The sequence below is a fragment of the Neolamprologus brichardi genome, chromosome 3 (genome assembly GCF_056152115.1).
Source record: "Neolamprologus brichardi isolate AB-2024 chromosome 3, ASM5615211v1, whole genome shotgun sequence".
Classification (NCBI taxonomy): domain Eukaryota; kingdom Metazoa; phylum Chordata; class Actinopteri; order Cichliformes; family Cichlidae; genus Neolamprologus; species Neolamprologus brichardi.
The window spans coordinates 49,830,094-49,891,041 of NC_142106.1; the positions used below are offsets into that span (position 1 = coordinate 49,830,094).

Below are 60,948 nucleotides of genomic sequence, written 5' to 3' on the forward strand. Positions count from 1 at the left end.
CTCTGAGTGGGAGACCAGAGATCACATTAACATGTGTGTCCCTGTATTAACAAACATGCCATATTGGCCCAGTTTATTTTTCTTATCCTTGTTGTGAAGAGACCATAAATAGCATTTGTATTTTCTGTTGTACAGTTCATTTGCTGTTATAGATAAAAAGTCTTTTTTTGTTTCAAAATAGCTGATAACAATTCGCTGATAGCTGCCAACATGTATAATCCAAATATAATCCTATAAAGTGGTTCTATATAGTGTGTAATTTATTGCTAATGCAATCATATGGCACATTGACTTCTGAGGAAATTTTAGATGCACTCATCATCAGAAAGGTTGCCGACCTAAACCAGGGGGTTTAGAGTATCATAGAGTTTTTGTGGTTTGTTTTCTTTAAGTCATTTCACAGATTTTCTCTATAATTTCAATTCCTTGAATAAAACAACAAACTTAGGGGATGATTTTGTAATCTGACTTTATGTATGAAAGATTTGACTAAACATAAAACAATCTTCCAACTCAGTCGTCATTCTTATCTTGTGAAATCAAACCAAATGTTCTGTTGTTTCTAAATCAGGGATTGATGAAATCTTTGGTTGCATCCATTTATGAACATGTTCTCATTCATATTAAATCGTAGTCTAAGTCATTCTTTAGAGGGATAAATGTCATTCATTATCTTCAAATGTGTTTCTGTTGTTTTGGGGGGAAGTTTGAAGTCCATTGTTCAAAGTCTGTTAATGAAACTTTATGAAGTTTATGTAGGATGTTTTTCCTATTTTGTATTTGTTTGAATTATTAAGTATTTTTGACTCTTTCTGCCATGATGCCAGGTCTCTCTTGAAAACAACATTTTTAATCTCAATTAAATTTTCTGGAGAAATAAAGGATGATAATAATAATTTTGTCTTCAGGGAATCATTTCTCTGTAAAACAGCTTCTTCTGAAACTCTTGTTACATTTCTTGTTTACTGTTTGCTGGTTTTAGAAAAATGTCATCAACTCTGTGTGAACTTAAACTCTACATGTGGTGTCAGCTATAATACGAGCTCTAGAGTCTAATAACGATGCTTTTATTATTGTCTGGTATCCAACCTAACCCTGGGCCTCTGGCTGAATGTGAAACACCAGCAGATGTTAAAAACTGTCTGGGTTACACATGCATCACGTCGTGTGCTTCCTAACATGGATATGATTGGAATCTGGGCCTGTTCAACTGGTGCTAGTATCATTGTTGTTTCTGAGACTTTCCAAATCTTTACTAGATAAAAACGTAGCAACTGATGGATTTAACATTTAGCACTCAGACTGTCCCAGAAAAGGCGGAGGTCTGGAAGTTTATATGAAGGTCTGTCTTGCTGCTCAAGTCTTGTTCTCTCGATCTGCACCTCAGTGATTTGAAATCTTGGCCTTAACTATTGATCTGTTTGGAAATCAGACTGTTGTTGGCTGCTATCAGCCTCCATCTGCTCCCCCCAGCACATCACCGTCTCTGGTTCAACTTTTATCTGAACTGCATTTTAATGACGTCTTTCAGATGGATGATTTTCATTGGGACTGGCTTTCTTCTGTGTCTGATGATTTTAAGGCACACTGCTTGTTTTTAAAACTCAAATTATTTAAAGCCTCACACGCCTTGATCCTAAACACCCAGATAAATCTGCTCTTATTGACCTTTTTTAACTAATATGCTGCATAAGTTTTCCACATCTGCAGTTTTTGCCAACGACCTGAGTGATCACTGCATAGTTGGTGCTGTGAGAAACACTAAAATCTCACGCTCCGAGCCCCGCATCAGTTTGAACTGGGGTCATATTAAACAGGCTGACAATGTCAGTTTGGGAATATTTACAGGAGAGTTGTGTCTACTTTGTGGACAGACACACCCCTTTTTGCCAGGTCAGGGTGAAAGGTCGGGACAGGCATGGTTTGGTTCAGTACCGGCCGATCTCCTACATGAGAGAAACCAGGCCTGGGCAGGAAGTCTGGCTCTGATGCTGATTGGCTACGTTTTCATTAGCTGTGTAATTGGATTACTGCCTCCATCATCAAGATCCAATGTAAGTATTTTTTACTTTAACGACTGACAGTCCAAACGACCGTAGGAGGTTCTGGCAAACTATAATGTGTCTCTGCCAGCTGTGACTCCTCAGAGCTACCTCCTCACTTAAATATCGACTCCACTCCTGTGTCAGACAAAACTGAAATGTTGCTTTAACAAACACTTTGTTGCTTCTTGTTCTTTGTTCAGCACAGTATCTGATGGTAAACCTCTTTCACACAACTCTGCTCGTAGTTCCTGGTTACTGATACCTTTTCCTTCACACCTGTCACAGTAGAAGAGGTTTGTAAGGCTTTGAATAGCCCCAACACCAGAAACTCGGCCTCACAATCGTTCTCCTTCCTTCTTGCACTTGGCTGCAAATATCATAGCTGAGCCAGCGTCTTATATTTTTAATCTTTCTCTACAACAGAAGGCTTTACTACAGATGTGGAAGTGTGCCTCTGTACTCCCCCACTGAAAGCTGGTGATTCTTCAACAGTTAACGATTACAGGCCAATTTCCAAACTCTGTGTCTTATCTAAGGTTCTTCAAAGGCTGGTAAATAATCAACTTCAAAGTTACCTGGATGAAAATATGATTTTATCTCCCTTCCAGTCTGGTTTTAGGAAACTGCACAGTACTGGAACTGCTTCGATAAAAGTTCTCAAAGACATCTATGAAGCGCTGGATGCAAAGAACTACTGTGCAGCTCTTTTTATTGATCTATCAAAAGCCTTTGACACTGTTGACCACAACAAAAAAATCTTCTGGCACAACTTCACCTACTTCCAAGTTGCGTGGAGAGGATGAGGATCTAACAGCACAGGAACTCCAGCAACACTCAGTAGCAGCTGCTCCCAGTCCCTTGGTTTATGAGCTGAGCTGCTGACCACAGCATTTTATGTCATAGATTACTGGGAATAGGCCTTTCAGACCGAGCAGCTGGCTGCTTCTCTAATGTTCTTTTGGACATCAGCAGTGCGTTCAGCTCAATGGTCTCTCTTCCAGCTTTTTAAATGTCACTAAACGAGTGCACAGGGTTCTGTCCTGGGCTACTTATGTCAACGGTATGGCACACAATCTAGATGCATCTGTTCATTTTATACCATCAACATAGTTTTCAAACCATTACAGCAGCTGCTGATAGTATTCAGTCTCAGCTGGCTCAGACTGGCTTTAAATGTAGAAAAAAACCAAAGTCATGTTGTTCGCAAACAGAAAGAGGGTCCAGCTTTATTTCCTTCTCCTGTATCTGCTCAAAGTATTTCTATTGAAACTGTGGCCTCGTACACATACCTCGGTATTGTGATTGATGACAGTCGTTCCTATAAGCCACACATTGAACTTCTAATAAAGACACTGAGGCTGAAGTTGGGCTTCAATTCAATTCAATTCAATTTTATTTATATAGCGCCAAATCACAACAAATGTCGCCTCAAGGCGCTTCATAGATAAAGAGAAAAGCCCAACAATCATATGACCCCCTATGAGCAAGCACTTTGGCGACAGTGGGAAGGAAAAACTCCCTTTTAACAGGAAGAAACCTCCGGCAGAACCAGGCTCAGGGAGGGGCGGCCATCTGCTGCGACCGGTTGGGGTGAGAGAAGGAAGACAGGATAAAAGACATGCTGTGGAAGAGAGAGAGAGATTAATAACAGATATGATTCAATACAGAGAGGTCTATTAACACATAGTGACACGCTTCTCTTCCAGGAACAGATCATGTTTCACAGGAAAAGGCTTGTTGCTGCCACCTTTTTTTAACCTGCCCTGGATTACAGTGACATGATTTATATGAATGACTCTGCTCGCTCTCTTCATCTGTTGGATTTTGTCCATCATGGGGCATTAAGATTTATAACTGTCTGTAAACCTTTAACACACCACTGTACTCTGTGTTGTCTGGTTAACTGGTCCTCATTGGTCTTACACAGGATGGTCCATTAGTATCATTTTATCTATAAATTTGTTTCTGGTTTACTGCCTCCTATTTATCAGAGTACATGTTAGGCAAACAGTTTAGTCATAGCCTGCAGTCTCAGGACATCATTACATTCACTGTTCCATCAGTTCATGCAGAGCTTGGGAAGAAGGCGTTCTCCTTTTCTGCTCCGTCTTCATGGAAAACATAACCGAAGGATTTAAGGCTCTCAGTTGATTTCACTTGCAGACTTCAAAAGACGTACACATGTTTTTGTGAAACCATCTCTGGGAACTTGTTCTCGTTTTTAATATGACTGAGTACATTACACAAACTTTTCTTTTATTGTTGTAATTTTAATATGTTTGTCTGGAACAGGTCTCTCTTGTAAATGAGACATTGAGTCTCAATGAGCCTACCTGTATAAATAAAGCTTCAATTACAAAGTCCTTTGTTTAAAAGTTCCTTCAGCTGCCAGTGGGAGGTGCTGTGGCACTATCGGTTGCTGAGCATTTATATTGTTAGTTAGAAACTACAAATATAATGGCTCACTGTATTTCAGAATCAGAGAAACTTTATTAATCCAGGAGGGAAACTGAGTTGTCATAGCAGCAAATATACAAGAAACAACAAGCACTCATATAAAGTGAGTGTAGAAACAGAATTATGATGGATAAATATTCAGATAAACAGAGAAATACAGAAATATAGGTATAAATATACATACCAGTATAAAAGGATAAGTATGTGTGCAAATATATTGTGGTGTACAAAGTGACAGGCTGCATTGAGGTGTGACTATTTCTGTTCCACATGTGTGGATCTGACCCAAGTGGATGAATTGAAGAGTCTGAAGGCAGCAGAAGGCACGATCTCCTGTAACGTTCCCTCAGACAGCGGGGTTGAAGGAACTTGTTGCTGAAACTACTGTGCAGATTGTCCAGTGTATCATGCAGGGGGTGAGAGTCATTGTCCATGATTGACAGCAGTGTGTCACAGATCACCTCCTCCAGGTGGTCCATTTACCATCTGAGCCTTCGTAGAAAGTAAAGCTGGCTTAGACCCTTTTTGTAGGCAGCGTCCATGTTGGCAGACCACTCCAACTTGTGATCCAGATGAACTCCCAGATACTTAAAGGATGTGACTATTTCAACATCATTCCCACCAGTGCAGACAGAAGAGGGATCTGTTTCTGCCAAAGTCCACCACCAGCACCTTTGTTTTGGCCACAATCCGTTTCAGGTGATTCTCCTCACACCACCTCACAAACTGACCAATCAGTCCTCTGTACTCCTCTTCCCTTCCCATTCCCTCTTTAATCCAGGATCTCAACCAGTTTGTTATGTTCTCTCTTATAACTTAACTGGTAAAGTAACAACACCTGTTTGGTTGTTAGTAACTTACTTTATTAACCTTGTTGTGGAAAGGCACAGGCATATCAATGTGCACATACACCACATTTGGTGTTCTCTACTTTACCACAAAATATAAACTGATTTTACTAAATACATAACAGTTCCTCCCATCCAGCTTTGATGAACACATTAAGTATCAAACAATCGAGATATTTTCAGGTAAATGCCGTAACCCAATAATTGTACTTGTAGTGAGGTTTATTTCTCCAGATAAAATTAAAGTTTATTTGATTAATAGCTTTTGTTCATTTATCTTGAATGACATTAGTGTGCGTTGGATTGATACATCTTGGTAAACTTTCCATTTTTGTTAGATAAATTCTCCCTAAATTGATAAATTGCTCTAAAGCTGTCATGTTGTGCTGTGTGCAGGCAGGCAGAAGTGGTGGATCCAAAATGCAGGACTCTTGGAGATGGGATTTAAACTGAAAATGCAGCTTTATTGCTGGACAAACTCCTCATAAAATAAAACTCACAAAAAGCAATGCAAAAACAAGATGCTGAGGACCTAAACACACAGCAAGTTGAGGGTACGATGCGACAGAGAGCACAGGAAAACACAGGGCCTATATACACAGGGAAGTAATCAGGGAAAGAGAAACAGGAGGGAGACACAGCTGGGAGGGTTTGGGCTAATAAGACACGGGGAGCAAAGCTAGACACACTGACATGAGACAACCCTTCACAATAAAACAGGAAACCAGAAACAGACGCAGACTTGACACTGAACCTATACTAAACACGAGACACAACCTAAGAACTAATCCCTCACTAAGAATAACAGAAACATAGAATACCAATAAACAAAGCATAACAAAAGCATCGGGATACAAACCATAATACAAAGTAATATAAGAACTGAAAATGCTGGGTCAAAATGACCCAGAACCGTGACAAAAGCCCAGAGTTCAGTTTGGTCTTGAATTCTTTTAGTTTCTTCTCCACGTTCAACGACCGATTTACTTTTTGGTCCTTTGTGAGATGAATTTCCAAATATCTTATTTCTGATTTAACAGGAATGTTACAGAAATCTTTTTCTAGTTTATCATTTATGGCAAAGAGTTCACAGTTATTAGGATTTAATGTTAATCCAGATGTCTTGGAGAGTTTTTACATTTTTCACTAGTTATTGGAAATTGATTTTTTTTTAATCTTGAAGATGGCTGTCATACAGAGTGTGTGTGTGTGTGTGTGGGTGTGTGTGTGAGAGAGAGAGAAAGTGCGAGAGGTTGCGTCTTGATTGAAGTCGAGTAGTTAATAGTCAGTAAGCGACCGGCTGCTCCCATATGGGATTAGAACGATGCCACCTTATCTCATAGTCCAGCCAATGATGCGATTCACATTTGTATATACGCAGCTAATCAACGTGGTTGACAGGCTATGACAGCGTCCTTATGTGCCGACACCGGTGTTTTAGCTAGCAAAGCGGCGTGGCTGATGTGGAGTGATACATCTCCTGTTGTCAGGCCTGCAGGTATCAGGCTGTTGTTCTCCTTTATCTCATAGTGGACAAAAATTATTTTTTGCAGTGGCACAAATAATTTGTGTGGCATCAGATTTGATGCAGAACAGCTGATTGTTCTGTAAATAGTTTGAAATGTTTATTTTAAAAATGCCTTGGCTGCATTTTTAGGTAAACAGCTGCAACAAACTTTGTTGTTTGCATAACTCACATAACTCATAACTCAAACATTACAAAATCCAAATGCTGAACTGCACCTATGCCACAGAGCTTCATTCCAACACATCAAATTAATGACGTTCCTTTCAATAAACCTTGGACACACACAATTAACAGTAACATCCCCCACTAATCTGCCTGTTAAACCGAACTAACTCAGCCTAGTCTTCCGTACATACTGGCGATGGGTATTTATGTACCTCCATACCGTCCATATAGGTGTGAGGAAGACAAACTGTCTTAAACACAAACTGCGGCGGTACTCCCAAGCCAATGGCTTCAGCCGCCTGATGCACAATAACTAGAAAGCAAATCAGTACAACGCCTAATGCAGGTGAAACTGCTGAAACCTAACAGGGGAATAAGACTCCTGATTGAATCCAGCTGTGTGAAGCCACAGCCTTACTCTAAAAGGCAACAGCAAATCATAAAACTCTCACCAATAAAACTATATATGAATAATCCAATAAAACCTACAACCTCTTCTGTTGACAAGTTGTTGTGGCTCCTCCAGCAAATGGCCGCAGCAAGCTAAACATGAGGACGCTGATGACGACAACAATAAACACATGAGATGCACTTCTGTACTATTTGCTCCTTTAATTCCACATGTTACTGTCCACTATACAAATCAGCACATCAAACTATTAAACAAATGGACAGACTGCACAAACACAATGACTGCAACTCACAAAGAATTACACCAATTACTACACCAAACTACAACATCGGCCTATGGCATCAATTAGTGCACAAAACATACATCAAGTTACAGTCAAAAATGCATGAAAATGACTCAAGCTGGGGTCAACAGGTTTCCTCTTATGCTCACCCGACCTTTCTGCTCATCAGGTGCGGTGGACAGGTGAGTGCAACCACATTTATTACCTAACACGCCTACGAGTCACATCCCACACCCGTGCACCAATACAAGGTGTGCAAAGTTCTAAACGACTTCAGGCCTGCTGCCCTCACCTCAGTCTTTGAAAAAATCATCAGAAATGTGATTATGGAAGACACTCAACTTCAGCTTGATTCAATGCAGATTGCACATAAGCCCAATAGAGGAGTGGAGGACGCACTTTTGATTCTACTTCACCTGATTGTCAAACATGTAGAGAGTAAAGGACTTCAGTTCATCAATTTCTCTTCTGCTTTCAATAACACAGCCCCAGATTTGAATCAAAAGACTTTTAGAACTGTTTGAAATCCGGACAAACATGAGCAAGTGCAGTCATATAAATATCTTGGGGCCATTGAGTCTGTTTTATCATGAGAATGATGCAGGACAAAGTCTTATAAAAGCAGCTTTGTCCCTGCTGCCGTCACTAAACTTAATAACTAATAACTGTTTTTCTGATTTGATTCATCTCATCTAATTTCCAAATATGTGTCTGTCAGGTTTAAATCAATGTGTGTGTTTGTGAAGGGATGACAAATGCTATTATTTTTCTGTAAAGCAAATTTACCTAAAAGTAAAGTAACCTTGATATGTCAGGATGTAGGTGTCCCACCCAAAAACGTCATCCAGCCCTGAAACATCGGTACTGTTCAAGGCAGCATTGCTGTCCACACGTCCATCAGAGTGTTAGAGGTGGCTGTCACGGATGTTGCCGTCTGCTCTCTGTTTCCATGAAACAACCACACTTGAAATGATCATTAAAGCTACCTGTACTAAAGGAAGCTGAGAACATGGCAGACGTGGGACTGACTGTGATCAGACTGTGACGATTGTTCTTGAGCAGATCTACAGGTCAGCTGTTCCACATCATGTTTCTTGGATGGAGCCGTTTGGAATAATGCCGCCCTCTGCTGGACAGATATCGTGTTGTCCCTGAGTCTTTCTGATCCTCAGCACTTTCTATCAGGAGACAACGCACCCAGGTCCCATTTGACGTTGTTCACTTGATGTTCTGAAGCCCAGTACGGACCTTAACACGGGCTCCATTTGGACATATTAGATTAACAGTTTTTTAAGACCAGTTTCTTAAATTACATGACGGTGTGATTTTTATTTTGTGCTTTTAGTGCAGAGAGAGTCTCTGTGGAGGTTGGATGTTCTCCCCGTGTTTGTGTGTTTGTGCTTCCTCCCACAGTTCACAGACATTCAGGTAGTGGGGTTAGGTTAACTGGTGAATAAGTGTGAGCGTGAACGGTCGTCTGTCTCCTCACCCTGTGTTAGCTGGGATCCACTCCAGCTCGTACATGCCCGTCAGGCACCATCCTCATACCTGCTCTGGTAAATCCAGTCCTGGAAGACACAGCTCACCTGGAATCTGTGTTCATGTTATAAAATGTTACATTTCATTAGAAGTTGGTTGTATTCCAGTTTTATGTTGCAGTTTTCACTTTTGAAAGGGAAGGTTAGTCCAGCTCAGTCAGATGCTGAATGCTCTCTTTCAGTACGTTGTTGTATTAAACGATGCCTCAGCAGACGACACATTGTAGCCATGTTAAAAATCATGCAACAGACCCTTGGTCACGATGTCATTGTGGGGATGTCTAAAGGCTGGGTTCCTTCTAATAACCGTAACAAGTGTTTATGGCGCTCCTTGTGATGCTGGGTAAAAGTTCAGCCTCTGAAGACCTCGATATGTTTGAAGTTATCGACAGGGTGCAAGGTCCACTTCAAAGGTGTTCTATGTTCTATGTTGGTCAGGTTAATCAAAATGGAAACTGTTGAACGTTTCAGAAGTTTACACATTAACCAACATGGTCCAGCACTAAACATCGTAAAGCCTTTAGTTTTTGGAGAGAGGATGCTGCTATCAAACTCAAAATGGGCTAATATTTTTCTTTAAATGTTTCATTTTCTCACTTTATTTAAAATACTGGTTTATAGGATTTGCAAATGATTGCATTCTGTTCTTAATCATATTTAACACAGTGGATCAAATGTAGGGAAGTGGGTGTTATATTCAGATTGTGGAATAAATTTAGGAAATGTAAAACTTTTGATGTTAATGTTGTTTATTTGCAGGGTTTAAAAATAATGTGTTTACTGTTTGAAACTCATACTTGGCCTTCTACCATTCATGGCCACTTAACCAAGCTAACAGGGTGGACAGTCTGAGGAGCTGGGAAAGAAAAGCGTCTGAACGGAAGCGGAAGGTGCTGCACGTGACATCCTCATGAAGATGAGGAAACTTTATGAACACCTTCTGAGAAGTAAGATATGCTTTGTCCATTATCTGTAACCAGGTGTCCTTATCAGGTAGCCTATCCTAGCTGTCTTTGGGTGATACTCATGGTACAGCCTAGATAAGTAGGCAGTTCACCACGAGGTACATAGAGACAAACAAGATGGTGAAGATGAGGATAGTTCAGAGTCACCAGCTATTCTATTCAACTCTACTCTATTCTGTTCTATTCTATTCTATTATTCAGCCAAGTTTCAGACCAGTAACCTTCTTGCTGTGAGGTGACAGCTGCCTTACATGTCCTGTGGCTAACATGGAAATAGTGTTATATATGCCTTACTACCTCCCCATGTGGTGTTCACATCACCAAAGCTAGCCATCGTGAACCTCTGGTGTTACCTGACTTAACAATTTTGTATATGTGTGTGTGTGTATATTATGGTCTTTCATACTCATGTATATACAAATGTAATTGTACAAATCTTCTCGAACACCACACCTGATAATTCTCTTTGAGACTTTCTAGTATAACAAATACATATGTAAACATGTTACCAATATGAACACAAAGATTCTTATACACTTATATACTTCTTAAGAGGTCACCTGATTACCTCCCTGAGGTAGTTAGCATCACCACTGTACAAAACTCTTAAGTCACAGTACTAGGTTGAAGTGTCAAATGTTATGCACTACAAATTTAGGAAAGTAGTGTCATCAGAGGATAAAAGTCATTAGCTCTCTGGATTTATAGTCACACTCATTAATTTATTAATGTACAATGTAGAAAAGCACTACAGATGTCACACTACCCCCGAGGGCACTTGTACTGAATGATTTGGGTCATCTCTTCATCTCTGCTTCCTCCTGCATCCTCCTCTTCATCTCTGCTTCCTCCTACATCCTCCTCTTCATCTCTGCTTCTGCCTGCATCCTCCTCTTCATCTCTGCTTCCTCCTGCATCATCCTCTTTGTAACGGCAACCTTTGGTCCTTCTTTGCCGTTTCTGCAGGATGTAAAGTTTCTGACTCGTGCTGTTGTTAACTAGGTCGGATGCCTTCCGGTAGCAAAAACGAGGCGAAGGAAAAAAGGGGCAAAACATTTATTTTCCTTATAAACCGAAAGGTACAAAACAAATGCCTCTGGTGGGAGCTTTCCTTTATGATACAACAAAAAATAACATTAAAACGGCGACGGTCAAAAAACTGTTGCTCCACATCCTGCTCGCTTAGCTAACCTTTTACCCACACCCCTCCACATGCGGGCCAAATACACACCCCCTTAACGACACTTATCAACACTTTACAACAACAGACTAACAAAACAGGATTAATTTATGGAGCACAGCCGATTACATTAAAAACATAAAATGATCAAGATTATAATAGAAACTTAAAGATCTTGACAAATACTTAAATATGGCATGGACTTGGCTCCAACACTCTTCATCTCTGCTTCCTCCTACATGCTCCTCTTCACCTCTGCTTCCTCCTGCATCCTCCTCTCTGTCTCTGCTTCCTCCTGCATCCTCTTTGTCTGTGCTTCCTCCTGCATCCTCCTCTTCATCTCTGCTTCCTCCTGCATCTTCCTCTGCTTCCTCCTGCATCTTCCTCTCCATCTCCACTTCCTGCATCTCCCTCGATTTTTACGGCGTACACCTCAGATGTCCCAACCAAAAAAAGGAAAAGGAAAGGTTAGACTTTATTTTATTGTAAATGTGCAAAACACATGACAGGTTCGTTAAGTTTGATAAGATTTATTTTTTCTTTTTTTTTCATTCTTTCATTTTCTTCAGTTTTACAGACCTCATGTAAATATTTCATTTGTTATTTTTCAGAATGCCGAAAACACCGTACACAGAAGATTTTCAAATATGAAGAGATAGTAGACAGGAGAGTTCTAAATGTAAGTAATTTAGCCTGCTGCTGTGAAGATTTTTTTGCGTCTTTGGACTTCCCGGATTTGAACTGTGCCTGACTGACTATCTATAAGCTTTTGTATTTGATGAATCTTCACTAATTCAGCCACTGAGTCTGTATTTCGCTCCAAATAGGACATTAAATAGGAACATACCACCTGATACGACCTGGTCGTGCTGCCTTTCTGATGTTTACATTCTTTAAAGTCCTCCTGACATCATGCTCAGAAGGAGTGATTGATGTGGAGGTGCTCCTTCCCATTCAGTAACATCTGCTTTACTTAGTTTTGCTTGTGAGCCACAATGTAAGCAGTGTTGCTTTGCTGACATGCACTCGATGCTGGCAGTACAAGCATTGTAGTGGTTCTTATGTTTTTGTAAACTAATTGTATAATATATTGAGCCATTCAATAGTACACAAATGTTTATAAGCTCCTTTTTGTATGCAACGTGCATGTCTTTCTGAATTACTTGTTTGTTTATATCATGTTTTTCAGGAAAAAGAATAAGTTAAAGTCAAGTGGAAGCCCTGCTCAACATGGTATGTAGTAACAACTTTGTTGGACGGGAACAGACATTCATATTGTTGATAAATAGTTATCACCTCAATTTGAATTCATGTATTAGGACTAAAGTAAATTGGGAGCTTTTAGCTGTCAAGCTGCTCTTCTGTGAGGAGCTTGATAGCTGTCCACCTGTTATGCTGTCATAGGACCAGACTGCTGGGGGTTAGTGTCGTCCCCCCCCCCCCCCCCCCCAAATACTGCAGGCTCAGTATTGGTTAAAAATGCAGTCACATCTCCTTTTACTAAAAACTCTCCCCCTCTCCCTCACCACCATCTGTAAACATACATGTCTCAGTAATGCAGTTCATGCATGTTACTAACTAAACTTCTTCCCTGGAGTTTCTGTGCTCTCTCATCCAGCAGGTTCTGAAGGATCGTGGCTGCTGCTGTGGTCCTGCTTGACGTCTACTCCATATATTATTACTCTCTGACTTGATTTGATTAATTTATATTACAATGAAGGTGTATAAAACATGACATGAATATAGAAGATATTTTATCCTAAAAAAATGTCATATGTCACAACCTAAATGATCCTATTTTGTGTGTGTGTGGTTGTGGTTGTTGTTTGTGATGTTTTTCTCCTGACAGTGGCAAAGTGTGGGATGACAAATGGGAACCTCCGCAGTTCTACACACAGTAAACCAGGCACCACAGGTCGCAGAGATCGCACAGTTCACAGTTTGCAGTTCAGCATAAAAGTTCAAAATAAAATATTTACTGTACAATTCTAACCAGTGTCAGTCTCTGTTTCACTCTCTAATTGTGGCTTAAGTACATAAAACATTCATGAATCTGATCCATCAATAATATCTTCCCAGCACTCGATATCTCATAGTTTTACATATCAGCCAACATTATTGTCTACATGCTCATAAATATAGAAGTGACTTGGCTATTATAACATATTGCAAGTTAAAGTAATACTGCACTGCACGTAAAGTAAGTAACATCTTGTATGAGGTGATTAGGGTCAGCAGTGCTGTGTATGGGAGCCTAAAGCAAAGTTAACTGCACCAGTACCAGCTTCACAACATGTTGTATATTATACGTTTCTACCTTTTTGTAATATGTCATCTGTCATGTTTAGATGCAGTGACAATTGCACATTTGGAGTTGTGGTCATATGTGGTTTTTATATACAGGGTATTATGTTTTTTTAAATTGTCATGTTTTTCTATTTTCTTGTTTGTTTGCACATCATTATTGTGTGCATATTGCATATGTAACATTATTTTTATTGTTAATATTATTATTAGATACCAAAGATACAATTTGATTAAGGGTTTTCCTGTCAAAATGTCAATAAAAATGCAATTACACGCGTAAACAATAAGATCAAAATACACTTTTAAAAAGTCTATTGATCAAATACTGATTTTCAAAACATTCTAGAGGAAAATAGAGATCAAATAATCTGAATACTAACAGTGATCTTGGATGATGATGGAGGCTTGAATGGATTATTCTGTTTCAGTCAATAGGTTCATATCTATGACAATAATTTGATAAGTTTAACAGGTTGGTTCAGGCCTGGCAATACAGCAAATATTCACAAACCTTTGTTTTTGAAGAATGTTTATCTTTTTTGGGATGAAGCTGTCTGGCAACATGACACAGCCCTTTAACCTCATCTGTATGTCTATCATGTGGCTATGGTACTGGGTTTTGGTTTGATGCACATGCAGGTTACAGCTGGGGAATGGCAGTATGTTGTGGATTGATTTGGCATGTTCAACCACTGTTACACCGAACTCTCTCACTTATAACATGATCAAGGCCTCTTACCCAGTGTCATGGATTTTATGTAGTTTTGGGTACACAGGTCCAAAGTCTGAGGCAGTAAGTCAGATCAAAGAAGGCAATGATTCTAAAACGGGAGTTTACTCGTGTCATTGTATATATCCAGGAATATGTGCCTGAGGATAGTTGTCATGAAATCAATATTAAATCAAAGTATTCCTTAACTACCACAGCTGGCATGAGTTCTCCAAAGCTGCCTGCTGTCTCAGGACCTTTCTCCAAAAAGAACCAGGGAGCGCTAACATGTTATGTTCTAAACTGATGAAGAAAATGCACATTAAACATAGTATAAACTTACTATGTTAAGTAATGTGAAGAGGATGCCTTTAGCTCCTATTGGGTTGGTTCCTTGATCAGTGCAATACAGAATCATTCATCTGGTTTGATGTAATGTCCTTAAAACACGTCAAAATGAGGCTCTGTAGTCTGTGTGGCCTCCACATGCCTGTATGACCTCACTACAACACCTGGGCATGCTCCTGATGAAGTGGCAGATGGTCTCCTGATGGATCTCCTCCCAGACTCCAGGACTAAAGCATCTGCCAACAGTTGGTGGATGGAGTGAGACATGATGTCCCAGATGTCCTCAAATGGATTCAGGTCTGGGGAATGGGTGGGCCAGTCCACAGCATCAATGCCTTCGTCTTGCAAAAACTGCTGACACATTCCAGCCACATGAGGTCTAGCGTCGTCTTGCATTAGGAGGAACCCGGGGCCGCCCGCACCAGCATATAGTCTCAAAAGGGGTCTGAGGATCTAATTTCAGCACCTAATGGCAGTCAGGCTACCTCTGCCGAGCACATGGAGGGCTGTGCGGTCCCCCAAAGAAATGCCACCCCACACCATTAGTGACCCACTGCCCAACCATTATGCTGGAGGATGTTGCAGGCAGCAGAAGGTTCTCCAATATGTCTCCAGACTCTGTCACAAGTACTTAGTGTGAACTTGCTTTCATCTGTGAAGAGCACAGGGCGCCAGTGGCAAAGTTGCCAACCTTGGTGTTCTCTGGCAAATGCCAAACATCCTGCACGTTGTTGGGCTGTAAGCACAACCCCCACCTGTGGACGTCGAGCCCTCATACCACCCTCATGGAGTTAGTATCTGACCGTTTGAACAGACGTGCATATTTGTGGCCTGCTGGAGGTCATTTTGCACAGCTCTGGCCTTTCTTTCCTACCCCACAGTACCTTTCCTTATCTTTTGTTTTCTACTCTTTTACTTAGTCTTTGATCACGGTTGTCTTTCTAGATAATTAATTTAATTTGTTCTGGGGCGAGTCACAGGCTCGGGTGCATTCTGGGACTGTCAGTTCACCAGTGTGCTGGCATGCTTCTTAACAAACACACCACTACAGCAAACATCTCAGTTGTACTTGTTGATTTCTTCAACAAAACACTGAACAAAACTTTCCCTGTGAGTGTGCTGCCTGGTGCTTTCAAATTTTGTGATAATTTGAGCAGCCCATGAATTAAATTATGTTATTGTATCTGAACATGTACACTAGTCATTAAATTAGATGGGAAAGAATGATTCAGGGGAAACAACTGCACCAAGGGAATTACATTTTTCTTCTCAACATGTAAAATGTCTGTTGATAAGCAATTTCTAAAACAGACATTATAAAAATCACATTAAACAGATGTGATTAACTTTTTATTTTACCAAACATAATATCAATGATGACACAATCAGTCTTCATCAGAAGTGCTCAAATCACTCTCAGCGGCATCGTCTGGAATGTCCTCCTCCTCCGAGTCCATTTCCAGGAGTGGTTGGTGGCTGAGGATTCTCTTGTACACGTCCTTTACTCTGAGCATTTCAGCTTTCAGTTCACTTTGTTTTTAAACCAGGCTATGGAGTCCTTTCTGTGCATCCTCCGACATGCCAACAAGGGAGGCTGTAAAAACAACAAAACTATTAAATATAAGTCAAACAAAAACAAAAAAAACCTCACCTCATAAACACAAGGAATTAGGATCATGTAATTAAACTTTAAAGGGAGAAGGCAGTGTTAGCTAGCAACCCAAATATAGGTAAAAGATCCAGTAAGACTTTAGCATCTGCTATTATTTTCAATCAATTCATCACCAAATGTATAAATAAATAAAAGATGTGCTTACAGTCTGAGGAGATTGTCCCCAACACCACAGATCGCATTCGCAACACTGTCCAGTGATGCTGCATCTCCCTGCAAAGGATCATCTCCTCCTCTCTCAGGCGCCTCACAGCCATCACCTTCTCAAAGACCTTTCTCTTTGTTCGGAGGTCAGCAGCAGCTACAGTTTAACAACATCAGATGGGAAAACATAGTAGCTTATCATGATTCAAGAACAAAACATTCAACTACTGCTCAGATACTGGGAGATTGTTTAAAAAGGATATTTATAAATCAAGAGCTTACGTTCACTTGTGCTCTGCCAGGGCCAAACGTCGGTGTGGATGAGGGCATCACTGGATACGATTTGCTTTGTTGGTTCAGCGAGCTTGTTGTAGTCGTCAACAGCAGCCACCAAGCGTTTCTTCTCATCTAAGATGACCTTGTGAATTCTGTGTCGCCTCTTGTTGCTATCTGTAAATAATCATAAAAAATTCACACCTTCACATAATGCATATATTTACATTTTAATCTACACTCATCAATTTGTTTACTAGAACAAATCACATCCAGCTCAAACAAACCTGGATCTGATTTTATTCTGTTTACAAAGTAGCTGTACAAGCTGTACAAACTGAGCATCAAACGGTCCATTTCAAAGAAACTGTGACACCATTTTGTCTGTAAAGACTTTGTGTTCGCACTCTGATGATGACGACAAGCTCCTCTATTCGTGCCTGCAACGCTCCGAGGCTGCCATCAGTTTGATCAGTTTCTAAGTGAGAGGAATATTAATCAGAATACAGGATGAGTAACAGTCACCAAACTACAGTGGACTCTGTAATCACTGACTTGATGATATTCATTATAAGACATCTGGAGCCTTCATGTGCTGCATTATCATGAGATAACAAGTATGTTGGTGTTCAGGTTTATAAAACCAACTAGTACGACATCACTTCAACCCAGGTCCAATCCAATTTGATCAAACGCAACAACTCTGCCATCAATTGTGCTTTTACAAGGCTTATTTTTCATTGTTTGTTGACACTGTCAGAAAGATCTTAATTCTAAGTTCTTTAATGAGGCCATGGTGGGTCCCGTTGTTATACACGAGTGCATTATATTGAGACTCACCTTCAGCCCATTGCTGCACATCGGCCACCCATTGCTGCAGTGTGTCGACATCCACACCCAGCTCATTTCTGCTCGCATTCAGGCTCTCCACTTGTTCTCTAAGGATCCTTATGATCTAAGAATACATTAATAAATGTCATTCATATTGACATTTTTAGAGTACTGGTGTTTTCCCCCCATTACCACACACATTAAAATGGGTGTTGAAAAAATGACCTTTAGATATCTCTGGCTCAAAGTGCGGCCCAGTTGTTCCACTTTCCTTTTGTTCCAGCCCAAAGCCAGGAGGCTCAGCATGTCTGTTCGCCCTGCATTTCAGTTAGTATACAAATAAGAATGAATGAGCAGGAGACTGAGTGGAATCTCACACACAGACACACACCTGCTTTAGACATGTACTTCGTTGTGATGGCCGCCCTAGACAGGAAACTGTTTACTGGTTCCACCTCTTCTCCAACTGTAGAACCGGCCCCATCCTGAAACGCACCTCCCCATTTGATCTATAGAAAGGAGGTCACAATACATGACTGCTGAATTCATTCAACCTTATAACAAAATGTCTTAAACTTATCCAAGACTACAAGCTGCAATATACCTCGCATATCCAAGTGTGAGCTTTTGCATGCATGACGGAGAGAAAAGGACGCATTGACAAGAGGTTCCTCAGCTCAGGGCACTGCTGAGCCACGTTGGTTAAATATGGGAAATATTTACAGGCCACATCGGAGCAAACGAACATAATATGTCCTGCGACGCTAGCTACCAACTTCCACTGGAGAAAAAGGGGGTAAGCAAAGATCTCCCCTCGAAACATGTTCATTGCAACTAGGAGGACTAACAGCAAACAAACAGCTATTTCCATGCCCTCTTCATCCAACTTCCCAGTGGACTTTTTGGTCGACTCCTTTGCTGCAGTCCAAGATGAAGATCCACACAACCCTTTCCCTGGGACCTATACACTCAAAGACACGACGTGATTACGCCCTATCAGGGACAAACTTTTTTAACACAAATGCAAAAGAATTCGCTGAATTAGCCTCAAGTCACGTTCACACAACACCTCATAAAAACCATGTTTTGATTTTTTTAAATACACATGGTGACACAATTAAGTATGCGTTAAGATAAAGTCAAGTAAATAGTATTACGACAACACCAAGAGAAAGACAAAATAAATATCCACCCATCCAAATATGTATCCACACACGTATGTGTATATGGTTATGGCGTTAACGTCATTTTAACAAGATTAACGCTGACAGTACTGATATATATGTGTATCTTACATCATTTGTGTGTCTCTGGATGTATTTTACAAACTCAGCAACTTCCTCATCTTTTTCAATGAAGACACCTTCAAAGTTCCCCTGCTGTGAAGTGCTGAACGAACACAGTGACAGTTGTTTGAAAAGAAACGTCAAAATACAATTTTTGTACAAATCCATATTTGATTTATGTACACAATGCATAACGTACCTTGCATTTGATTGAAAGTGATAAAGCTTGCGGTTTCCATCAACCGACACAGCGAGCATGTCTGGAGTGCAGGCAGGGCAGCTAAAGCATGGCTCCTTGCACATCCTGTCCACCTCAAACTTTACAGCACTCCACTCCAAGAAACTTCTACTGAAGGCATCAGCTGATATTCTGCCAGTCTTTTAAGTAGAGGACAAACAACAGAATATTCAAGGACAGTCATCATAAACATTGATTTGCACAATTTCCTTAAACTTGACAAATTCAGAAACTCACCCTTTCAAAATGGGCTGTTCTTTCATCCAGCACTTTGACAAATGCCTTAAGTGACATCCCTGGTGCAGCCTTCTTAATGTCATAGAAACATTAAGAAGGCTGTCACTTGGTGTTCGCTCGCTCTGTGGTATAGTATCACTTCCTGTTCCTGCTCAAACACAGTGGTGTTTCTGAGTAGCTTATTTGCTTAGCAGTTTAATTAACAACTTCTAAATACATTCTTTTTTTTCACAGTATAATCTTCACGTGCTTCATCCGAAGCACACTTTCTGTGTACTCACTACCTAATTTATAGCCAAAGTATTCACTCACTGTCACTCACTGTCTCTGTACTGTTTCGCTAGCTTAGCTCGTAGCCGACCCGTTAGCACCATGGCTACTTCACCTGTCCCTTCTGCACTTTCTTGCTCATTGTGTCAGATGTTTAGTTACTCCTCGGCCTCCTTTAGCGGTAATGATATCTGTAACAAATGTAGCATATTTGCAGCTCTGGAGGCCAGGATTACTGATCTGGAGACTCGGCTTCGCACCTTGCACTCACCCTTAGCTAGCCAGGCCCCTGTAGCTGGTGCAGCCGAAGATAGCGTAGGCCCCGCTAGCTGTTCCCCGGCAGACCCCAAGCAGCTGGGGAAAGGCTGGGTAACGGTGAGGAGGAAGCGTAGTCCTAAACAGAAGCCCCAGGTACACCACCAACCCGTTCATGTGTCTAACCGTTTTTCCCCACTCGGTGACACACCCGCTGGGGGTCAAACTCTGGTAATTGGTGATTCTGTTCTCAGACATGTGAAGCTAGAGACACCGGCAACCATAGTCAATTGTCTTCCAGGGGCCAGAGCAGGCGACATTGAAGGAAATATAAAACTGCTGGCTAAGGGTAAACGTAAATTCAATAAAATCATAATTCACGTCGGCAGTAATGACACCCGGTTACGCCAATCGGAGGTCACTAAAATCAATATTGAATCGGTGTGCAACTTTGCCAAAACAATGTCGGACTCTGTAGTTTTCTCTGGTCCCCTCCCCAATCAGACCAGGAGTGACATGTTTAGCCGCATGTTCTCCTTAAATTGCTGGCTGTCTGAGTGGTGTCCCAGAAACGATGTGGGCTTCATAGATAATTGGCAAACCTTCTGGAGGAAACCTGGTCTTGTTAGGAGAGATGGCATCCATCCCACTTTGGATGGAGCAGCTCTCATTTCTAGAAATATGGACAAATTTATTAAACCCCTCAAAACATGACTATCCAGAGTTGGGACCAGGAAGCAGAGTTGCAGTCTTACACGCCTCTCTGCAGCTTCTCTCCTCCTGCTACCCCCCCAAAAACCCATCTCCATAGAGACTGTGTCTGCTTCCAAAAAGACAAAAAACAAACTAAAAACCAGCAACAAACAACTTAAACTTTTACAAAGAAAGAACAATACAGTATCCACATCTGAACCAAAGAGTAAAACAGTGAAATGTGGATTATTAAATATTAGGTCTCTCTCTTCCAAGTCTCTGTTAGTACATGACTTAATAAATGATCAACAAATTGATTTACTCTGCCTTACAGAAACCTGGTTGCAGCAGGATGATTATGTTAGCTTAAATGAATCAACACCCCCGAGTCATTCTAACTACCAGAAATCTCGAAGCACAGGTCGAGGGGGCGGTGTGGCAGCAATTTTTCACACCAGTCTATTAATTAATGAAAGACCAAGACAGACTTTTAATTCATTTGAAAGCCTGATGCTTAACATTATCCACCCCAGCTGTGAAACTCAGAAACCAGTCTTACTTGTTATCATCTATCGTCCACCTGGGCCTTACACAGAGTTTCTGTCTGATTTCTCAGACTTTATATCTAATTTAGTTCTGAGCTCAGATAAAATAATTATTGTGGGTGATTTTAACATCCATGTAGATGCTAAAAATGACAGCCTCAACATGGCATTTAATCTGTTGTTAGACTCAATTGGTTTCTCTCAAAATGTAAAAGAACCCACCCACCACTTTAATCACACTCTAGATCTGGTTTTAACATATGGCATAGAAACTGAACATTTAACAGTGTTTCCTGAAAACCCTCTCCTGTCTGATCATTTCTTGATAAAATTTACATTTACAATAATTGATTACGCAGCAGTGGAGAGTGGACTTTATCAAAGTAGATGTCTTTCTGAAAGCGCTGTAACTAAGTTTAAGAATATAATCCAGCCACTGTTATCATCGTCAATGCCCTGTACCAACACAGAGCAGAGCAGCTATCTGAACGCTACCCCAACAGAGGTCGATTCTCTTGTTAATAATTTCACCTCCTCACTACGTACGACTCTGGATACTGTAGCTCCAGTGAAAACTAAGGTCTCTAATCAGAAGTACATGACCCCGTGGTATAATTCTCAAACACGTACCCTCAAGCAGACGACTCGTAATCTGGAGAGGAAATGGCGTGTCACAAATTTAGAGGATCATCATTTAGCCTGGAGAAATAGTTTGTTGCTTTATAAGAAAGCCCTCCGCAAAGCCAGAACAGCTTACTATTCGTCACTGATTGAAGAAAATAAGAACAACCCCAGGTTTCTCTTCAGCACTGTAGCCAGGCTGACAAAAAGCCAGAGCTCTTTTGAGCCAACCATCCCTTTAACGTTAACTAGTGATGACTTCATGAACTTCTTCACAAATAAAATTTTTATCATTAGAGAAAAAATTACCAATAATCATCCCACAGATGTAATATTATCTACAGCTACTTGTAGTTCCATTGATGTTAAGTTAGACTCTTTTTTTCCAATCGATCTTTCTGAGTTAACGTCAATAATTACTTCCTCCAAACCATCAACGTGTCTTTTAGACCCCATTCCTACAAAACTGCTCAAAGACGTTCTGCCATTGATTAATTCTTCGATCTTATATATGATCAACCTATCTCTAATAATCGGCTATGTACCACAGGCCTTCAAGGTGGCTGCAGTTAAACCTTTACTCAAAAAGCCATCTCTAGACCCAGCAGTCTTAGCTAATTATAGGCCAATCTCCAACCTTCCTTTCATATCAAAAATCCTTGAAAGAGTAGTTGTCAAACAGCTAACAGATCATCTGCAGAGGAATGGTTTATTTGAAGAGTTTCAGTCAGGTTTCAGAGCTCATCACAGCACAGAAACAGCTTTAGTGAAGGTTACAAATGATCTTCTTATGGCCTCTGACAGTGGACTCATCTCTGTGCTTGTCCTTCTTGACCTTAGTGCAGCATTCGATACTGTTGACCATAATATTCTATTAGAGCGATTAGGACATGCTGTAGGTATTACAGGTATTGCACTGCAGTGGTTTGTATCATATCTATCTAATAGACTCCAATTTGTGCATGTAAATGGAGAGTCCTCTTCACACACTGAGGTTAATTATGGAGTTCCACAGGGTTCAGTGCTAGGACCAATTCTGTTTACATTATACATGCTTCCCCTAGGCAGCATCATTAGAAGACATAGCATACATTTTCACTGCTATGCAGATGACACCCAGCTCTATCTGTCCATGAAGCCAGATAACACACACCAATTAGTTAAACTGCAGGAATGTCTTAAAGACATAAAGACTTGGATGGCCACTAACTTTCTGCTTCTCAACTCAGATAAAACTGAGGTCATTGTACTCGGCGCTGAAAAGCTTAGAAATTTGGTATCTAACCAGATTCTTACTCTGGATGGCATTACCTTGGCTTCCAGTAACACTGTGAGGAACCTTGGAGTCATTTTTGACCAGGATATGTCCTTCAACGCACATATTAAACAAATATGTAAGACTGCGTTCTTCCATTTGCGCAACATCTCTAAAATTAGAAATATCCTGTCTCAGAGTGACGCTGAAAAACTAGTTCATGCATTTATTACTTCCAGGCTGGACTACTGCAATTCATTATTATCAGGATGTCCAAAAAACTCACTGAAAAGCCTTCAGTTAATCCAAAATGCTGCAGCAAGAGTACTGACAGGGACTAGAAAGAGAGAGCATATTTCTCCTGTTTTGGCTTCCCTTCATTGGCTTCCTGTTAAATCCAGAATTGAATTCAAAATCCTGCTCCTCACATACAAGGTCTTAAATAATCAGGCCCCATCTTATCTTAATGACCTTGTAGTACCATATCACCCTATTAGAGCACTTCGCTCTCGCTCTGCAGGCCTACTTGTTGTTCCTAGAGTATTTAAAAGTAGAATGGGAGGGAGAGCCTTCAGTTTTCAGGCCCCTCTTCTGTGGAACCAGCTTCCAGTTTGGATTCGGGAGACAGACACTATCTCTACTTTTAAGATTAGGCTTAAAACTTTCCTTTTTGCTAAAGCATATAGTTAGGGCTGGACCAGGTGACCCTGAATCCTCCCTTAGTTATGCTGCAATAGATGTAGGCTGCCGGGGGATTCCCATGATGCATTGAGTTTTTCCTTTCCAGTCACCTTTCTCACTCACTATGTATTAACAGACCTCTCTGTATTGAATCGTATCTGTTATTAATCTCTGTCTCTCTTCCACAGCATGTCTTTATCCTGTCTTCCTTCTCTCACCCCAACCGGTCGCAGCAGATGGCCGCCCCTCCCTGAGCCTGGTTCTCCCGGAGGTTTCTTCCTGTTAAAAGGGAGTTTTTCCTTCCCACTGTCGCCAAAGTGCTTGCTCATAGGGGGTCATATGATTGTTGGGCTTTTCTCTGTATCTATGAAGCGCCTTGAGGCGACATTTGTTGTGATTTGGCGCTATATAAATAAAATTGAATTGAATTGAATTGAATAGAAAGACAGAAAGACATCCATTGAAAACAGGGTGCAGAAATTTAAGGTGCCAGGCCAATATCTACCACCCTGGAAGTCCTTAACTGAGGGGGACCACATTAGGTCACAGCTGGTGCAGCTCACCACTGGCAGTGCAAGGTTATAACGGCCTTTAGGAAAGATAAGGATAAATCCAGTCATGGCTCAACAAAGACATTCATTTTTTTCATGTTGTGAACATTTCAAAGCGGTCTGGTAAATCCAAATGACCTTTGACAGGTGCCCACATATACTGCGGGCCGAAGGTAATTCAAAACAATGTAGCAATGTACAATTTGCAATAAAGAAAAATAGAGAAAAAAAGAAATAAAAAAGACCCAGAACCAGTCGTTCAAAAACTACAGCATTTGACATCTTCTAAATGGCTCTGTTACACAACCAATCAGGAGAATGTCTAAAAACAGAGCTCGATCTTTTTACTGTCCCATACACACAAACGTCCATAGAGAAAACGACGTTTATTGAAATTCCGCCAGTTTCTGCAATCACAGACGGAGGTCCAATCGAGTTTTCCATCTCATCGTCCGGAGAGGATTACCTGGATCTAAACGATTCCTATATCTACACACGAGTAAGAATCACAGATGCTGACGGCACAAACTTAGGCAGGGATACAAACGTGGGACTTGTTAATTATCCAGGTTGTACCTTATTTAGTCAGGTAGCTGTAGATTTGGGGGATCGCTTGATTAGCCAATCATCCAACACGTATCCATACAGAGGCATAATAGAATGTCTTATCAATTATAATAAGGAGACTTTAGACACACAGTTCAGCAGCGCTTTATTCTGTACAGACACAGCCTCGCACATGAATGATACATGTATAGAAGGGGAGAACCAGGGTCTGGTGACCAGAGGTACTTATACAGCGAACAGCAGTATTGTTGAATTGATTGCTCCAGTACACACAGACCTGTTTTTTCAAGAAAAATTATTACTTAATGGAATCGATCTGTCGCTGAAATTTGTGCGCTCTAAAGACGAATTTGCTGTCATTACTGGAGCTAACACCGCGTATAAAGTTAAAATTGTCTCTGCCAGCTTATTTGTGAAAAAATCAGTCTCACTGTCAATAGAAAATTGTATTTGTTTAGTCAGCATAAGCTTTTAATGATATAAGTTTATTTGTGATAGAATGCTCTTGATGATCTTTGATCTTTGAATGATCTTTTCATTGCTCAGAACTGATTGTTCTTTATGAAACGTGTTCTGATATTTGTATCTGAATCTTCCCACAAGCGATAGTAAGAAGTTGAACAAGCAGTTCTGACCTTACACACACACACACACACACACACACACACACAAAATCACATATGCACATGCTTATGTCACTGAACAAATGTTTTAATTCCTGTTGTATAAAGAAAGAAAGCAGGACGGTGACAGACCACAAGTCCGTGAGTGTCTCTTACGTGTAGGAGCGCTCTGTCACTTGTCCTCGCGAGTAAAGACAACTGCAGTTTTTGTGTTTTCTAACTCAAGTGTCTCAGCTGAAGAATTGCGGGGTGATTTTAAGAAATCCCCTCTCACTCACCAAGTGTCAGGCTGGCACACGGCAAGGCGCTGCATCATGCAAATGCAAAATATGCTGTAGACAGAGTTTCTTTAAAGACCTTCTCCATTCCTGCTGGGGCAAGAATATCAACTAATGACAATTTATTTATGGGCAGGTTGCCTAAATTTGTCAACATCACCTTCGTGGATAACGAAGCTTATCCTGGTTCTTTTACACGTAATCCATTTAATTTTAAAACTGTGATATAGAATTCATGTGTTTATACGCTGATGGACAGTCGTATCCGGCCAAACAATTCCAGCCAAATTTTCAGAGAAAACACGATACCAGAGAATTTTATCAGCTGATACAAACCACTGGAAGACATTTAAAGGATAGACCATTGGCCATAACACGTGAGGACTTTGGTAACGGCTACACATTATTCTGTTTCAATCTGGAAGCTGATGAAGGACATTCAGGGAATGTATCGTTAGTTAAAACTGGGAACGTGAGGCTGGAAACCCGTTTCAGAAATCCGCTACCCCGAACAATGAACCTGGTGTGTTACTCTGTATTTGATTCAGTCATCGAAATATCTAATATGAGACAAGTGCTGCTGGACTACTACTAACGATTCAAAATGAATACAATAGAACTAACCAGCGTTGTTAAAAGGATTAGTAACAGGGCTCATCTTCTAGGCGTCTTAGCATGTGACCAGCTGCCAACAAAGACCATCAGATATCCATGCATGGGCATTGTGAATACAGAGCCATCAGACTTACCTGGGAAGCACTGGTTGGCGTTCTATATCACAAAAGACAAGCAAGGCACTTTTTTGACAGCTTCGGCAACTCACCTGATAAGTTTTCACCCGAGGTAAAACTTTTTCTTTTAAAAAACACCGCTCGGATATTGTATTCTGGCAGACAGGTTCAGAATGACTTTTCGGTAACCTGCGGACAACACTGTGTTTTTTCTATATCATGTCCAAAAAGGAGCGTCTTATTCAAGACTGATTAATATGTACAGTGATAACCTTGTTTGTAACGATGCAATGGTTTGTCATTTTATTAACTAAATAAGACCCGTTTCTGTATGTTTTGAAAATAACTTTGATTGTGTGCAGTGCGGATACTGATTGAAGTAACAAATAATAAAAGATAACAGAAGAGAATATCGTTTCATCTGATATTTATTTTCACCTAATTGTTAAAAACATTATTTAGTAATATTACAATCTTTAAACATCAGCATAGAGTTCAAAAAGTAGTAAAAAGGATAAAACTGTCATCTGTTTAACAATATAAGCATAAGTAAGAAAAAAAACAATTCAAAGTAGTAAATAAAAAGGGAAAACTGTCATCCATTTAACAAAACAATATAGACATAAATAAGAAAAAAAAACACACATAAGTAGTAGTATATAAAAAGGGAAAAAATGCGAGGGTAAATGATCTTTTTTTCAAGAATAAGAAAAACAAACATAATTTTAAAATTCATTAAAAATCTATCCACCCGCTTCTACTCTGCCTTGACTTTTTATGTGTGGTAAATAAGCTTTGATCACTCAGTGACCGCTTCTTGTGCAAACCATTTGTTTCAACACTCGGGTCGCCAGTGTGGCCTTTATGTTGGCTAATAGTCCTCCTCATCTCAGCATTAGGAAAAGCAGACAGAGGAACATTTAAGCGGGCGAGTGTTTTTAAAAATGTCGACCACCCTGCAGGCCATGAAACATCTGTTGCTCTACGTGTTCCTGTTGCACTTTTGATCAAATCATAGAGATGTGAACCTCTGATTATCTGGTTGTCAATAATAATCTCACCTCTATCATTCCAAGAAACTCCCGACGCACGAGTGAGCGCTGTTAAAATAAGCTCTGCATTTTTTCTGCTCCTTTTTGCCATATAGGACAAAATCTCATCCGCAAACACGTCTTTTTGTCTGTCGCCACCAACATTGCTTTGGCGGTCAGATGCATCCTGACCGGTTTCAGAAGGCAAAGATAGTGTTAGCACATTTTTTTCACTCATGCCTTGTTTCACAAGTGAACAGTATCTCTGAAGAATGGCAGAACACTTTTTAGCCTCTCATCCACATCCAAATCTGGCAGCTGCAGCACTTCAACCATAGCTTTGTCTAGCTCGTTTTGCGCTACATGTCTGACGGAGCCTGTATGTTGTTTCTGCTGATGGTTTAACATGTCCAACTGATGCTGCGGGATCAAAAACATTTTCTGTGTGTGCTCCATTTTCACCTATTTGCTATAAGACTGGTAATGAAGGGTATGGCGGCCCCTAATAACGGTAGCAAAAATCCTCCAGATTGGTTGATGGATCTTCTCTTTTTCAAACTTTTGACCTTTTTGTCCGCAGCCAGTCTGATTACTTTTTTTTTTCTTTTTTAGTTGTCTGTACTGTTGATCAGTCAGCGGGATAACACCTTTCAAAACATTGAGCGATATCTCACACAGAGCATTAATAAAATCCATGCTTGCATTACAAATAATATTCCTCCATACGCTGGGTGGGGATTTATACAACTCCAACAGTGCAATGTTTCTCTGCATCCGTGAATACGACATCCTTTTTACCGCTTTAGCCCTTTTTGGGGATATAAACAACTTGATGATCTGACAACAAATTGGTTCTGAGTCTTAAATAGTCAGGCGTCTTAGATGTATAATCGATTAGAAGATACCCATATGGGGTGGATGTGTCATCATTAAAAGCTTCTAAGAAGTATTTTGTATTACCTGGAAACATCTGTCTACCTAAAACTGAAATTTGATATTTATCTCTAGGGTTGTTAAACAGAATTAAATAATTAGTGTTCAACGAAGTTGTTGCATAAACAAATTCTGAACTAAATACATGCAGCTCAAGTTCCTATGATGAACGTATTGTGTGAACACATTTTGAACTTCTATGCTGTTAGACGCAGTATTCATCACATCGTCGATAATGAGCAAGTTGTTCTTATCCGGAGGTAAAAGGACATCGTCACTCAGAGACTCCAGTATACCATTCACAAAGGTGATTTTTCTTATCTGAAGAAGTTGATTGTATAAAAGGTTGCCAGCAGGAGTAGATGTAAACAATATTGTCAGTTTTGGCTGAAATAATGGTGGATGCTTTTTCAATGATGCTTTTGACAAAGAAAGTCTTTCCACAATTACTCGGCCCGCTAATAACTAAACTAAAAGGGTGCTGGAGCCTCCCATCAAAGGCTTGATCCTGATCAGTATCCATAAGGGAGTGTTGTATAGTCAGGCAACACCCTTCTCTTGTTATAGACCACCTGAATCTTTTTTTACAACTGTTTCATTCCTAAGATGAAACCTCATCTTATTGCATTTGATGGTGTCAGACTCTGCAACTAAATGCGCATCCCTGTTGGCCACAAATGCCTTGACTCAACGATTCGTGGGTAACAACTTTAGAATTAACATCATTGAGTGTTACACCTTTACACTTAACCTGAGTCTTGCCCTGTTTTGTGTAATAAGCATAGCATTTTGGACCTCCAGAGACAAACTCAGTAATGTGATCATCCTCTTCAGACCCGCCATCACTGAGCTCATCAGTCAGCTCACCGAGGTATGGTCCTAAAGGGGGTACCCACTCCCCGGGATGAGAGGTGAAGATAACTGAATCTGTGTCGCAGTAAAGAATGCGTTCCTGCAGCGTGTCTAACAAGTCATACAGAGTGAGCCTCGCATAGGCCGTAGTCATAGCACCGACAAAGACATTCACATCCTTCACCCGTGACCCTCTACCATCAGCGTGACACCACTGAATCATTGCAACATCATCAGAGATGAAACAAAACTGGCGTACGTCATAATGGTCACTGAACATCAGCTGTGTGAATCTGGCAGGGTCTGTAATCAGCTCACAAGATGGCATATTTGTTCGCATGCAGAATCACCCCCAGAGAGAGTTCAGAAGCAGTTTATTACAACTTCTGATTGCTTTGTTTACACAAATCTTAGCAGGGTTAAGTCTGATGCCTTCTCTCTCATAATAGTCTTGAACAAACTTCTGCTGCTCCTCAGCTGTTTTGACATTTTTCGGGTATCCAGATGCCTGCTGCTTGAATTTCAAAAAATGTTTTGACATACGGCTTAAACAGTGTGTCAGTCTTATTAGGGAAGTGCCAAACTTCAGTGATGCAGACAATCTCATACCCTTTTTCAATAGCCTTTTCAAGCTCAAAGGAAACCCAAGTACCTGACAGTTGCCTCTCACTCTCAGCATGCACACAATCACTGTGCTGGCGCTGCTCTTCAGCACACGTTCTGCAGAGAGGAAACATCAGCTTATTGTGGCACTTGTAGGCCAGAACAGGATGAAATAGACCCCTTGGAGGAAGCACAGTGCACTTAACAAACCCGAAATAATTTTCAACTCTGTCAAAATTATTGTATATGATCTGAGGGTGACCTATTGGATCATTTTTCGTGCACTGAACAGTGGGTTAAAGACTTGTAAAATCATAGTATCTGATCTTTTCATCTCCACCATCATCAACCTTGTGGTACAGTTTCATCGCATTAGTCCTCCACCCAAACAACGCGTCTCTAGGGTCCAGAGGCTCAGGCTTTTTGTATTTGCGCATAAAGTCCTTGACTGACTGATCAGTTGACTTTAATGATGACCAATCACACCCCCACATGACCACGACATTAAGACCATAATGCATTCTTAGAGCATTCACCTTCTCACCACTTGCATGATACAACTCGCCATATGACAGCCTGGCGACAGGGTTAACATCACTCTCCGGGTAGCAGCGGAGACAACCGTGATAGAAACACCCAAAGAATTCATATGCAGTTCTGCTGGAAGCATCAAATCCATCCACAAAATAAGGTCCTACTTTTTGTTCGCCGCCTCTGAGAGCATGCTTGATAACAATGTTTTGTTTCGTATTGAAGCCATTCAAGAGACACGTCTGAAAATGTCTTATTCTGATCAACATACGCACCGTGATGAGTCAATGCCAGGGTGTCTTTTGGAAGAAACAAGGTTTTGAAAATCCCCATGCAGTATGATGCCAGGGTGGCATGTGAAAATGGATCAATCTGCGTGCACTCCATCAAGGTCTCGCGGTATATTTTACAAGCCATTCTCAACACTTCGACATCATTAATGCAGTACTTACGCATTTCAGCCTGTAAATCAAATGGTTTCTCGCAGGCAGGCTTGTACCACGCCATAAATTTCTCCTTTTCAAATTCAGACATTTTTACATACCCGTAAAAAGACGGGGCAGGAGAAGGACCTACATAGAATTCATGAGCCCTTGTGTTAAATGTGTGTGGAAAGAAGCCTTTTTCAAGGTCCTCAAATCCCAAGGCAGGAGGTGTTTTGGCCAAACGCATGGGCAGAAAGCTAAATGAGTCTATCCATCTCTGATCATAGGATTTCTCATACATTAGAACGACACGACTCCCTCTCATTGTTACACCCGGAGCAATACCCTGTTTAACGAGGTATTCCAAGAGAATATAGCTGTCGAAACCCGAAGAATTATGGGCTATAAATGTATAGCCACGGTATTTAGGCCTTCTGTAGTGCCCAACGAATGCAGACACACAATTTAATGTGTTGAAACAGAATTTTTTCCCATGCATATCCATTGTGCACACAAAAACGGCCTCATGCTTTCCGTCATCATACCGGGTCTCAAAATCATATATTATGTATTTTTCATGAGGTTGTTTCATTTCAGCAGGCTGAAGAAAACACTCGTGATTCATGCCACTGTCTACCAGGCGTTCTCCACAGAGTGTACATGCACTTGGAGCACATTTGTGTTCTGACTTGACTGACTTCCTGTATACCATACCACATGTTTCACAGTATTTCATACGATCACACGGTATTAGATTATGTACCGGTTCTACTAGTTTGTGCTGATGGTAGCAATGCTGCGACTTACAGATACGTTTACAGTCTGCACATTTCACCGTCTGCGACGGGTAGTTTTGACACAGTGTAAAGCATACATTACATCTGAATTTACATGTGTGGCACAGTGGAGTCTGATATGTACTTGTCAAGTGTTCTCTGTCTGCCCACACTTGAAAAAGACCAGACTTTGAATTTCACTCACTTTATTTTGACCAGCTAGTTTGATAGCTGATAGGTAGATGGATAGGTAGGTAATTAAAAAAAACTTTCAACACAAAAAAAATAAAGAACATTTCATTAATCATTCAGATAAATTAAATGCATTATACAGAATACAAATGTAATAACAAAAATATATACACTTCAGTAAAGCCACTTAACATAGCTAAAGCTAAATACTTTTGTCTAAACTATCATTTAACCCAGTTTAAGTTAGTTTTACATTCATTGGTTTTTAATCACAGAGCTGAGTAATTTCAAACAATGAAGATGAAATAAACTGGTTCTTAAATACACAAAAGGTGTCTACCTTGCATTTTACACTTTTTATAAACAATTACATTTTTAAAGTATACATTTTAGAGTTTGCAAATATTTTAATAGAAACTTTAACCAAGGATTTTCTTTTACAAACAATTATTTTCCTTAAATTAAACCAAACATATTTACACTAGTTTTAAGATTTAACCAAGGATTTGGGGTAACTATTTTTAGTATTAATTAACATAAATATGTGGGAAACACTATCTACATAAACTATTTATTCAAACTTAAACATTCATTTTAATATCAATATATTTTTTTAAACTTAAATGCAGTAACTATTTCCCAAAACAAATACATCCCCAAACCCTCCTACCCACCTCGACATACAAACTCTGTGTGGCTTCACGTGTTCTGTTGATGTTTACATGATCGAAATAACTTGAACACAAACACAAACAAACAAAGAGGAAGACCGCACCGGAAGTAAAAAACTACAAGTCCCAGCATCCTCTGTGTTTAGGGAGCAGTAGTGAAAGTGAAAGTATTGAGCCTCCGTTCAGAGCAGCAGGATTAGGAAGGTGTAGCTGAGGCAGGTGAGTGTTAACATGAATATGTTCTTCTTATGACATAAAATAATTCTACGCTGTTCGTGTCTGTGGGTGAAATGTGAGGCCGGCCGGCTCTGAGCGCTGGTTTCCTGTAAGTAGAGAGGAAGTGAGTTTAGCTGAGCCTCCCTTTAGTGTGAGAGAGCAGGAGGAGAGTGAGAGCTGTGCTGAGGCACCGTGAGTGTTAACACCGCTCTGACATTACTGTGTCTCTGTGGCGGGAACAACAGGCTCCGTCAGTGGAGGCAAAAATAATCAGACTTTGGTTTTTCAAAGGAAACAACTTTATGTCAGAAGTTCCCGCACGCTCATTGGATAACGATGTGTCAATCTCGAGCTATTAGCCAATGAGCGTGCGGATTCACAGAAAGACCCGCCTTTATCACGGGACTTTTTAAAAACTAGAATGGCGACAGAAACTCCGTGAGTGGAGTTCAGGGTGACGTTATGAAACTGTGACGTTTGAGCCACTTCCTGTTCTCAATCCCAGCGTCCTGATCACCGAGGTTTCTGTTGCTCTGATATCTGATATTGATTATATTGGTAAACAAGCTGTAGCATAAACATCAGGTCTGTTCTGAAAACTGGCTTTATTTTTTCAAAGTAAGGGAATATCTGTGGTCTGATACCGCGGGCTCATGGGCTAAGGACTTGGATTGACAAGTCAAGCGCAGATGATTGTGTTGTTTCTTATAAAGGCTTGTGTGTGTGTGCCTTCCTGTGTGTGTCCTTGTGTCAGTGGAACTGAATCAGTGTGTTAGAGAAAGTGCTCCTCTGCTGTGCCGTCATCGTGTGGATGCTTCTTTTAAAGTTGGAACTCATGTTTTTATGATCTGCTTCATTTCATTGAACCTTTATTTCTAACCATGAAGTCCCTTTGAGGTTACAGCCTCCTGGTTAGGTTTAGGCTGTTATTGTGCTTCAGCCTGAAATATGAGGAGTAAGGAGTGGGGCTGGTTAGCCCTCATGACCCTCACCATAGCACATACGTCACAGGACAGTGTTTACCACAGAAACTCCATGAAATGATCAATGAGAACTTTAGAAACCCGTCAGTGTGATGCTTCCAGTACGAGAGCACCTCTGATAGTGTGTGTTTGCCTCTCAGACTAACTCCACCCTGACATCAAGAAGATGGAGGAAGAGGATGGAGCAGGATCTACAGCATCCAGCTGTGTGTCTGTGAGGAGTGACCGGTCCAAAGGAACACCTCCAGTGTTCAGTAATGAACCTGCAGCAACAATGTAAGAGAGCTGCTGACTCATTTATTCAGTGTAAATAATGATTTTTGATGCAATGGGAGAAGAAAAATGTCAAAAGCAGTTTTAAAAATAAGGATTAAAATATTACAAACTATATTTTTGAGTTTCCTGATGTAGTACAAAAATATATGAACATAACTGTATATAGGACAGATATTTTATGGTTCTTTTAGGCAGCAACAAAAAACAAAAAGACTATTTTTAAGCTGTCTGAGGTAGTGAGTCAACATGTCACACTGGGTCAAAGGTCAGGGAGTAAAGGTGTGTTTTAACCCTTTAAAGCTGGTGGGCACGCTCCGTTTTGCGTAACTATTTTTAAATCCCGGTAGCACTTCAACCACGTAAACTAGTGCAATAAGGTTTTTTTGCATATGAAACCGGAGGAGTTGTACTTACATCTTATGCCATCAGCTTGCCCTCGGTCACAGTTTCCTTCCACATATAGCTTTGCAAAAACTGCATAAAAAGCACTTGCAGCAACAAAAACATATTATTCCAGAAACACGCTTTGTCGATCCGATCAGCTTTTTGTAAAACTTCAGCGCGAACTATTGCATGTCTGCCATGACCTGCCCGAAACCGGAAGTGACGTTATTTTGGGGAAATGTAGGGTTTTTTTTTTTTTTTTTTTTTTTTTAACCATCAGGGCCTTATGAGCCTATACTGGTGTTTTTAAAAGTTCTTTTTGACTTTATGACTTTCTGTGTCGTTTCTGGGATGCTTAGGACTCATATTGCACTGCTGGAAATATTTTATTTTGATGCATATGCTGGTTTTTTTTGCAAATTTACATTATAATATTTCTTTTTCATTTTTCCTGCAGTATATAAAAATTGGTGTATTTAAAAAATAAAACTATGAAGACACTTAAAATAAATTTCCTGTGGTGGGAAACTATTTTGTGCAACCTTTTTGTATTTACAGGGAGGGACAAGCCTCTTAAATTTCTCTAACTAGAAATATATATTTAAAAAACTAAAACGATTTTCAGGTTTTTTTGTAGTTTATTTCACTTTTTTGCAATTTGTGTAATTACTATGCACTTAATGCATACATATTATTAACATTTGGGCTATAATGGTTGTATTGATGTATATCAACTTGAAATGCTCCCAAAAATGGCACCACAGCATGTAAAAATATAATATAAGCTCTGGCGAACTTGGTTCTATGGTAGGTCTTAAAGAGTTAAAGGAGGTTTAAAAGCAGCGAGTGAAGGAGCCTGTCGAGGTAAATCGTTCCATAACTGATCAAATTCAGTTGGTGAACCTCTGTGTGAAATCAAGCATCTGGTTCACAGAGAGGATAACCCTCAAATGGGCTGTACAACATTATATAGTGAGACAAAAACAGAGATTATCGTAGCCATCGCTCTCTCGCATGGACGTGGCAGTCTTGCTGTCTGCTGCGAATCCTCCCCGTACCTCCGTGACCTCGTCTGGTATCTGCTCCCTCCTCTGTAAGAGACAGTAAAGGAAAACACGTCTCTGCCTAGTCTTGAAAATCTAATCTTATCATCCATTGTTCTTCTAGGGCCTCTTCTTCTCGTGGCCTCAGCTAACTGCTAATATTTAAATGGCTAACATTAACATGTGTGCCAGCCAGGTTAACATTTATGATGAACTATGATTAATTAACTGATGTTAAAACTGGAGCTTTACTGACCTCTGAAATTCCTCCTAAAGTGTTATGCAGTGTTGTGACAGTCAGCTGCTTCAGCTGCTGCTGGGATGGGCTGTGGCAAAGAGAACAGAGAAAATCAAACTCAGAGTTTTTCTCTGAATTAAAAGCAAAGAAACAACAATATATTCTACATGGTGAAAATGATGGTTTATGGTGTTTGGGTCTGTTTTTCTGTATTTATGCAGATAAAGTGTAAACTCAGATTAATTATACCATCAAATTTTAAAGGAAAATATCAGGATGAGTGTCTGTGAGCTGAGAAGGACGTGAAGCGAGCAGTTTATCCCAGAGCTGAAGCTGCTCTGTGTGCAGAGATGAGCTCAGATTCCTGCTGTGATTGATCAACAGTCACAGAAATGTAGACTTGTAGTTATTACTGCAGTATGGTCACAGCAGATACTCATAAACATGTATTATGAGGATGGATGATCAAGTTTCTCACTCTCTCCTTTAAATCTCAGTTTTTTTCTTCTTCACAGTTTATCTGTTAATTTATTAATGAATAACACTGAAAGAGTTTCTGTTATATTTCCCCTTGAACATCACCTTATTAGGGCGGCATTAGGAAATAGCCCCCCTCCAAAGAATGAATAAATGAATGATGATAATAATAAAAGGATTAAAAAGCAGAGCTCAGAGTGGTAGAATGGTCAAACATGGATCCACGGGTGGTTCAACTGCGTTTGGTGACGTGACTAAAGCAAATCTTTCAAATAATCCCACCATCAACGGGATGTTGTCTCCTTTACTATGGTTACTTTACTTGGTAACCGTGTGAATTTCTTTGAAATGAACCAAATTCTTTTATTTGTTGGTTGTTGCATATTTAACCTCTACAGTCAGGAAAGGAGGAGATGAGGCCTCAACAATGTTGGGTTGTAGCTGTGGTTCAGGTTAGAGTGAGTGTCCATGGAATAAATGTAAGTCAGTGAACTGGAAACATGACTGTGTTAAAACTTTTTTTCCTTTTTATAATGAGTCTAATCAAAGGTGTACAGAAGTATCTCCACTTTGACTTTTCTGTGTCACCATCAGAGCTTCTGCACAGTGTGGAGAAAGATCCAGAAGCAGAGCTGGACTGCAGACAGCCAGTCAGAGCAGCTGTGTACAAAGTAAGACTGAACATCTGTCTGCTGATGGACTCATTTCTGAAAACTGGACTTGTTGTGTTGTTCAGACATTGAAGAGTTTTCTTTCTCTTTAGTCTCATTGTTTTTCTTTCTTTCAGCAGATGTTGGTCTGCAGGAGGTTTTAGATGAACATAAGATCAGTCTGAGGAGGAGATGTGAATGTGTGACTGAAGGAAGTGATGAAACAGGAAGTAGAACCCTCCTCAACAGGATCTACACTGAGCTCTACATCACAGAGGGACAGAGTGAAGAGGTTCATACCCAACATGAGGTGAGGCAGCTGGAGACAGCTTCCAAGATGGACGCCCTCCATGATGCTCCAATCAGGTGCCAGGACATCTTTAAAGCCTTACCTGACCAACAGAGACCCATCAGAGTGGTTCTGACCAACGGCGTGGCTGGTGTTGGAAAAACCTTCTCAGTGCAGAAGTTCACTCTGGACTGGGCAGAAGGCTTGGAGAACCAACATGTCAGTGTGGTGGTTCTGCTTTTATTCAGGGAGCTGAACCTGATCAGAGATGAGCAGTACAGTCTTCTGGAGCTGCTCCATGTTTTCCATCCAACATTACAGAAGGTCACAGCAGAGAAGCTGGCTGTCTCTCAGCTTTTGTTCATCTTTGACGGCCTGGATGAAAGCAGACTTTCATTGGATTTCACCAACAGGAAGCTGCTGTCTGATGTCACACAGAAGTCATCAGTCAGCCAGCTGCTGACAAACCTCATCCAGGGGAATCTGCTTCCCTCGGCTCTCATCTGGATAACTTCCCGACCTGCAGCCGCCAATCAGATCCCTCCTACATGTGTTGACAGGCTAACAGAAGTACGAGGCTTCACTGACGCCCAGAAGGAGGAGTACTTCAGGAGGAGATTCAGTGATGAAGAGCTGTCCAGCAGAATCATCTCCCACATGAAGACATCCAGGAGCCTCCACATCATGTGTAGTATCCCAGTCTTCTGCTGGATCACTGCTACAGTTCTGGGGCACATGTTGGCTACAGAGCAGATAGGAGAGCTGCCCAAGACCCTGACTGACATGTACTCACACTTCCTGCTGGTTCAGACAAAGAGGAAGAAGAACAAGTACCATGAGGGACATGAGACGAGTCCACAGGAGCTGACGATGGCTGACAGGGAAGTTCTTCTGAAGCTGGGGAGGCTGGCGTTTGAACATCAGGAGAAAGGAAACATCATGTTCTACCAAGAAGACCTGGAGCAGTGTGGTCTGGATGTGACAGAGGCCTCGGTGTACTCGGGAGTTTGTACAGAGATCTTCAAAAGAGAGTGTGTGATCTTCCAGAAACCAGTCTACTGCTTTGTTCATCTGAGCATCCAGGAGTTTCTGGCTGCTGTCTACATGTTCCACTGTCACACCAACAGGAAGACAAAGGTGGTGGAGGACTTCCTGGGATACTTTTGTAATGATTATGACTTTTTTGACTATTATGATGATACTAACTTGCTTCTAGATCAGTTTCCCCACATTAAACCATCTCTGGGTGAATCTTCTGTGGATGGGTTTCTAAGGAGAGCCATGGAGAAATCCCTCCAGAGTAAAAATGGCCACCTGGACCTGTTTGTTCGCTTCCTTCATGGTCTCTGTCTGGAGTCCAACCAGAGACTCTTAGTAGGTCTGCTGGGTCAGACAGAGATCAGTCCAGGAACCATCCAGAGAGTCATCAACAACCTGAAGAAGATGAACAGTGATAAAATCTCTCCTGACAGAAGCATCAACATCTTCCACTGTCTGATGGAGATGAACGACCTCTCAGTACATCAGGAGATCAACGAGTTCCTGAAGTCAGAGAACAGATCAGAGAAGAAACTCTCTGAGATCCAGTGCTCAGCTCTGGCCTTTATGCTGCAGATGTCAGAGGAGGTTCTGGATGAGTTGGACCTGCAGGAGTACAAAACATCAGAGTGGGGACGACAGAGACTGATTCCAGCTGTGAGGAACTGCAGAAAGGCTGGGTGAGTCCAGATGTGATCATTAACATCATTGATCAGTGTAGGTTAGTAGTTTAATTTTAAAAATGAAATCAGATTGTAACCACAAAGTGTTTGTGTTTGTACGCTGCAACCTTCCACACTATTCCTTTATTGTACAGACTCAGCAGCAGCTGAGGATCCCAAATCCAAGAGTGGAGAACAGATTTGAAGTGTGTCACATCCATGCAGTCACAGCTGTTTCCACCATGTTTCCACTGATATTAATCCTGTTCAATGACACGTTTCATATCAGTGAATATGTTCTTTAGGACGTCCACTGACATGTTTAAGTGTCCTGCTGGAAATCACTCAAATCATCCATGAAATCCATGAAAAATCCTTTTAGTGTTTCTAACTTCACCCTCTGTCCTCTCTCTCTCTCCATCCTCCTCACTGCTTCTTTCACTGATAATCACACAAACATCGTATTCAGCTACAAAATAACACAATAATATCATCTGATGATCATTATTAGAAGAGCGGGATCCTTGCTGTCTCCATCCTCTCTCTCCTTTCTCTCCCTCTCTGTCTTTGTACTGTCACTCAGGTCCAATGGAAACAGTGACATTTACAAACCAATCAAAGACAAACTGATCCATGTCAGGTTATAACAATATTCAAAGTGAATATAGGCTGCTGCTGGACGCAGACAGGTAACATCATTTTGACTTGCTGTCACCTGGATCTGGACTCATAAACACTGAAGCCCAGAACAGGAATACAAATCATTTTCTGCCAACTAGCGACACACCAGCAAATAATGGCTCAGAAAGCTAAAATGAGCCAATCATTTCTGTGTTTAGTTCCCCTGAAATCAGATCTGATATCAGCAGCTCTGAGTTCATTCATCATTATTGTCCAGTGATGAGATTTCTGCTCCGTTTGGTAACAGTCAGCAGGTTTTTCCTGCGTGTGGACGTGAACAGTCGTACCAGACAGCAGGTACCAAACAGAGATCATCTTTCCAGCTGGAACTCTTCACTGAGCTGAACTCATTCAAAATGTTCTGGAGTCAGATTCAAAACAGGAAACAGTCCAAATGTGTGTCTTCACTCTGACTCAGGATCAGATCTCAGTGACAGACTGTGGACATTATGGAAGCCTAAATGTGACACCATCTTCCTCCTTCATCTGCAGATTAAAGCCAAACAAAGATTCTCATTAAAAGTCTGCAGGTCTGAGAGAGACTCAATCGTTGTGTCATGTCAAACACAGTAAGAGGAGCTGAAGCACAGATGTGAAGAGCAGATTCATCAGATTATGACCTCACTCTGTTTTGTCTTCATATACATTCAGTCTGTGTTTATAATGCAGATTTTCTGCTTTTATAATAACACATTTTATATTTTCTATCATCACAGACTGATTCAGTGTCGACTCTCAGAGTCTCACTGTGAAGTTGTGGCCTCAGCTCTGAAGTCCAACCCCTCCCATCTTACAGAGCTGGACATGAGTCTGAACAAGCTGCAGGATTCATCAGTCAAGCGTCTGTGTGCTGAACTGGAGAGTCTAAACTGTCGACTGGAGACTCTGAGGTGAGTTCACTGACTGCGGCTGTTGTTGTTTTTCTATATTTCAGGTCTTTGATTGATGTTTGAAACTTTCTTTAGTTCCTAAATGTTCAGGATGTGTCTGAAGACAAATGTGAAGAAGTTTGAATGCTTTCAGAAATGTTGTGTCTTTCCAAACAACTGAACAACAGTTTTTCATTTTGATTCCAAACAGAAGTGACAGACTTGAGCAGGGTTCATTTAAAGGCTGACAGAAGTGGAGTGGTGACGGGGAGATGTTTGACAAGACAGTGTTTCAGCCTCCACAGGTTCATGTTGTGCTCCATCAGTCAGTGAAGATGAAGTCAGTGCTGATGAGGCTGTAGAGTGTGTGAGGGATGTGAATGAGGATGATGATAGCAGATGAAAACAGGCTGCAGAGACTTTGAGCCATACAGGGCACACAGTGTGTGTACAGAACAGCTGAAATCATTATGGAGGCCTCACTGGAATATGGAAGCATCACAGTACAGCTTCAGTGAAGCATTAAAGTCTCTGATATGAAATGAGAAATGAAGCAGCCACAGCTTTTTCATGAGTGGAAATCCACGGTGACTGTGAGCTGCTGCTACAGCCTCCAGATTAGCCAGCAGCTCATCCTGCTCAACATTTCCTCACCAACTTTAATGGAAGTGTGATGTTTTCAGCTGGAGTGATGGTCAGGGTGGCCTCCCTCTCCTCTTCTTCTTCTCTTCCTCTTTCATTTGTAAAGCCATTTCTGCTGCTTTCATTCATTTGGAAGTCCTGTAGCTGAGTTTGGGAGAGACTAACAGCCTCGGCAGCAGAGGGGAGAAAGGCTGTAACACCACCACTTTACTCTGTTCTACCTGTCACATCATTTTATCAGAAAACAAATATGCTCATGTTTTTACTATGTTTGTCTTGAAGATGTAGGAAGATCACATGGTGCTTTTTATTATTGTGTTGGTCTGTTTCCTGTCACATAATTGAGCTTAGTGTAGTTTCATTTCTGCACAATTTAAAAACAACCAAAACTTTTTTCTGTCTTTTCTATGTTATACTGTAGACTTTCTTTGATACCGTGTCCAAAAGGAGCAGCTTTTACTTTGAAGGGGAGGCATCTCTGTTTCCTGTTCAGGTTGGATGATGGAAGTAAATTAGTGTGTGATATTCTTTCAGTGTTGCTCTTTGTAGACGGTCCCTTCACCTTTAAAAGTGAAGCCTTGTGGTTTCTGGAAGGAAAAACACGACTTTTTCAAGTCTTTGTCCTGTTTTTATGATAAATGTACGACTTTAATGTGAAACATTCAGAGTTTTTTCTGTTGTGTTTGTTTGAAGCTGCTTCTTGTTGGCTTCAGCTGTTTGGAGTTTCCATTTTCTAAAATTCTACATTCTGAACCTTCTTCAGCTCTGAACAGATGATGAAACACTGAATGATTTCAAGCTCACACTTTTTCTAATAAACTTGCATCTTTCATTCTTTATACAGATTGAGGAACTGTGGTTTGTCAAAGATCAGCTGTGATTATCTGGCAGAGGCACTGAAGTCCAACCCCTCCAATCTGAGAGAGCTGGACCTGAGTGACAACAACAACCTGCAGGGTCTAGGAGTGAAGCATCTGTGTGGTTTCCTGGAGAGTCCAGGATGTGGACTTGAAAGTCTGAGGTTAGTCAGCATGTTGTAGTTGTGCTGAGATGAATATGATGTGAAAGTTGTGCTGACACTAAACTGCAGACATCAGGCTAATATTACTATTAATATTACCACTTTCAGCCCCGACGGCGCGTGCCGTCGAGTGAACGATCCACGCTCTGTGTTTCCATCTTTGTGTGTTTAGCTGCTCTCATTTACTGTTTTTTCTGTTTGGTTGTTGTTGAAATACTTTTGGGAGCTTTAACCTGAGATTCTGGCAAAATACATTTATATTAAAAATCTATTCAGGATTAGAATGAATCAATATCGCTTTATTCAAATTAAAACCATTTAAATAGGAAAATCCATTTTTTTACACCCGCCTCTAATGCTGGGTAATGTCAGCTGGTCCATGTGCAGCTGGCTGTGAGGCTCAGGGAGCGTCTACAAAGTGCAACACTGAAAGAACATCATCCATAAATATTGAGTAATAACTGGACTCTCATACAGCGAGACTCAAATGCCTTTAAACATCAGCTTATCCTGCGGATCCAAGTCCAACACTGAGTTTGTAAAAACATGTTTGTCAATCATTTTGTTTGGTTTCTGAGGAAAATGATTCAATAACTTGCTGCTAATACACAACATTTCATCATATTTCCTCATAACCCTCTTTTGTCTGACCATTTAAATCCCATTTGAATTTGCAATAAAGAATCCACAGAGTTTGGCGACAATAATGACAGTAGATGTTTGTGTGAAAGTGCTGGAAGCAAATAAGTGTGTGATGTTCTTTCAGTGTTGCACTTTGTAGACAGTCCCTGAGCACTGGTCTCACAGCCAGCTGCACATAGATACCAGTGTTGTTAGTCCAGGTCAGAAGATGACTTTTTGGAATGAAAATGAACTTGTAGTTTGTCTGCTTTAATAATGTGACTGAAAAAAGGTGTTGGACTTCAAATATGTCCATTTCTTTCACACTTCACCTTTAAAAGTGAAGCCTTGTGGTTCCTAGAAGGAAAAACACGACTTTTTCAAGTCTTTTTCCTATTTTTATGATAAATGTACAACTATAATGTGAAACGTTCAGAGTTTTTTCTCTTGTTGTGTTTGTTTGCTTCCTGTTGGCTTCAGCTGTTTGGAATTTCCATTTTCTAAACTTCTACATTCTGAACCTTCTTCAGCTCTGAACAGATGATGAAACACTGAATGATTTCAAGCTCACACTTTGTATAATAAACTTACATCTTTCATTCTTTATACAGATTGATAGACTGTGGTTTGTCAGAGATCAGCTGTGATTATCTGGCAGCAGCGCTGAAGTCCAACCCCTCCCATCTGAGAGAGCTGGACCTGAGTAACAACAACAAGCTGCTGGATTCAGGAGTGAAGCATCTGTGTGCTATCCTGGAGAGTCCAGGATGTGGACTTGAAACTCTGAGGTCAGTCAGCATGTTTTAGTTGTGCTGAGATGAATCTGATGTGAAAGTTGTGCTGACACTAAACTGCAGACATCAGGCTGATATTATACTGATCCATACTGAGGATCTTCATGGTAAAGTCTGTTTTCTTCTTCTCTGGTTTAGTCCACTGACTGCTGCAGAACAATGTTCACATTTCAAACAGTGAGACTCAACGTATGTTCCGCGGCCCACACGTGGCCTGCCCACCTTTCCTGATTCAGAGAGAGGGGACCCTGATTAACTGTGTAGTGTTCTTCCTCACAGTTCTAAGTATCAGACACAACAATGAATAATCCACAGCTGACTGTCTTTAGCAGGTCAAAGGTCACGGGACACAGCAGACAGTGGGAAATATTATAATTCTGATCATTTATCAGCACATATCCATATGTATAAAAACAAAGCTGACACTGTGAGACTTGATCAGAGGTGTGATCATCACAGCAGATGCCTTTGTGTCAAAGTCACTGAGGATCAAACAGAAACACATGAAGCAGATTTTCCTGTTCTGGCTTTTTATAGCAGATAACCTTCAAAATATTCTGCAGTCGATCAAAAACTGAAGCAAACCATGAATCAACATGTGAACATGACCTGATGCTGCTGAATTGAAGCAAAGTTACAGAGGTTTTATTACAGACACAGCTGAGAGTTTGTAATCTGTCATCATTTTAAAAGGTTTAAATTTCTTCAGTGTTGAACAGCAGAAATGAGGCTTTGTTTTCGGAGGCCGACAGCAGTGAACACAACAGCAGACTGGTGCGTAATAAGCAGTGAATAATGCAGAAAACAGATTTTTGAAGGTAAACTGTTCTTGAAGTACACTGAGAGAGAGAGAGCTGTGCAGGAAGTAAACGTCAAAGTCAGAGAATTCATGACGATGTTCATCAAACGTAAAGCGTAGTTTGGATCTTCTTTTGCTGCTGGTTCAGTCAGTTTTGGTTGGAGACAGATGAAACCTGCAGCTTCAGGATCTGTGAGCTGTCCACTTTCAGCCCCGATGGCGTGTCCGTGTACGTGCCGTCGAGTGAATGATCCACACTCTGTGTTTCCATCTTTGTGTGTTTAGCTGCTCTCATTTACTGTTTTATCTGTTTGGTTGTTGTTGAAATACTTTTGGGAGCTTTAACCTGAGATTCTGGCAAAATACATTTATATTCAAAATCGATTCAGGATTGAATGAATCAACATCGCTTTATTCAAATTAAAACCATTTAAATAGGAAAATCCATTTTTTTACACCCGCCTCTAATGCTGGGTAATGTCAGCTGGTCCATGTGCAGCTGGCTGTGAGGCTCAGGGAGCATCTACAAAGTGCAACACTGAAAGAACATCATCCATAAATATTGAGTAAGAATTGGACTCTCATAGAGTGAGATTCAAATGCCTTTAAACATCAGCTTATTCTGCTGATCCAAGTCCAACACTGAGTTTGTAAAAAAAAAAAAGTTTTTTATCAAACCTTTATTTAACCAGGAAGATCCCATTGAGTTTAAAAACCTCTTTTTCAAGGGAGACCTGGCCAAGATAGGCAGCAGCAAGTGTCTCACAGTTACAGAAATTACTCAATCAAACACAGGCAGCAACAACACACATGCAACAATAAGTGAAAGAAAACAAATAAAATAAAATTCAATAAATTTCAAATAAAATAAAAGGTCAGTTCAAATGACAATCAATCTAATTGAAACAGTTGCATGTTATGGACTTGGCCTCAAGGATTCGTAGTTTAGATTTAAAATGAAATTAATGAAATTAATTTAATGAAATTAATTCAGTCATTTTCCATTCCTTCTGCAATTTGTTCCAAGCCGAGGGTGCTAAATGGACAAAAGCTCTTTTACCAAGTTCAGTTCGGGCAAATGGAACAGAAAGCAACAAGTAACCATGCAGACGAAGAGAATACCGACCAGCATGTTTCATTGCTAGCAGGGAACATATATAGGAAGGCAACAACCCAAGTATCGCCTTATATATAAAACTGTATAAATGAGAGTTCCTCCGACTTACCAAAGCAGGCCATCCTACCTGAGAGTATAACTCACAGTGGTGAGTCTGAAATTTACGGTTAGTGATGAACCTCAGAGAAGCACGATACACAATATCAACCACTCGAATACAGTGAGCAGAAGCATTCATATTTAGAATATCACCATAATCCAGCACAGGCAAAAATGTTGCAGCAACAAGCCGCTTCTTTGAATTAAAAGAGAAACACAACTTATTTTGAAAATAAAATCTCAGTTTTAACTTCAGATTTTTTACAAGATTCTCTACATGTGGTTTGAAGGTGAGCGAGTCACCAATTAAGATTCCCAGATATTTATAGGTGTGAACCAACTCTATTTTATTACCTTCAAGAGTGGTTACTGATGGGATTGTTTGGGCCAAATTCCTTGATTTAGAAAACAGCATGAGCTTTGTTTTGTCTGCGTTGAGAACAAGTTTAAGCTGAAGTAATGAGTGCTGGACAGCAGAAAAGGCTTTCTGCAAGGAGTCAATGGCTTGGACAAGAGTTGAACCACAGCTGTAAATAACTGCATCATCAGCATAGAAGTGCAAGTTTGCATCTGGCACATTTAGACTAAGATTGTTTACGTAAATTATAAATAGAAGGGGACCTAATACAGAAACCTGTGGCACTCCGTTGTGCACTGTAACAAAGTCAGAACATAGACCGTCAGATTTAATGCACTGAGTCCTGTTACTGAGGTAGTTTGAGAACCATCCACTGCTCTCTCAGAGAGTCCTGACTGGAAGAGTCTAAGTTTTAAAATACAATGATCAACAGTGTCAAATGCTTTTGACAAATCAATAAAAAGGGATGCACAGTGTTGTTTTTTATCAAGTGCAATAGTAATATCATTTACCACTCTAATTGCAGCTGTGATAGTACTGTGATTCTTCCTAAAGCCTGATTGATATTCAGATAAAATGGCATTGGTGTGTAAAAACTCCTTTAACTGCTCGCACACAAGAGATTCAAGAACTCTGGCCAGCACAGATAGATTAGATATTGGTCTGTAATTAGTTAACACTGCTGGGTTGCCCCCTTTTAATAGAAGAACAACAAAAGCTGATTTCCATACTGAGGGAATTTTATTCGTATCCAGTGTGAAGTTGAAAAGTATTGTGAGAGGCTCTGCCACAAAATCAGCTGCCAGTTTCAAGAAGTAAGGATCTAGTAAGTCTGGCCCTGGAGATTTTCTAGGATCTAACAGCTTAAGAGCTTTACAGACCTCGTGCACAGAGAAAGGAACAAAGTTAAATGACGGACCAGTGTACACCGGAAGGTTTGGGCTGGATTTTACAGAGACTGGGTTCAGAGAATCAAACAAAGAGCCAGAAGATATAAAGTGCTTGTTAAAGCAATTCATCATCTCCTTCCTATCATAAACAGGAACAGAATCCTTAAAAATAAAGGTGGGTAGAGTGTGGGAGCTTTTAATCACTGAAAGAGACTTAATGATTTTCCAGAACTTCTGTGGATTATTTAGGTTCTCAGTGGTGACAGACAGATAACAGATAAAAACATGTTTGTCAATCATTTTGTTTGTTTTCTGAGGAAAATGATTCAATAACTTGCTGCTAATACACAACATTTCATCATATTTACTCATAACCCTCTTTTGTCTGACCATTTGAATCCCATTTGAATTTGCAATAAAGGATCCACAGAGTTTGGTCACAATAATGACAGTAGATGTTTGTGTGAAAGTGCTGGAAGCAAATTAGTGTGTGATGTTCTTTCAGTGTTGCACTTTGTAGACGGTCCCTGAGCACTGGTCTCACAGCCAGCTGCACATAGAGACCAGTGTTGTTAGTCCAGGTCAGAAGATAACTTGTTGTAATGAAAATGAGCTTTTAGTTTGTCTGCTTTAATAATGTGACTGGAAAAAGATGTTGGACTTCAAATATGTCCATTTCTTTAACACTTCACCTTTAAAAGTGAAACCTTGTGGTTCCTGGAAGGAAAAACACGACTTTTTCAAGTCTTTGTGCTGTATTTATGATAAATGTATGACTTTAATGTGAAACATTCAGAGTTTTTTCTCTTGTTGTGTTTGTTTGAAGCTGCTTCCTGTTGGCTTTAGCTGTTTGGAATTTCCATTTTCTAAAATTCTACATTCTGAACCTTCTTCAGCTCTGAACAGATGATGAAACACTGAATGATTTCAAGCTCACACTTTGTCTAATAAACTTACATCTTTCATTCTTTATACAGATTGAGGGACTGTGGTTTGTCAGAGATCAGCTGTGATTATCTGGCAGCAGCACTGAAGTCCAACCCCTCCCATCTGAGAAAGCTGGACCTGAGTTTCAACAACAACAAGCTGCAGGATCAAGGAGTGAAGCATCTGTGTGGTTTTCTGGAGAGTCCAGGATGTGGACTTGAAACTCTGGGGTCAGTCAGCATGTTTTATTTGTGCTGTGATGAATATGATGTGAAAGTTGTGCTGACACTAAACTGCAGACATCAGGCTGATATTATACTGATCCACACTGAGGATCTTCATGGTAAAGTCTGTTTTCTTCTTCTCTGGTTTAGTCCATTGACTGCAGCAGAACAATGTTCACATTTCAAACAGTGATACTCAACGTATGGCCTGCGGCCCACACGCGGCCTGCCCACCTTTCCTGATTCAGAGAGAGGGGACCCTGATTAACTGTGTAGTGTTCTTCCTCACAGTTCTAAGTATCAGACACAACAATGAATAATCCACAGCTGACTGTCTTTAGCAGGTCAAAGGTCACGGGACACAGCAGACAGTGGGAAATATTATAATTCTGATCATTTATCAGCACATATCCATATGTATAAAAACAAAGCTGACACTGTCAGACTTGATCAGAGGTGTGATCATCACAGCAGATGCCTTTGTGTCAAAGTCACTGAGGATCAAACAGAAACACATGAAGCAGATTTTCCTGTTCTGGCTTTTTATAGCAGATAACCTTCAAAATATTCTGCAGTCGATCAAAAACTGAAGCAAACCATGAATCAACATGTGAACATGACCTGATGCTGCTGAATGAAGCAAAGTTACAGAGGTTTGATTACAGACACAGCTGAGAGTTTGTAATCTGTCATCATTTTAAAAGGTTTAAATTTCTTCAATATTGAACAGCAGAAATGAGGCTTTGTTTTCGGAGGCCGACAGCAGTGAACACAACAGCAGACTGGTGCGTAATAAGCAGTGAATAATGCAGAAAACAGATTTTTGAAGGTAAACTGTTCTTGAAGTACACTGAGAGAGAGAGAGCTGTGAAGGAAGTAAACGTCAAAGTCAGAGAGAATTCATGACGATGTTCATCAAACGTAAAGCGTAGTTTGGATCTTCTTTTGCTGCTGGTTCAGTCAGTTTTGGTTGGAGACAGATGAAACCTGCAGCTTCAGGATCTGTGAGCTGTCCACTTTCAGCCCCGACGGCGTGTCCGTGTACGTGCCGTCGAGTGAACGATCCATGCTCTGTGTTTCCATCTATGTGTGTTTAGCTGCTCTCATTTACTGTTTTATCTGTTTGGTTGTTGTTGAAATACTTTTGGGAGCTTTAACCTGAGATTCTGGCAAAATACATTTATATTAAAAATCGATTCAGGATTGAATGAATCAACATCGCTTTATTCAAATTAAAACCATTTAAATAGGAAAATCCATTTTTTTACACCCGCCTCTAATGCTGGGTAATATCAAAGGGTCCATGTGCAGCTGGCTGTGAGGCTCAGGGAGCGTCTACAAAGTGCAACACTGAAAGAACATCATCCGTATATATTGAGTAATAACTGGACTCTCATACAGCGAGACTCAAATGCCTTAAAAAATCAGCTTATCCTGCTGATCCAAGTCCAACACTGAGTTTGTAAAAACATGTTTGTCAATCATTTTGTTTGGTTTCTGATGAAAATGAGTCAATAACTTGCTGCTAATACACAACATTTCATCATATTTACTCATAACCCTCTTTTGTCTGACCATTTGAATCCCATTTGAATTTGCAATAAAGGACCCACAGAGTTTGGTGACAATAATGACAGTAGATGTTTGTGTGAAAGTGCTGGAAGCAAATTAGTGTGTGATGTTCTTTCAGTGTTGCACTTTGTAGACGGTCCCTGAGCACTGGTCTCACAGCCAGCTGCACATAGAGACCAGTGTTGTTAGTCCAGGTCAGAAATGACTTGTTGTAATGAAAATGAGCTTTTAGTTTGTCTGCTTTAATAATGTGACTGGAAAAAGGTGTTGGACTTCAAATATGTCCATTTCTTTCACACTTCACCTTTAAAAGTGAAGCCTTGTGGTTCCTGGAAGGAAAAACACGACTTTTTCAAGTCTTTTTCCTATTTTTATGATAAATATACGACTTTAATGTGAAACATTCAGAGTTTTTTCTCTTGTTGTGTTTTTTTGAAGCTGCTTCCTGTTGGCTTCATCTGTTTGGAGTTTCCATTTTCTAAACTTCTACATTCTGAACCTTCTTCAGCTATAAACAGATGATGAAACATTGAATGATTTCAAACTCACACTTTGTCTAATAAACTTACATCTTTCATTCTTTATACAGACTGGAGAGCTGTGGTTTGTCAGAGATCAGCTGTGATTATCTGGCAGCAGCACTGAAGTCCAACCCCTCCCATCTGAGACAGCTGGACCTGAGCTGGAACAAGCTGCAGGATCCAGGAGTGAAGCATCTGTGTGCTTTCCTGGAGAGTCCAGGATGTGGACTTGAAACTCTGGGGTCAGTCAGCATGTTTTAGTTGTGCTGAGATGAATATGTCGTGAAAGTTGTGCTGACACTAAACTGCAGACATCAGGCTGATATTATACTGATCCACACTGAGGATCTTCATGGTAAAGTCTGTTTTCATCTTCTCTGGTTTAGTCCATTGACTGTAACAGAACAATGTTCACATTTCAAACCTTCATAGAAGAAGAAAAATCCTCCACTGGATAATTCACTGTGAAACTCTCCAACTCTTCATTCCACCTAAAAGTTTTTCTGACACTGAAATCCAAAGAAAAATGTGCATTTGCTTTACAGACAGCAGTCCAACACAAACATACACACATCATCCAAAACACAGTCCAACATCCAAATCTCCTCCACTGCCAGCATGAATGATGGGAAAGAGAAGGAGGAACACCTGACATTCAGGGTTAGAATGAGTTTCATAAAGCAGACTGTGAAGATCAAAGCTGCATTAGAAAGGTTACATGAATGAATAAGTGGACTGAAGTGGACAGAGATCATCTGAAGCACTTCAAAGGCTTTAAATCAGCACATTTCTCTTTATTCTTTATCAACTCTGTTAGTTTCTCTCAGTTTTCTGTGGAATGAAGCTAACAGCAGGCTAGGCTAATAAGATGCTGACCAATAGGTTTCTATTAAAGCTTGTAATTTGTATATGAAAAAGTGCTTTGACTCAGCAGGGATCAGCTTACAGGTAGAATACAGCTGCTGGATGGGATTAGCATGTCATAGCTATCTACCAAACTGCTAACTGGGGAATTTCAGGCCATCTATGAATCATCATTTTTGCTAACTGTTTATTCAGCTTAGGCTCACAGGGCTGGAGCCTGTGCCCTAGCTGTCATAGGGCAAGAGGCGTGGTCCACCTGCACAGGTGAGCAGTCCATCACAGGGCCAACAGAGAGAGACAGAGAAGCACTCTCTCACATCCACACCTACAGCAAATTTAGAAGCACCAATGAACCTAAGCAGCATTTCATTGGACTGTGGGAGAACATCCAACCTCCACAGAAAGGCCAACAAGCTTCAACCTACAACCTTCTTTCTTTAAGGCACTAGTGCTAACCACTTTTCCCACTTTCAGCCCAAATCCTTCATCTTCCTGTTTCTGACTCCAGGCCAGCTCCACTAACACTTTCTCATCAGACACTGCCACCTAGTGGAGGAAGTCTTAGTTCCATTTGAAGCTTCAGATGACAGTTAGTTCCTTTACAAAGAGGTGGAGGTGGTGGGGCCACAGCACCATCATCACTGAGTGCCATAGGACACTTAACCTTTGTTTCCATATGCTGGGAACTTCCTGTTGTTCCAAGGAGGACTGGAAAATGTGTGAAAATCTCCCAGTCAGTTCCTCACAGCACACTTCAATCATTTCCCTCCCACAGCATCAGGACCAGGGCTTTTTCTCTCTTTGATCCCACTAAGAGATTTCCACACAAACACCTCATCAGTGGGACTCTCAGAGCTACCAGCCCTTTGCTACAATCACAAAGCTCTTCATTAAAATCAATGATATCAAAGCTGGAATCAAATGAGTCCAAGTCTTCTGCTGATTCAGCATCACAGTCATCTTTGCTCCTTGTTCACCATGGACTTCATTCCTTTCCAAGCCAGCCTTGAGTGTCCTTTATTCAGCTCATCCTCTGCTTTACTTTTACACCTGATTTTAGCTGCTTTATCTCTCTTTCAACAAGTTTCTGTGCCTCAATCTTTTTCTTCTCTCCCTCATAACAAGACAGCTTCTTCTGCCTGAGAACATGTTGGAGTGATTTATTAATCCAGGGCTGCTTATTGGGGAAAATACTTCCTGTTTTTGAAGTAATCCCCATTTTTACCAGAAAGAAATGTAAGTAGAAATCAATGATCTAAGTGAGAACACGAGCCTTTAAAAAGTCCCAGTGGGTGCAGTCAAAGCAGTCCCTCAGTCCCAGTATAGTCTTTGGTCCAGACTGGAACAACTGTGTGCCCAGTTTGAACTCTCTTCAGTCCTGTGACCTGACAGACACAGAGGGGCCATCACATCACATTTAGAAGCTCCCCTAATTGAGCCACAACACATGTCCAATACTTAGTCTGTCTTGTTGGACCAACTGGAAGAAATGATTCAAGGACTTAGTCACAGAACAGAGATTCAAATCTCCAAAATCCAACTGGCTGCATCAGGACATATAGCCTCAAACTCTGCACAGTTTCCTATTTGAAGCTACTTCCTGTTGGCTTCAGCTGTTTGGAGTTTCCATTTTCTAAACTTCTACATTCTGAACCATCTTCAGCTCTGAACAGATGATGAAACACTGAATGATTTCAACCTCACACTTTTTCTAATAAACTTACATCTTTCATTCTTTATACAGATTGATGGACTGTGATTTGTCAGAGATCAGCTGTGATTATCTGGCAGCAGCACTGAAGTCCAACCCCTCCCAGCTGAGAGAGCTGGAGCTGTACGGAAACAACCTGAAGCATCCAGATGTGAAGCAGCTGTCTGATCTTCAGCAGAGTCCAGACTACAGACTGGAGACTCTGAGGTCAGTAGAGTGATGGAGTGAGTGGGTGGTGCTGTCAGCAGTATTGTACTAAACACAGTCAGTATGAAACAAAGATCCAGTGTTTCCTTTAAAGCTGCAGCTTCTCAGTGAAGCTGTGAGAGGAGAATGGTGACAGGCTTCAGGATTGGACACAAACACTTCCTGTTTCTGACCTTTATGGTCACCATAGTAACGGCTGACACGCTCTGATCAAACACTGTCAAAAGCCAATCAGCTCTCTCAACAAAGCAGCACGCAGACCAATGACTGCATTTATTTCCAAGTTTAAAGCAGTGAAGAACACAGTCTGTAGGTGAGGAAGAATTTAGTGAGAGCAGATGTTTGGATGGAATTCCTCCAGTTAACAGCTGGAACCGTCCATCTGGATTGTTGGGCTTGTTGTTGGACAGAGCTCAGAGTGGACACACCAAGGTTCTTCTAATGAATGAAAGTCCAAACTCAAACTAGGAGGGAAAAACATCTTCATCAACTTCAATAAAAATCCAAAGATTAGAAAAAGTGAAGCAACAATGAGTCCTAGTACAGTCCCAGCACTGAAGTCCCTGCTGCTCTTTATACTGGATGTGCTGCATCACTGACTGACAGCTGATGAAGAGTCTCTGGAAACACTCGTTTATCTCCTCTGCTCTTCCTTCTTCTCTCTGCAGGTGGGAACCATGGCAATAAACAGGACGGTGTGTGTGCTGAGAGAGGAGGAGCTGTGTCCTGATGATCCAGAGAGGTTGAAGCAGCAGCAGCTTGTGTGTAAAGATGCTCTGACTGGGCCATGTTACTGGGAGGTGGAGAGGAGAGCTTCATCCAGCAGTGACTGACAGAGGAATGAGAAGAAGTGCAGATGACTGTCAGTGCTGCAGAGTGAACTGCTCTGAGAACAGCTCCACTGTCAGACACAATGTAGAGTCCAGCATCATCCCTGTGTGTCCCTCTGGATCTGACAGAGGAACATCAGTGTATCTGGACTGCTCTGCTGCTGCTCTGTCCTTCTACAGTCTCTGCACAGTCTCGGTCTGACTCTGGCTTCAGATCCTCCTGGATCAAACTCACCTGGAAAGACTTTCAAACATCACTCAATAGATTTGAATACAGAGTAAATTTGATATATACTGTAGATGTACTGTAGAGTTGCAGTTTGTCACTTGTAAATACAGTCTGTGAGCAGCTATGAGCTGAAAGATCTTTCTAGAAACACGAAATGTTTTCACTCTTCTGTTGCTTTTTCATATATTTCCACAAAATTAATATTGATCCCACCTGTCTCACCTGTTTCATGCTTTTATACATAATAAAAGGACATGTGTGATCTGAGCGCTGCTGTGTTTGCTGTGGTTGCTGTGCTGCACGTCTTCATTAAGATAACAGAGACATCTAGTGGTTCAGAGGGAGAACTGCAGGAGGTGGAGCTGTGTTTTAGCATGGAAAACTTTTTTATTGTTATCTTTTAGACCCAGATACAAATATGACAAGTATCAGTGTAAGATACAAAAGGTCACATCAGTCAGCAGAGGGAACAGTAATCACACAGCAATGTAAGAATAGAAACATAACAGTGAATCTGGACATGTATACAGATGGAAGCAAACCAACAGGATGTAACACTACATTAAAGCCACAAATGTGAAGAAAACAAACCCAAAGAAAAATATATTTGATCTCAGGAATCCAAATCAGATGCTTTAGAGCAGGGGTCGGCAACCCTGGGCACTCGTGTCACAGCTGGCACGTGAAAGGTTAACTGATGGCACGACCATAGCTGGACTGGCCATCGGACATACCGATGGTGATTTTTCGTTTTTATTGGCCAATGATGTTTTTTTTAAATTTTTTTGTAACGGTATAAACAATGGAAGGTGGGGGATTGGCCGGATGCTGGTCGATGTGTAAAAATAGGTCAGTTGTTTGGTGGTGCCTATGGCAGAGCTTCCACAGAGGCAACAGGTGGATGAGGGAAAGGGGAGGCAGGAGGAGCAGAGATCCGAGGCTGCCGCCGGTCCAAGTGTCAGGTGAACTGAACTTTAGGTAAGAAGTTATGACCTGCAGTCTATCTGGGTCAGATATAAACCAAGTTTGTGGTGGAGTTTATTTTCGTTGTGCTGACTTTTTACAGTCAGTTACAATAACTCGTACTGCATACTAGCTAGCATGACGGAGTTTCTATACAGCTGGGTGGGTGCTATGATGTTACTGGTAGTGAACTTTACAGTGGCTTGCAAAAGTATTCGGCCCCCTTGAACTTTCCCACATTTTGTAACATTACAGCCACAAACATGAATCAATTTTATTGGAATTTCACGTGAAAGACCAACACCACCCAAGTGGTGAACACGTTAGAAGTGGAACGAAAATCATACATGATTCCAAACATTTTTTACAAATAAATAACTGCAAAGTGGGGTGTGCGTAATTATTCTGTCATGGAAAAACACACTGCCATCAACTTCTGTTTTGTTTATGTCAAAATCCCTGTAATATAATTACTGTACCTTGATATACATGTGACTTATATTAATGCTGCTGCCCTCTTGTGGCTAAAGTGTAATTATGTTATTTTTACTGCCTTACTTTCAGTTAATGTATTTTGTTTTGCACTATGCATATTTTATATGCCATTAGGTCATTTATTGTGAAAATTCTCATGTGGGAACTATTGTACTGCATGTTGGTTCCACTGGTGCACCTGAGGGAGATGCACGCCCATGTTCATGTGCACGCCATGGCAAGTTGAAGCAAGAGAAGCCAATTTAATTCAGAGAACGTTGTTTCTTAAAAGTATCTGTAAAGTGCTCCTTTCTGCCTCAAAGCATGGGTCAGCCAGCGAGGTATGTTTGTATGATCATTTGTATATAGATCATTTTATGTCTTTATTTCACTCGTCTTACTATTTCATTGAATTTTATGTTATGTTTTAGTTCGACGGTGGCGTAGTTTGTGATCAAGGTGAAGCTGTAACAACCCCAAGACCTTACAACTAACATTAAAGCCAACTTCATGCCATCAGTAAAAGAACTCTTTATTGACTTTAAGAAGAGGTAGAAGTGATAGTCGAACTCGGACCTGCATGATTCCTAGCCCCCTGGTGGTGACATCGTGCCAATGCACCAAGGACCAAGCTGCTGCAAATGTTAATCGACACACAAGTTCACAGTTGCTTCTTCACAAAGATGTCTAGAAGCCAGACATTAAAGTTCATGTTTGGAAAGATGACACAAGGAGGAAGAAACAATAAGGAACTGTGTTAAGCCTGACAACAACAGCATCACAAGTTAGCAAGAAGGGAATTAATGCACCCAAGTTCACAATTCATTACTCAAGTCAAGTTAAAAGGAGATTTTGCATCAACAAATAAGTGCATTACAATAAAATCAAAATGTCAGACACAAATGAGACAGAAATTGAAGCTCCCAGTGCAGAACAAGCTGCAAGGCAAGTGGATGAAAGCTCTTTAGAGCAAATAGTGCAAATAGAGCGACGTAGAAGTGATAGGCCTCGCATGCTCACAGAAAAAGGAAAAGAATTCCATAAAGAAAGGTTACAAGGGCTGCAACGTCACTTTGACAGTATTTATGACAGATGGAAACCATTAATCAAAGTGGCAAAAAAATCTGTTATAAAAGGAGATCCACATGACATTCTTGAAGGTCACATGAACGTTGTACAAAGAGAAGCAGCCGAGCTTAATGATATTTATGATGAATACAGAGCAATGGATGGACCACCTCATGATATGCGTTCCAAGCTAGACAAATGCACATCAGTGACTACAGTAGTTTTGCAGAAGATCAAATGTCACATTAAAGGAGAAACTCAAGAGGAGATTGTATGGCCTGATGCAGGCTCTATATTTACATCCTCTAGCTCTGTTAGTGTCTCAGTTCATAGTCCATTTAAAGCCAATACAGTTCTTTCTAATGGTTCCTCCTCCAAAAGACAAGAAGCTGCAGCAGAGTATGAAGCCACAAAGGCTGTGCTTCAGATAATGACAGAACAAGAGTACAGAGAAAGAATGCAAATGCTTGAAGAAGAAGACAAACGCATATCCGCAGAACAAGCAGTTGCTGCAATGTCACAATGTCTCCTAGAGGAAAAGGAGGAAACTGAGCGCAAGTTACAAAGAGAAAAGGCGAAAGCGGCCGTGATAAAGAGACAACAAGAGGAAAGTGCTGCAAGGAGAAGGTCAGTTGAGGACTTAAGAAGAGAAATTGAAAGATTGGAAAATCTGAAAGGACTCAATGCAGCACAGGCAAAACTACAAGTTTATGACGAAGACTACGTTTCAGTAAAGCAAGAAAGAGTCACTCTAAACCAGGGGTGTCAAACTCAAATACACAGTGGGCCAAAATTCAAAACTGGAACAAAGTCGCGGGCAAACGTTAACATTTATTGAAATATATTTATTCCTCCAGATATAAGAATGAATCTTTTCTTATGGGCTCAAACACGTTTTGCTGAAAAACCGAATATGGAACAAGCAAAGCTTAATACTAAACAATATATATATTAGCTGTATAATACCAGTAGGCCAGCTCTAATAGTAATTTGGTATGGCTTTGCGGGCCAAATGTAATTAGGCTGCGGGCCAAATTTGGCCCGTGGGCCAGAGTTTGACACCTATGCTCTAAACCCTGCAAACTTACAGGTAACAGAGTCCAAGAATACTGCTAATCAACCCTTACAACCACGAAGAGAGTTAAATGTCACTTATGAGAGCACAGGTGAGCTTGTAAAGGTTTTGGCAGAAGCTATGTCAGCTAATAGACTGCCTATTCCAGAGCCCTCAGTATTTAGTGGGGATCCACTTAAGTTCAAGCATTGGAAGGCATCCTTTCAGACTCTAATAGAGAGAAAGAACATTCCCACTGCCGAAAAGATATTTTTTCTACAGAAGTATGTTGGTGGCTGTGTTAAGGAAGCCTTAGATGGCTATTTTCTGATTGGCTCTGAAGACTCATATGAGGCAGCATGGAATATGCTCAATGAACATTATGGAGAGCCTTTTGTCATTGCTAAGGCCTTTAGAGACAAGTTACATACCTGGCCAAAGGTGACAGGAAAGAATAGTGCTAAGAGCTAAGAACGTTTGTGGACTTTTTACAAAGCTGCCAATCTGCAATGACTAATAATGAGAATCTGAACATTCTCAATGATGGCATTGAGAATCAAAGACTTGCTGCTAAACTACCAGATTGGAACCAAAAGGCTACAGAGTACCAGCTGGAGCACAAAAGATTCCCAGTTACTTTGTAACATTCCTGTCAATGGAGGCAAGTATCGCATGTAATCCCATTACATCATACCAAGCCATAAGACAAAGTGACTTTAACCAACCAAAGACAAAACCTCAACCTACATCCATTCCTAAGAGACAAGATACAGTGAAAATCTTCACAACTAACTCGACTGAAAGAAGCATGGTCTCTTGTGTGTTTTGTAAAAGAGCAGGACACGGCTTACACAAGTGTCGTAAGTTCACTGAGAAACCTGTCGCTGAGAGAGTCAAATTCATTCAAGGTGAAAAATTATGTTTTGGCTGTTTAAATAGTGGCCATCTCTCCAAGAACTGCAGCAACAAGATGACATGCAACACATGCTCAAAACGGCATCCTACATGCCTGCATGAAGAAAGACAAAGACAAGAGACAAAGAAAGAACCACCTAAAGAGCAACAAGTAAGTGAACTGAAGGAAACCCAGCATCAGGTAACACAGTCACAAGACACAGTCAATGAGACCACATCTAATAGAGTGACTCATGAAAGTAAAAACACACAGACATCTGCAATAGTCCCAGTCTACGTATCCACACAAAATGAGCCCAGTAAAGAAGTATTGATCTACGCTCTGCTGGACACACAGAGTGATTCTTCATTTATTCTTAATGAAGTAGCAAACAACTTGGACACAACCAAAACTCAAGTTAAGCTCAATCTATCTATAATGTCATCCAAGAAAACCACTGTACCATGCACAAAACTTGAAGCTCTGCAAATAAGAGGACTGTTTTCCAAGAAGAAACTCACTGTACCAGTTGTTTACACACGGGACTTTATACCCGCTAATCGTAGTCATATTCCTACTCCAGACACTGCAAGGGCATGGTCACATTTGGAGCATCTCGCTGAACATATTGCCCCCCCTTTGGACTGTGAAATAGGACTCCTGTTAGGGTACAACTGCACACAAGCCTTAATCCCCAGAGAAGTCGTATGTGGTGAAGAAAACCAGCCGTACACTCAGAGAACAGATTTGGGTTGGAGCATCATCAGCTACTGTGATTCATGTGATACGGGTAATGATGTAATTGGAGTAAGTCACCGCATCATTGTAAAACAAGTTATACCAGAGACTGAGTCACCCACAAAACTAAAGAATAAGGTTCATTACACCTGCAAGACACAAGTAAAGGAAGTAACATTTCCAGATGTAATCAAAGCACTTGAATCAGACTTTACAGAGAGTGCAGTGGAAGAGACAAGCATTTCGCAAGAAGATGTTCGCTTTATTACAAAGCTACAAGAAGGAATAAAGCAAAGGCTAGATGGACACTATGAAATGCCACTGCCTTTCAAAAGCGACAGACCAAATCTTCCCAATAACATGCCAGGTGCAATGCAACGTTTAAGTAGTCTCGAACGCAGATTCAAAAGGGACCAAAGGTACTACACAGACTATGCAAATTTTATGGCGAACATGATAGCATGTGGTGACGCAGAGAAAGTCCCGGAGAAAGAACTCTGTAATACCCCTGTTTGGTATATCCCCCACCATGGGGTATACCACCCTCAGAAGCCCGGCAAGATACGTGTAGTCTTTGACTGCTCTGCACAATATCAAGACACCTCACTGAACACGCACCTGCTTACAGGGCCTGACCTCACAAACACTTTGGTGGGAGTGCTCTGTAGGTTCAGGAAGGGCTCTGTTGCTGTAATGTGCGATGTGGAACGCATGTTTCACCAGTTCCATGTGACACCTCAAGACCAGGACTACTTACGCTTCCTATGGTGGGAGCATGGTGACCTAAGCGTTCCACCCTCAGTCTTTCGAATGAAGGTTCATCTCTTTGGTGCTGCTTCTTCTCCTGGCTGTGCCAACTTTGGGTTAAAACATCTAGCCACGCAAGGTGAGGGAAAGTTCACTCCAAACACTGTAAGGTTCATTCAAAGGAACTTTTATGTAGATGATGAACTTGTTAGTGTTATGTCAGAAGCAGAAGCCATAAAACTAGTCAAAGAGGCAAGAGAACTGTGTAGCACAGGTAAACTAAGATTACACAAGTTCGTATCAAACAGTGAAAATGTGATAAAGTCATTGCCGAGAGAAGAGTGTGCCGAAAGTATTAAGGATTTAGATTTGGCACTTGGAGAGCCATTAATGGAAAGGGCTCTTGGTGTTCAGTGGTGCGTTTCTGCTGATGAGTTAAAGTTCAGAATAACTGTAAAAGAGCACCCAATGACAAGAAGAGGAATCCTGCACACAATAGCATCAGTGTATGACCCACTGGGATTTGTGGCACCGTTCATCCTAAGAGCAAACCAAATCCTGCAACAGCTATGTCAAGAGAAAGTTGGATGGGACGAGCCTCTCTCAGATGATCTCAGCACACAGTGGGAATCCTGGCTCCTAGATCTTCAAAACCTGTCAAAGGTGAAAGTTCAAAGACATGTCTTACCTGCAAACACAGACATTGCACAGTGTGAATTACACCATTTTTCAGACGCTAGTGTGACAGGCTACGGAGAGTGTAGTTATTTAAGAACAGTAACATCAAAGGGTGATGTTCATTGTGCCCTAGTCCTGGGAAAGGCACGTGTAGCCCCAACCAAGGTCACTACTGTCCCTAGACTTGAATTAATGGCTGCAGTTGTTGCAGCAAGAACAAGTGCAATGTTAAGAAATGAACTGGAGATAAGTGATCTTGAAGAACACTTCTGGACAGATTCCAAGGTAGTGTTGGGATACGTGAATAATGATGCAAAGAGATTTCACGTGTTTGTGGCAAATAGGATTCAAAGGATACCGTCACTCACAGACCCATGACAGTGGCATCATGTACCATCTGAAAGTAATCTCGCAGACCATGCATCAAGAGGGCTCACTGTCCAACAGCTACTCAACTCTAACTGGTTTAAAGGTCCAGAGTTTTTGTGGCAAAGCGAGCTACCCGTTGAAAATGGCAAGTTTACGGAAGTCAAGCCCAATGATCCAGAG

At 40.8% G+C, this 60,948-nt stretch overlaps 3 protein-coding genes across 3 annotated transcripts; 2 read left to right on the top strand and 1 right to left on the bottom strand.

Moving 5' to 3' along the window:
* Positions 1–16,323: 16,323 nt before the first annotated feature.
* On the bottom strand, positions 16,324–18,576 carry LOC148105730 (uncharacterized). Its single transcript, XM_087837822.1, has 8 exons — positions 18,310–18,576; positions 18,097–18,214; positions 17,931–18,022; positions 17,715–17,829; positions 17,251–17,352; positions 16,884–17,051; positions 16,603–16,758; positions 16,324–16,379 (listed from the first exon to the last, which is right to left on the bottom strand). The coding sequence occupies exons 1-8, from the start codon at positions 18,574–18,576 to the stop codon at positions 16,324–16,326; spliced, it is 1,074 nt and encodes a 357-aa protein (XP_087693948.1).
* Positions 18,577–33,564: 14,988 nt separating this feature from the next.
* On the top strand, positions 33,565–40,381 carry LOC148105731 (protein NLRC3-like). The gene is made up of 4 exons (XM_087837818.1): positions 33,565–34,025; positions 36,762–36,838; positions 36,955–38,824; positions 40,204–40,381. The coding sequence occupies exons 1-4, from the start codon at positions 33,916–33,918 to the stop codon at positions 40,379–40,381; spliced, it is 2,235 nt and encodes a 744-aa protein (XP_087693944.1). The 5' UTR covers positions 33,565–33,915.
* A 2,844-nt stretch (positions 40,382–43,225) lies between these two features.
* Positions 43,226–52,736, top strand: LOC148105732 (ribonuclease inhibitor; the record flags this gene model as incomplete). The annotated part of the gene is made up of 4 exons (XM_087838377.1): positions 43,226–43,428; positions 47,675–47,854; positions 50,010–50,183; positions 52,550–52,736. Coding segments are annotated over 4 exons (744 nt in total), but the record flags the coding sequence as incomplete, so codon positions are not given.
* Positions 52,737–60,948: the final 8,212 nt, after the last annotated feature.

What these genes read in the sequence shown, in the direction of transcription:
- LOC148105730 (XM_087837822.1), bottom strand. Translation starts at nt 18,576, where the DNA reads ATGGAAATAGCTGTTTGTTTGCTGTTAGTCCTCCTAGTTGCAATGAAC. An exon ending in TGTGCAGCAATGGGCTGAAG is followed by an intron (nt 17,353 to 17,714) that starts GTGAGTCTCAAT and finishes CCTCTCACTTAG; the next exon opens with AAACTGATCAAACTGATGGC. An exon ending in CTGGCAGAGCACAAGTGAAC is followed by an intron (nt 16,759 to 16,883) that starts GTAAGCTCTTGA and finishes GTTAAACTGTAG; the next exon opens with CTGCTGCTGACCTCCGAACA.
- LOC148105731 (XM_087837818.1), top strand. Translation starts at nt 33,916, where the DNA reads ATGGAGGAAGAGGATGGAGCAGGATCTACAGCATCCAGCTGTGTGTCT. An exon ending in AATGAACCTGCAGCAACAAT is followed by an intron (nt 34,026 to 36,761) that starts GTAAGAGAGCTG and finishes TGTCACCATCAG; the next exon opens with AGCTTCTGCACAGTGTGGAG. An exon ending in TCAGAGCAGCTGTGTACAAA is followed by an intron (nt 36,839 to 36,954) that starts GTAAGACTGAAC and finishes TCTTTCTTTCAG; the next exon opens with CAGATGTTGGTCTGCAGGAG.